General features: G+C 45.9%; 1 protein-coding gene and 1 long non-coding RNA gene across 3 annotated transcripts; both read left to right on the top strand.

Moving 5' to 3' along the window:
- Nucleotides 1-30418: 30418 nt before the first annotated feature.
- On the top strand, nucleotides 30419-57249 carry LOC128412053 (zinc finger protein 420-like). 2 transcript variants are annotated; one of them, XM_053384887.1, is made up of 7 exons: nucleotides 30419-31515; nucleotides 31709-31790; nucleotides 32083-32165; nucleotides 33500-33626; nucleotides 38663-39662; nucleotides 51993-51996; nucleotides 55984-57249. In XM_053384887.1, exons 1-7 carry the CDS (start codon nucleotides 31099-31101, stop codon nucleotides 57088-57090), a joined length of 2820 nt encoding a protein of 939 aa, XP_053240862.1. In that variant the 5' UTR covers nucleotides 30419-31098; the 3' UTR covers nucleotides 57091-57249. The 2 variants fall into 2 exon arrangements, with proteins under 2 accessions (XP_053240862.1, XP_053240861.1); XM_053384886.1 differs by lacking the exons at nucleotides 33500-33626; nucleotides 38663-39662; nucleotides 51993-51996 and adding an exon at nucleotides 53715-53841 and having other exon boundaries at nucleotides 30424-31515; nucleotides 55904-57249.
- On the top strand, nucleotides 47905-51128 carry LOC128412200 (uncharacterized). The gene is made up of 3 exons (XR_008330033.1): nucleotides 47905-48005; nucleotides 48410-48454; nucleotides 50723-51128. It is a non-coding gene; the product is annotated as an uncharacterized LOC128412200 (long non-coding RNA).
- Nucleotides 57250-71434: the final 14185 nt, after the last annotated feature.

Raw genomic sequence — 71434 nt, forward strand, 5'->3', positions numbered from 1 at the left:
GATCTAAAAAGCCTGCATGCCTTGTACCCATCAATGACCATCGGCTGGTCCAATCTCCTACCCCGTCTTCACTGGAGGGGGGCTTCCAATCCCTCTCACCTCAATTATGCAGTGAGTAAAATTAACAGGGCCATGCGCAACACCATGCGCCAAATTGGTGGGTTCTCTATCTCACATCCTACCATCACATCAGATAGAGTTGACCTATTCCGGGGGGACGGGGTGCACCTGACCCCACTGGGCAATGACGTCTGGCTCTACGACTTGCGACAAGCCCTTGGGGACTGGATAGATTGCGGGGTTTGATTGGTCCTCGGTTGTGGGACTTGGCAGCGAGGCCCCTTAGGGCCTCGAGTGGCGGTTCTAGGCCTTGGCAAGGTCTAACATCAAGTTGGGGGGGGGGGTGCAGTCATGCTTGCAGGGCCCATTGAAGGGCAAAACCAGGAGTCCCTGGCCCTAGAGCGGCGGCATGTAGGTCAAACTCCCCGGACGAGGTCAGCGGAAGGGCATGCTGTGTAAGTTTGCGCTTTGCAGTCCCCTCTCACCGGGCCTCAACTGCCTGCATATCCTCAGCCAGGCGGGCTGAGAGGGTTACCTGCCAAGGCCTGTGCCAAGTTTCCCACTTCTGAAGCTCAATAAAGTTGTGGCCAATTTGAACCCATACTCTGGTCTCTTGTGTTATCATTTGGGAAAAGGGGTAGGCACCACAGACAGGGTTTAGCGCGTGTGCCCGCAAATGTAAATATCTCTTTTGTTACACTCGTTGGGTGTTTGGTGGAGGGCAAAGGGAACCATAAGGGACGCAGGTGGCACTGTGGGTCAAACCACAGAGCCTAGGACTTGCAGATCAGAAGGACGGCGGTTCAAATCCCCGCGACCAGGTGAGCTCCCGTTGCTCAGTCCCTGCTCTTGCCAACCTAGCAGTTTGAAAGCACGTCAAAGAGCAAGTAAATAAATAGGTACCGCTCCGTTGGGAAGGGAAACGGCGTTTCCGTGCACTGCTCTGGTTCGCCAGAAGCGGCTTAATCATACTGGCCACATGACCCAGAAGCAAGATGAGCGCCGCAACCGAGCGCCGCAACCCCAGAGTCGGCCATGACTGGAACAAATGGACAGGGTCCCTCTACCTTTACAGGGACCATGGGGCGGGGTCCAGGATGCTCAGATTACTGCCACCAGACCTCTCCTTTCATGATGTAACCATGATGTATTAGTGATATAGTTGGGGTCGTAGAACATGGGGATTAGCAGCTGATAAATGTTTGGGGACTCTCTTGTTCTGGGCATCCATCTTGTTCCACCTTGTGGCAGGTGGGAGTCCTGTCGCCACAATCTTCAAGAAAGACCAAGCCTACTGGCTGCTCTTTTGCTCTGGTATTCCCGGCCGGTGTCCTTTTTTTTGTGTGCAAGGGAACCCTCAGATTTCTCCATTAACAAAACGTGCCCAAAGCCTTCAAAATGTGCACTTTCCTGCATTTTGCAGCTCAGCAATGTATAGTCCCAGGAGAGGCAGGAACAGCGTGTCTTCCTGTTCCTCCCTCAGCTGAGACCTGGCTGGATGGAGACCTGGGAGCCACCTCTCAATATCTGGAGGGCTGACCCATGGAAGAGGGAGCCAGCTTGTTTTCTCCTGCCCTAGAGGGGAGCACCCAGAATAAGGGACCCAGAGGACCAGAAAGCAGTTTCTTCTGACGGGAAGAGCAGCAGAATCCCTTGGGAGATGGCGGACTCTCCTTCCTTGGAGGTTTTTAAGCAGAGGGTGGATGCTTTGGCTGAGATTCCTGCCTTGCAGGGGGGCTGGAATAGATGACCCTTAGGGCTCCCTCCCATTGCAGGATGAGCTTCCTTGCTTCCTGCAAACCCCTTTTCCCTGCAACCTCTTCCTCCAGTTTCTGGCCAAGGGAGGGAGCGGATCACAGACCAACCAAGAGCGTCCCCTCAAAATGAGCATCTCTGGGATTGTGCAATGCAGGAGAGAAAAGGCAGAGAGGACTGAGCAGCGTGGACTCGGCTTTGCAAGGGTTAAAGGGAACCGAGCTGCATTCCTAGAGAGGACAGGAAGTAAAGGGGGGCCAGGTCCTCCAGAGGAAAAGCCCCTCCCTCCCCTTCCTGCAAGCGGTGGGGGGGGGTTGATTTCTGCTATTGCAAATGCTGCATTGTTCTCTTCCACGGGGATCTGGTGAGTCTCTTCCTCCCCCCCCCGAGGGTGCAGTGGGGAGAAGGTGGGGGTCCCAGGGCTGCAGGAGGGGAGGGTGGCTCGTGTGGGGGGGGGAATCCCAGGAAGCAGGGGGTCCTGCCAGGGAGGGGCGAGGTGGCAGGAACTGTCTCCGTCCTTTAGATCTTTTGTGGGGGGGGAGGGGAGGAGGTTACTGCCCCCCCTTCCAGAAAAAAAATTATTCAGAGCCCCCTGGGAAATCTAGCAGATAGAAATCTAGCTTCTGTGAAGAAGCTTATCAGTACGACTTCTGCTGTGTGTGACACGGGTCAGCGTCATTGCACAACAGAGGAAACGTGTATGAATGGTTGCTCCCAAACCTCTTTGTCTCTTTCCCTTCTTCCTTTCTCCTTATTGGCAGAGGAGGCCAGCCAAGCAGATCAAGCCAAGCTTTATGAGGAGCTGGGTATGTTGAGTTGGAGAGGAGGAGACAGAGAGGAGATAGGAGAGCCATGTCACCTGGGGGTAGGATTCCAACCAATGTCTTCAAGCTACAAGAAAGGAGATTCGGACTCAACACTCCTAGTCATTTTTCACGAGGCACCAATGACTCCCTTGTCAATCAGTTCTGACTTCAGGCATTGACTGGAAGGAAGGAGCAACCAGGCTGATTCGCCTCGCATTAATCTCTTCGCTTGCCTCCACATTCCCACAATCTCCCTTCTAGAGACCTACATCTCCTCCTCCTCCTTTTTAGAAAGATAGCTCAGAGTCTGGGCTGTGGTGCAATCCTACCCTGGTTCCCAGCAAGACTCATCCATGGATGCTCAGGAAACCTTTTTCTTCTCCTGATACTGTACAACTTTTGTAACAGAACAATGTATTTGCTTTGTAGGATTTGCTAGAGCTTCTCATTAAGACGGACAGAACTTGGCAGACGACCAAAGGGTTCCTTCCGATCTCTCAGAGGCTTCCTGAGAGCACAGATGGATGAGCAAGACACAGCTGGCCCTGAAGCAGGAAGAGGCCATGCCATCCAAACTGGGAGCAGTGGGGGATTCTGGGAAAACTCTGTGCAGAAGATCCTGGGTGAGGAGGACACCCTCCGCTCAGAGGTGCAGAGCCAGCAGTTGAGGCAGTTCTGCTTCCAGGAGGCCAAGGGACCCCGAGAGGTTTGCAGCCGACTCTACCACCTTGACCATCAGTGGCTGAAGCCAGAAAGGCACACGAAAGCTGAGATGGTGGACCTGGTGATCTTGGAGCAGTTCCTGGCTGTCCTTCCATCGGAGATGGAGAGCTGGGTGAGGGAATGCGGAGCGGAGACCAGTTCCCAGGCGGTGTCGCTGGCCGAAGGTTTCCTCCTGAGTCAGGCAGAGGAGAGAGAGCAGGCAGAGAGAAAGCAGGTGAGAGAGACTTTCCTCTGGATACTCCCAAGGGGCTCCAAACAGGATAGAGAACATCCCATAATGGTATGCTGATGACCCATCCTTTTTCTGGGAATGAGATCTAACACCCTTAAAGCTTCTGTCTTTGTCATTCTCTTTCTAACATTTCTCACCTTTCATTTACTGTTTTGAATTCGTATTGTTCTTTCAGAAAAGGGATCATTTTGCAGAAATGGACCTCGATTCCTGTGAGGCAGAGAGGCCTCCGTTGGACACCAGAGAGAGGCCACTGGGTAAGGAGGAAGGTGGCTTTTCTCCATTTGGTCTTGTTCTGTTGGTTTTCCAACTCATCCGAGGGTTCTTTTAATCTTGGGTGTTTTTTTTTTGAGGGGTGGGGGTTGGGAACAAGGGTTCAGAGGAGGGGAGATGTATTTCTGCACACCTAACATGAAATGGGCACAAACCTTCAACTGCACTCAGCAGGTAGGCTTTCTCAAAGCCCATCTTTAGTTAGAGATGTCCTGTTTCCCCTGTGAGAGAAGCAGGCACTCCTGGCATCCTGCTTACCTTTTTTTTCTTTTGCAGGTGAAAGAATGATGCTGGCAAGACCTCCTGATCCATCTTTTCATGGGGGCAGAAGGGAAGCAGTGGCTGTGGAACCAGATCAGGTCAGGGGAAGCTGCCTTGTGGGGACAGAGGCCGAGGGATGGAGCAATGTCATGGACTGGTTGGGCACAGAGGAATGGTGGGAGGAAGCAGCCAGGGAACCAGGAAACGAAGACGTCTCAGAGCCCAAGGAGTGGAGGTGGAGGAAGGATGGGCGGTCAGAGGGAGAAGAGGGAGAAGCCTGGGAAGAGGAGGTGTCAGAAGCTGAAGGTGTAACAGGGCTTAGTGAGCTGGGAGAGTCTGTGGCAGAATGCAGTGCAGAATCAGAGGCAGAAGAGGGGGGAGGCGAGTGGGAGAGGAAGGTCGAGAGGCAGAGGTGAGTCAGGATAAGGAGGAACCACCGGGGGTCCCTCTCCTTCTGCCAGAATCCACCCTCCCTGCTTGTCTCTCAGAGCCAGCAAATGGCTTACAATGGAGGAGCAAAGGCAGGTTGCACACTGGCGCATTGTTTGATCGCTCCCCAGAAACCCCAGAGAGGAGGGGACTTGAAAAGCTGTGGGGAGCCGGGGGCCTTCACTCTCAGCAACTGCTTTTGTGGAGGAAGAGGCTCAGGGAATGAGCTGCTGTTTTCATAAAGCCCGAAACTCAGCCAAGTCTGCGAATATCGTGTTCTTGCTGATAAAGAGTTAAATACAGCTGTGAACTGTGGGATTTCCTGCCCAGATAACTCTGTGACACCAGCCTTCTGAATGTTGGCAGTAGGATTCATCTGTAGTTGCAGTTTTCATGGAATCCTAGAGTTGAAAGGGACAAAAAGGGTCATCAAGTCCCACCCCCTGCATTGCAGGAATCTCAGCTAGATCCTCCAAGACAGATGGCCATCCAGACTAGGCTTCTTGTATTTCTATATTCATCAATGAATGCTAAAATAGGCTTCTAAGCAGCGGACAGACGAGTACAAATAGTGGCCAGGATTCACCTAGCCAGCCCCATCCGCTGCAAAATGGGGCCTGCCCCCCATTCCTCCCCCTCTCCATGCCCCCATGAACCCCTTGAATTTGGCTCTAGGGCATTGGAAGGGAACCTCCCCAGAACAACTCAGGAGAAGAGGAGAAAGTGGATCCTTCCATCGGGGAAATTGGAATGCTTGCGAAGGCAGAATAACATAAACATAAGCTGGAGTACCACCTATTTGCAAAAAGACGAATTCCCATAGTTAAAATGCAGAATAAAAGAATTCAATTAAAGTGTTAAAATAGGTACCCATAATTAAAATGTGCAGCAAAGCAATCCTATTGAAATAATGCAGCAATTAACAGGAAGGAAATAACAGAGCATTGTGTAGCAGATTATATTTCTGCTGTCACAGAGGAGGACATTTCCCTTTTTCTTTTAGGGTCCAGTGTGCTTTGAAGATGTTGCTGTTCGTTTCACAGACGAGGAGTGGGAGTTGCTGGATCCTGACCAGAGAAGTCTGCATAAGGATGTCATGGAGGAGAATTGGGGGATCGTGGCCTCTCTTGGTAAGGCTCCCTATGGGATCGTCCTAGCTGCCAGGAAATTCAAAAAATACCTCTATGTGACAAACCTCATATATTTTCACAGCACCCCCTACAAAACCTGGGAACCTAACACCCCCACAAGAAATAGTAAATTACAGTTTTTTCTGTGAACAATCTTCCTCCAGTTCTGCCTCCCTCTACCACAGTTGGGCTGATCTGAACTGCTCAGGCATCTTAAATGTCAGCTTCAGAGTTGTTCGGAAAGATAAGTAGCTTCTGTCAGGATTTCTGTTTTTGTTTTTGCTGCTGTCAGTCTTGGGTTGACCAAAGAGACGACTGACACTGGAGATGGAGGGGATGCCATGACTGGGCCAAACAACATCTGCCCCAGAGAAGAGCCAGGCTGATTGAATCTCAGGTAGTACTAGCAGTGATAATAATAGCAATGGCTGATTAGAGCGTGTGCAGACGAGGTGCGGGCTCCCCTGGGGGATATCTTCAATTTGTCTCTTGGCACCGGGATATTCCCAGGGGAACTGAAGGAGGCAGTGGTGCACCCGCTCTTAAAGAAAACATCATTAGATCCCTTAGATCTATCCAATTACCGCCCGGTTTCGAATCTTCCATTCCTGGGTAAGGTAATTGAGAGAGCGGTTGCTGAACAGCTTGGCAGGTTTCTGAATGAAACATCGCCTCTGGATCCATTCCAGTCCGGCTTCCGCGTTGGTCATGGGACTGAGACGGCTCTGGTCGCCCTAACAGATGATCTCCGCAGGCAGCTGGATCGAGGCGGGTCGGGGCTGCTGATTCTTCTAGACCTGTCAGCAGCCTTCGACATGGTCGATCATGAACTCCTGGACCACCGCCTTGCCGACGTGGGGATCCAGGGCACAGTCCTTCAATGGCTGCGCTCGTTTCTCTCTGGTTGGGGACAGAGGGTGGCGCTTGGGGGGGAATTGTCATCGCGCCACTCCTTGGTGTGTGGAGTGCCTCAGGGTGTGATACTATCCCCGATGCTTTTTAACATCTTTATGCGCCCCCTCGCCCAGCTTGTCTGGAGTTTTGGGCTGGGTTGCCATCAGTATGCCGATGACACCCAACTCTATCTGTTGATGGATGGCCATCCTGACTCGGCCCCAGACACACTGACCAGATGTCTGGAAGCTGTGGCTGGATGGTTATGTGGGAGCCGGTTGAAGTTAAATCCTTCAAAGACAGAGGTACTCTGGCTGGGACGGGACGATATGGGATTGAGGGGGCAACTCCCATCTCTTGCGGGGGCACAATTAGTGCCAGCACCGTCCGTTAAGAGTTTGGGTGTAATCTTCGATACCTCCCTTTCCATGGAGGCGCAGATTGCAGCTATAACAAAGGCGGCATTTTTTCCATCTTTGCCAAGCTAAGCAGTTGGCCCCTTATCTCTCTCGCCCTGACCTAGCCACTGTGATCCACGCGACGGTCACCTCCAGACTGGATTACTGTAACTCGCTCTACGTGGGGCTGCCCTTGAGACTGACCCAGAAACTCCAGCGGGTGCAGAATGCCGCGGCGAGACTCCTTATGGGGTCTTTACTGCAAGATCACATTCATCCGGTACTATACCAGCTGCACTGGCTCCCGGTGGAGTACAGGATCAGGTTTAAGGTGCTGGTTTTAACCTTTAAAGCCCTATACTGCCTAGGGAGACTTCCGGGTTGGTGCCTCCGGTAATGGCGGAATTCCTCTGATCGGGAGTAATTTGCCCCGTGGGAATTTGGGTCTGGCCGCCATGGCGAAGGCGGAGACCTGCAAGAAATCACAGGCGGGAGAAGCCTGTGAGCGTGGGATTCGGCGGGCACCTTTTGCGCCTCCCCTACTCGCAGGGAAACCCGGTTTCGGGGATCCAGAGCGAAGTGGGGTGAGCAGCGCGGTGCTTCAAATTGTCTGCTTCTTCCACGGAGCGAAGCCGCATAGCTGTTGCTGGAGAGCACTGACTTTTTCCTGTGGACAATTTGACTCCAAAGTAATTACCCGTGAGTAGAGCTGAAGCGGGAGAATTGGATTTTAAACGTTTAATTTGGCATCGAAATGGGGAGGTTCAATACAGGAAGTCCGCCTTCCCTATTTGTAAATAGACTGAGGCAAGGAGGCTGCAAACTGAAGTCTTGGAAAGCCTTCTGTAAAAGACTAAATTTCCATCGGTAAAGAGCATAAAACCCCCCTTGGAGGCAGGAGAAGAGGGGGGGAAGTTGCAGACTGAGTATGCCTACAGGAGAGAGTGAAGAGAGTTAAAATACCGCCGCTCTGACCTTGGAAACGGGCTGCTAGCAGGACTGACGTTTTGGAATGTTCATTGACAGCACTTAGAACGTTCCTTGACAGCTAGCAAAATAAGAGAAATACATTGTTTCTACTGTCTCCGGCTGCTTCTAAAAAGGAGTAAAAAGTAACTGAAAACTGAAACTAACTTTGGATTGTATGAGTTGCGTTTAAAGGGGACATTATTGACTATTATAAATAGAAACTGTTTCCCCCTAGTGGAAATCTCTGAAATTGGTTGCTTTATAAGAGCTGGGCTAGGGGAATTTCCAGCTGCAAGATAAAAAATTGTGAGACTCTGGGATTGACCTTGAATCTCTTAAGTGTTATGGCAAATGGAAAGGAAAAAACAGACGAAATGTCGACAGAAGAGGCCTTAGTGGTCGCATTAGTGAAAATTAACGATTCGCTGGAACAGCTTCACAAGAAAACAGACGTGATAAATGTGAAAGTTGATGCTGCAAATATTAAAATCGACTTAATTGTAGAAAGTTTAAATAATCTGGGACAAAAGGTGAACACCAATACAGAAACCGTCCAGAAATTGATACAGGAATCTACTTTGATACGGCAAACTGCGGATGAAGTCAGGGAGAAAACCCTTGTTGCTGAATGTAAAGCAATACAACTGGAGAGAGAGAGAGTCCCATCCATTCAAAGGCAACTCGATGAACATAAGCTGACATTTGTTATGATGGAACTTAAAGAAAAACAGACGAATTTGAGGACCAGAGCCCTACCTGAATTGGGAAAGGAAAGCTTGACAGAGTTTCAGGAGGAGACAGGACTAACATCGGTTGAGAAAGAGAGGCATTTGGGGGTCAGTAGGACCGCCAAAAATGTGAATCTATTTAAGGATAACTGTGAGGGACGTTGGATTGAAGAGAAGGGGGATTGGGAAATATGGATAAATCTGAAGTTGTTATTGTTGGGACGAGTTGTGGTGGGGATGAGGGTTGCTGTGTTGCCAGGGATGTTGCTTTCGTTTCAAACAGTGCAAGTTTTGGATGGGAGGGATTGTTTCAGGAGGTGGCAGAGGGATGTTTCTAGATTTGTTTGGCAGGGCAGGAAGCCTCGAGTAAAATTTAAGATATTGACGGATGCCAAAGAAGGAGGTGGACTTGCCCTGCCAGACCCCTAAACTTTGTTGTGAACCATCTGCTTTTTGCTGGCTGAGAGAATGGCTGCTTCTTGAAAGCACTGTGAAGTGCTGGATAATGGCAGATGAAGTTGATGGACTATATGGAATTGGCAGAAATGACTGGCAAGATCCGAGACCAGGGAGAAGAGTCGGTGGAAGAAGACTGGGGAAAGTTTAAAGACTATTTATAGAAATATTGTAAAATCAATGAATGTTAGAAGAATGTTGGAATGAAGTTATATGGCTTTAGTAGAAATGTTATAAGGAATTAAGTATAAATAGATTAATAGAGTATTAAAGGAAAAATAAGGTTAAAATGTGTTAAGATAATTATAGGATAGAAAACGGGAAGATTGAAAGGAATTGCTGAAATAATTAATAGAAGTGGAATACAAAAAGGGAGGTGTGAGGAGGCCGTGGAAATATGTGAAAGAAAGATAAGATATTGAAATTTTTTTCTTCTTTTTTTTGATGTGTTTTTAAATTGTTTTTGTTTTGTCTTGTTAGTTTAATGTTTTAGTGTTATGTAGTGTTTTTGTATTGTAATGTACTGTTTTTTCTTTTTTTGTAAGTGTTTAAATTGTTGTAAAAGTAATAAATATTATTTTAAAAAATAAATAAATAAAGCCCTATACGGCCTAGGACCCTCGTACCTACGGGACCACCTCTCCTCGTATGCCCCACAGAGGAACCTACGGTCTGCAAATAAAAACATCCTGAAGGTCCCAGGCCACAGAGAGGTTAGGCTGGCCTCAACTAGAGCCAGGGCTTTCTCGGCTGCGGCTCCAATCTGGTGGAATGCTCTGTCACAAGAGACTAGGGCCCTGCGGGACCTGACATCTTTCCGCAGGGCCTGCAAGACAGAGTTGTTCCACCAGGCTTTGGGTCAGGGCGCAGCCTAACTCCCTCCTCTGGCAACCTGCATAGAATTTTGCTTAACGGTTGCCATCAATTTGATTTTAATTAATTTTTATAATGAAATGTTTTTAGAATGTTGGATTATTTGATTGTTTGATTATTTGATTGTTGTTAGCTGCCCTGAGCCCGGCTTCGGCTGGGGAGGGCGGGATATAAATAACATTTATTATTATTATTATTATTATTATTATTATTATTAATTTTTATTTATACCCTGACCATCTGGTTGGGTTGCCCCAGCCAATCTGGGAAGCTTCCAACACATATACAGTCGTACTTCTGGTTGCGAATGGGATCCATTCCGGAGTTCCGGCCAGATAACGAGGTTTTCGCAACCCGAAGATCACTGTTCTGTGCATGCGTATGGATTTGCCACTTTCATCAGCTGAAGTTTATATAACGTGAGGCTTACGTAACTCGAGGTGCTACTGTAAAAACATGAAACAGTAATAATAACAATCTAATCCAATGCAAAAAGTACAAAAATTTTGCAAAAAGTACAAATTTTTTAAAATGAGTAACTTACTTCAAACAAAGCAACATTCAACCAACGATTAGAATCCAGTAATAAATACATTGGTTTATTACAAATAACAAAGGTAATGAACACTGCCTTCTCTACAACAAATCTAATGAGCATTATTCCTTAACTGGGGGCTCCATTTGTTCCTGAGGCTCTAATCCCTTTTTCTCTCCATTGCAGATTGTGATGAATTGGAAATCAAGATCAAAGGTGACCACAACACAATCTGCAGAGTGGAGAAGGCACGTAAAAATTTGGAATGTGGAAAGAGCTGCAGTCAGAGCTCCCATTCCAGTTCCCATCAACAAAATCTCATTGGAAAGAAACCCTATCGGTGCATTGAATGTGGAAAGATATTCAGTATGAGCTCCTCTCTCACTTCCCATCAAAGAATTCATACAGGGGAGAAACGCTATCAGTGTGTGGAATGTGGAAAGAGCTTCAGTAGAAGCTCCGATCTCACTAAACATCAAAGAATTCATACAGGGGAAAAACCCTATCAGTGTGTGGAATGTGGAAAGAGCTTCAGTCACAGCCACAATCTCACTTCCCATCAAAGAATTCATACAGGGGAGAAACCCTATCAGTGTGTGGAATGTGGAAAGAGCTTCAGTAGAAGCTCCGATCTCATTAAACATCAAATAATTCATACAGGGGAGAAACCCTATCAGTGTGTGGAATGTGGAAAGAGCTTCAATAGAAGCTCCACTCTCACTAAACATCAAAGAATACATACAGGGGAGAAACCCTATCAGTGTGTGGAATGTGGAAAGAGCTTCAGTAGCAGTTTAGATTGCACTTCCCATCAAAGAATTCACATAGGGGAGAAACCCTATCAGTGCATGGAATGTGGAAAGAGCTTCAGTAGAAGCTCCGATCTCACTAAACACCAAAGAATTCATACAGGGGAGAAACCATATAAATGCTTTGAATGTGGAAAGAGCTTTAGTAAGAGCTGCACTCTCGCTTCCCATCAAAGAATTCATACAGGGGAGAAACCGTATCAGTGTGTGGAATGTGGTAAGAGTTTCAGTCGGAACTCCTCTCTCACTTCCCATCAAAGAATTCATACAGGGGAGAAACCCTATCAGTGCCTGGAATGTGGAAAGAGTTTCAGCCAGAGAGGCCATCTGAATACCCATCAAAGAATTCATACAAGGACAGAACATTTTTAATGTATGCAACAACAGCAGCAAGAATACTTCTCGCCAAGTATTGGAAGACACAAGATTTACCCACCGTGGAAGAATGGCAGATGCAAGTGATCGACTACATGGAGATGGCTGAAATGACTGGCAGAATCCAGGACCAGGGAGAAGAACTGATGGAAGAGGATTGGAAAAAGTTTAAGGACTATTTACAAAAATATTGCAAAATGTTTGAGTGTTAACATGATGTGGGAAGTGAAGGTAACAGGGCATGTGGGATTTGGTTAAATGTGAACGAAAAGAAGAATTTCAAAAAGGAGAAGGGGGCTATGAACAGAATAAAATTATGTCTTAGTATATAAGATGAGGAATGGGCTAAGATAACGAAAACTTGGGACATAATAATTAGAAAAATATAATTGTAAGCATGGCTTGAATAAGGGTTTGAACTTGCTGAATTAGATTGGAATAAAGAGGAACACAAAAAAGGGAGATGTGAGGAGGTCAGGACAGAGGGACATGGAATTTTGTAACTTTTTAAAGTGGATTTTTCTTTTTTCTATTCTTTTTTGCTATATATTTTTGTTTTTTGATTTTTCTGTGGGCTTTAATAAATGGAATGATCTATGTGAAATGATGAACTTTTTGTTTTGTAAAACTTTAATAAACATTTATTTAAAAAAAACAACAAAGAATTCATACAAGGGAGAATCACGGAATTGTAGAATTTTCGAGCTTGAAGTGATCCCTGGTGCAATCTATTCCACCCCTTGTGATGCTGGCATAGCAAGTAAAGCATCCATGACAGATGACCATCCAACTTCATTTGAAAACCTCAAAGAATGGAAATTCCAGAACTCCCAAGGGAGTCCAATCCACTAACAGCTCTTGCTGTCCAAAAGTTCTTCCGCATGTTTAGTCAGTCTTTTTTAAAAACAAAACAAAACTTGAAGGCATTGGTTTGTGTCCTACCCTGTGGAGCAGGCGTCCTATTGGGAAGACCCAGTTCTCTGAGTGCATGTTCTGGAAGTTGGGCAATAGGGGCAGTACAGGATTCCTTTTGGTGTACCGACCTCCCCACTGCACCAAGGATTCCCTGCCCAAGCTGCTCCAGGTCGTGGCGGATGTTCTCCTGGAGACACCTAGTTTGGTTGTCCTAGGGGATTTTAACATCCACACTGACACGACCTTACAAGGGGCCGCTTGGGACTTCGTGGAAAGCATGGCCTCCATGGGGCTTTCCCTGAATATGTTTGGCCCAACTCATAGTCACGGACATGCCTTAGACCTGGTGTTCACCTCTATGGATGTTGGTGATCTGACACTAAGTAAAAGTGAAACTAAAGAATTGCCATGGTCAGATCACTTCCTGGTGCAACTGGACTTCTCCGCGAACCTTCCCCTCTTCAGGGAGGTGGGACCGATTCAGATGGTCCGCCCCTTAATGGATCAAAATGGTTTCCAGAGCGCGGTAGGTATATTTTATCCGTGTTAGAGTTGTTCTAATCCTGCCAGAGTCATCGAAGTTCTATACTTATCTCATATACGTTATATATTTGTTCCAATTTTCATGAAACTTCTGGTCATCCTGGTCTCTTAGTCTTCCTGTTATTCTAGCTAGTTCAGCATAATTTATCATCTTGGTCTGCCAGTCATTTATAGTAGGTATTGATTCCATTTTCCAACTTTGGGCTAACATAGTTCTAGCGGCCGTTGTGGCATATAGAAACAGATTTTTATCCTCTTTTTTGATTTCCTTGCCACCTATTCCTAGCAGGAAAGCTTCAGGCTTTTTGGGAAAAGTATACTTAAATTTTTTTTTAAGTTCGTTGTAAATCAGTTCCCAAAAGCCTTTTACTTTACTGCATGTCCACCACATATGATAGAACTCACCATCCCCCTCTCCGCATTTCCAGCATTTCTTAATCTTCAGCTTATAAATCTTAGCTAGCTTCACTGGTGTGAGATACCACCTATAAATCATCTTCCAGAGGTTCTCCCTTAATGCCATACACGCCGTGAATTTCATATTTACACTCCACAGTTCTTGCCACTTTACAAAGTCAATGTTGTAACCAATATCTATGGCCCATTTTATCATGGCTTCCTTCACCTCTTCATCTTTTGTATACCAATCTAGTAACAGGTCATACATCCTAGATAATATTTTGTTTTTACCTTCTATGACTTCCACATTAAATTTAGATTTTTTTATCTTCAAATCCCAGTTTCTTTTTATCATCTTTTAACAGATCATTCACTTGATGATATTGCAGCCACCCCGTGAGTACATTCTTTACCTCCTCATAGGGCTTAAGTTTTATGCCCTGATCAGTTTTATTGATAAGTTCTTCATAGGTAGCTTTTTCCCCCTCCATGTTGGTTTTTTTGACAGTTAAGACATCTATTGGCGAGATCCACCATGGGGTTTTCTTTTCTAGCAGGTTCTTATTTCTTTCCCATACTTAAAATAATGGTCCTCTAATTATATGATTTAGGAACCCTCTATGAACTTTCACCTTTTCATACCACAGGTACGAGTGCCACCCATACCTGTTATCGAAGCCCTCTAAATCCAAGATATCAGTATTCTCTAGCTTTATCCAATCTCTCACCCACGTTAAGCAAGCCGCTTCGTAATATAAACTCAAATTTGGTAAAGAAAACCCCCCTCTTTCTTTTTTATCTACCAGTATTTTCATTTTTATTCGTGGTCTTTTTCCCTGCCAGATAAATCTCGCTAAGATCCTTTGCCAATCTTTACACTGTTTTAGTCCTTTCATTACTGGTATAGTTTGAAACAAAAATAGCATTCTGGGCAGGACATTCATTTTAATAACCGATATCCTCCCTAAGAAGGAGAGTTTCAATCTCTCCCAGATTTCTAAATCTTTCTTAATACCCTTCCAAGTAAACTCGTAATTATCTTTGTATAGATTTATATTTTTAGCCGTGATCCACACTCCTAGATATTTTACCTTCTTAGCAACCGTAATTCCCGACCTTGGTTCTAACTCTACTATATCTTCCTTGGTTATATTTTTTGTTATCATTTTAGTCTTGTTCCTGTTGAGCTTGAAACCTGCCACTTTTCCAAATTCTTCTAATTTCTGTAGAGCTTCTAGTAAACTGTTCTTAGGATCTTCCAATGTTAGTATCAAATCATCTGCAAATGCTTTTATTTTGAATTCCTTACTTCCTATCTTAATTCCTTTAACCTCTGGTGTTTCCCTTAACCTTTTATTAAACACTTCCAACACTGTTATAAATAACAAAAGGGCATAAGGGACAGCCTTGCCTAGTCCCTTTGGCAATATCAAAGGCCTCCGATATATTATTGTTTATTATAAGTTTGGCCTTTTGCTCTTGATAAATAGCCTCAATACCTTTTCTAAATCCTTCACCAATTCCCATCGTTTTTAAATTTTCCTTCATGAAGCGCCAGGAGACGTTGTCAAATGCCTTCTCGGCATCAATGAAAATCAGCGCCGCCTGCTTGTCTATTCTACTATCCAGATATTCAATGATGTCTATCACGTTTCTTACGTTGTCTTTTAATTGTCTCCCCGGAAGGAAACCCGTTTGGTCTTTATGGATTCTTTTATTTAAGACTTTTTTTAACCTTTCCGCCAATACATCTGCGAATAGCTTATAGTCGTTATTTAATAATGAGATAGGTCTATAGTTTTTTACCTCTATGCCATCTGTGTCTTTTTTAGGGATTAAGGTAATATACGCTTCTTTCCAGGTGTTTGGAATTCTCCCTTCTATTAGTACATTATTCATGACTTCGCATAGCACTGGGGAAAGTTGATCACTTAGTATTTTATAATATTTAGCTGAGATACCGTCTGGCCCCGGCGCTTTTCCTGATTTCATTTTTTTTATTGCTTTCCTAATTTCTTCCTCTGTAATTGTCTGGTTTAGGTATTCTCTTTCTTCAGTCGTGATCTGTTGTAATGGGTATTTTTTAAAGTAATCTTCTATCTCATTATCTGTCTCTTTTTCTCTTTTGTATAGTTCCTTATAGTATTTCTGAAATATCTTCTTTATCTCTTTTGGGTCCTCCACTGTCCTTTCTCCATCCCTTATCTTACATATCATGTTTTGTTTTTTCCTCTCTCTTAGTTGCCACGCCAGGTATTTCCCTATCTTATTTGCCGATTCAAAGTTCTTTTGTTTCATCATTTTAATCCTCCATTCAATCTCCTGGTTCACTATCATAGAAAATTGAGCTTGTAGCATCCTTATATTTTGTTTTATTATTTCATCTCCTGGTTTAATGGTTAATTGTCTTTCATTCTCCATGAGATGTAATAGGATTTCTTCTTTCCTTTTCTCTTTTTTCTTTTTTAAAATGCTATTTTTCTGGATTAAGAAACCCCTCATGACGGCCTTCCCAGCATCCCACACCATTTCTAAAGATGTTTCTTTATTCAAATTCCACTTAAAGTATTCCTCAATTCTCTTTTGCTTTATTTACTATCTTTTGATCATTAAATAGATTTTCATTCATTTTCCATCTTAATGTTCTAAAGTCTTTTCCTTTTACCTCCGTGTATACTGGATTGTGATCAGATAGGGTTTGTGGGAGGATTTCTGTCTTAGTTACTCTTTGCGTCAATTCCTTCGAAATCCAGATAAGAACTATTCTCCCCCAGCTTTGATTTGGGTTTGAAAAGAAAGTGAATTGTTTTATTGTGGAGTTTTTAAATCTCCAAGCATCGATTAATCCCAGATTTTCCACTAGCTCGAAGAAGGCTTTCGGTAGTTTGCCCTCCCTTACTTCCTGTTTTCTTGTTGATCTATCCAAGTTTGGGAAAACCACTCCATTAAAGTCCCCCATCAATATCAATTGTTGATCCATCCATTCTAACAGTTTGTTACCTAATTCAGAATAAAATGCTGACTTTTTGTCATTGGGTGCATATATCCCCACCACATTTATCTTTTCTCCTTGATGGGTGATCTGTACTACTATCGTTCTCCCATCTTCGTCTTTATATAATAGTTTTGGATCAAGTTTTTCTTTTATATATAATACCACTCCTCTTTTCTTGACATTGTCCGATGCTACAAAGTCCAACCCTAATTTCTTATTACTTAAAATTCTTTTGTGTTTTCTTGTTACATGAGTTTCTTGTAGACAGATTATGTCAATGTTCTTTTTGAGCAATACATGAGCAATTTGGTTCCTTTTCTTTTTATTGTTAAGACCGTTCACATTCCACGAGATAATTTTTAAAGTCATTTTTAATGTACAATCAGTAAGTGGTCGAATCTAAGTTAGATCTACTGTTCCTTGTTATCTGTCTCTTCCTCTTCTTTTCCTTCGTCTAGATTTTCCTCCCCTTCTCCCTCTCCACTTCCTTCACCTCTGCCCCTCTCTTCCCCCATCTGCTCCCCTTCTTGTTCCCACCCTCCCAACCTTCCCAGTTCCTTCTCATATCTTCTTGCAAATTTGTCCAATTCCAGAGGGCTGGATAGTTTGAATCTTTTTTCCTTGAAATAGAATGAAATCCCTTCCGGGAACTCCCATCTATATTGGATCCCGTTCTTCTTCAGTTGGTTAGTTAGTTTTTTATAAACATCTCTCTTACGAAGAAATCTCGAAGGAATCTCTTTAAATATAATAATTGGCTTTCCTTCAATACATAGTTTTTGATTATAGTTTAGCTTTAGTATTTCATTTCTTATGTCCAGGGAGTTAAACATGACCAGGACATCTCCTGGCAATTTCTTCCCTCTGACTTTGGCTAATTTTGTTTTTATCCAAAAGATATTTACAACTGAGTATCCTATGTCTTCCTTCATATCTAACCAAACTGCCAATTCTCTAACCAATTTAGATCATATATTTTCATTTGGTTCCTCAGGGATCCCCCTAAATTTCAGGTTTAATTGCTTCTGTCTCATTTGAGTCATCGCCACACTATCTAACAGCGTTTGGCAAATATGTAGAGACAAAACACGTAACTTCAGAAATTATCTGATACTTACCAATGAAGTAAAGGGAAGTCCGAGGCTCGGCGGAGCCCAAAATAACTGTGTATTATATATATGATTTTTGTAACAGCTATGTTATATGTAACTTATGTAATCTAGACTGTATATATGTATAATTAATGGAAAACCAATAAAAATTTATATGCAAAAAAAAAGGTATGTTTTATCCCATGTTGATGGCCTTTCAGCTGATTCCTGGTGGCCCGCTGAAATGTGGAGTTAACCAGGGCTATTGACTGTTTGGCTCCGAAGCGCCCTCTACGATTGCATGGAGCCCGGACAGCCCCATGGTTTTCTTCAGAGCTGAGGGTGATGAAACAATCGCTGAGACGGCTAGTGCGCCGGTGGCGGATAACCCATTCTGAAGCTGACCGGATATGGGTTAAAGCTCAATTTTGAGCCTACCAAGTGGTGATAGCGACGGCGAAGAAGACTTTCTTCATCGCCTCTATTACATCTGCGGAAAACAGCAGCAGGAGACTCTTTCAGGTGGTTCACAATTTAGCAGAACCACCTGCTCCATTAGGGCCCAGTACAGGCCACATGATCTCCTGCAATGATTTTGCAAAGTTTTCTGCAGACAAAGTCGCTCCGATTCGAGAAGACGTAGACTCCACTGTGGGAGCAGGGCGGGAGAGTGCTAGAGTCCTGCCTAGTCAAGTTGTGTGGGATCAATTCCAATCTGTTACCCCCGAGGATGTGGACAGGCTGCTTGGATGAGTGAAACCAACCACTTGTCTCCTTGATCCTTGTCCATCCTGGCTTATAAAAGCTAGCCGAGAAGGGCTGGGCGATGGGCTTCGTGGGGTGGTGAATGCTTCCATCCGTGAGGGAGCCTTCCCGGACCCATCTTTAGATGCGGCCACGATGGCCAATTATCGCCCAGTCTCAAATCCTCCATTCTTGGGCAAGGTGATTGAGCGAGTGGTTGCTGAACAACTCCAGGCACGCCTGGAAGAAGCGGACCATTTGGATCCCTTCCAGTCGGGATTCAGGCCTCATCATGGGACTGAAACTACCTTGGTCGCACTGGTTGGTGATCTCCGGCGGGCTAGGGACAAAGGTGAGAGCTGTTTCCTAATTCTGCTGGATCTCTCAGCGGCGTTTGATACCATCGACCATAACTTCCTTCTGGACCGTCTTGAGGGGCTGGGAGCTGGGGGCACTGTCATACAGTGGTTCCACTCCTTCTTCCTGGGTCGTGTTTAGAAAGTGGTGGTGGGGGATGAGTGTTCAGACTCCTGGGCTCTCACTTGTGGGGTGCCTCAGGGTTCCATCCTCTTCCCCCATGCTTTTCAACATTTACACGCAGCCGCTGGGAGAGATCATCAGGAGGTTTGGGCTGGGTGTTCATCAATATGCGGATGATACCCAGCTCTACCTCTCTTTTAAACCAGTGAAGGCAGTGAAGATCCTGTGTGAGTGTCTGGAGGCGGTTGGAGGATGGATGGCGGCTAACAGATTGAGGTTGAATCCTGACAAGACAGAAGTACTGTTTTTTGGGGACAGGAGGCGGGCAGGTGTGGAGGATTCCCTGGTCCAGAATGGGGTAACTGTGCCCCTGAAGGACCAGGTGCACAGCCTGGGAGTCATTTTGGACTCACAGCTGTCCATGGAGGCACAGGTCAAATCTGTGTCCAGGGCAGCTGTTTACCAGCTCCACCTGGTACGCAGGATGAGTCCCTATCTGCCTGCAGACTGCCTCGCCAGATTGGTGCATGCTCTGCTCATCTCCCGCTTGGACTACAGCAATGCGCTCTACAATGGACTACCATTTAAGTTCTACCCAGACACTGAGGTCCAGCACCAAGGGCCTTCTGGAGGTTACCTCACTGCGAGAAGCTAAGTTACAAGGAACCAGCCAGAGGGCCTTCTCGGTAGTGGCGCCCTTCCTGTGGAACGCCCTCCCACCAGATGTCAAAGAGAACAACAACTACCAGACTTTTAGAAGACATCTGAAGGCAGCCCTGTTTAGGGAAGCTTTTAATGTTTGATGTATTAGTATTTTAATATTTTATTTGAAGCCGCCAAGAGTGGCTGGGGAAGCCCAGCCAGATGGGCGGGGTATAAATAATAAATAATAATAATAATCATCATTTTATTTTCTTACTCCTGTAGTAACCTATGTTATCCATCATTTGAGAACCACGATATTGTTCTCCCTTTGGTCTTCTTTCATTTTTATCACAGTCTTTGAACTCTAATACTTTGAAGGAGCGAGGTTTTAATTTCATGAAGTGAGGCAGCTCATCCTCTATTAACAGTCGTAGCTGAGATAGGAAGTCCATGTTGAGGGTCTGGAGAGAGTCTTCAGACGGGACTTAATCTGGAGGGAGCTGTGGGAAGACTCTTCTTCTGGGGTCTCCTTCCATTCGGGAGGGGAGAGATTTTCTAGGAAAAGGAGATTTCTGAGTCAGTAAATAGGACTCAGAGGATCCCCTGGGTCTGGCATACAAAGGAAAATACCTCGGGAGAGGGACTGCTAAGAGAGAGGGGAACCGAGGAAAAGTGGCCCCTCACTCACGGACCAAAGTATGAAGCAAGGTGATTCTTGGGCAAGGTGAAATTCTTGGGCAAGGTGATTGAGCGAGTGGTTGCTGAACAACTCCAGGCACGCCTGGAAGAAGCGGACCATTTGGATCCCTTCCAGTCGGGATTCAGGCCTCATCATGGGACTGAAACTACCTTGGTCGCACTGGTTGGTGATCTCCGGCGGGCTAGGGACAAAGGTGAGAGCTGTTTCCTAATTCTGCTGGATCTCTCAGCGGCGTTTGATACCATCGACCATAACTTCCTTCTGGACCGTCTTGAGGGGCTGGGAGCTGGGGGCACTGTCATACAGTGGTTCCACTCCTTCTTCCTGGGTCGTGTTTAGAAAGTGGTGGTGGGGGATGAGTGTTCAGACTCCTGGGCTCTCACTTGTGGGGTGCCTCAGGGTTCCATCCTCTTCCCCCATGCTTTTCAACATTTACACGCAGCCGCTGGGAGAGATCATCAGGAGGTTTGGGCTGGGTGTTCATCAATATGCGGATGATACCCAGCTCTACCTCTCTTTTAAACCAGTGAAGGCAGTGAAGATCCTGTGTGAGTGTCTGGAGGCGGTTGGAGGATGGATGGCGGCTAACAGATTGAGGTTGAATCCTGACAAGACAGAAGTACTGTTTTTTGGGGACAGGAGGCGGGCAGGTGTGGAGGATTCCCTGGTCCAGAATGGGGTAACTGTGCCCCTGAAGGACCAGGTGCACAGCCTGGGAGTCATTTTGGACTCACAGCTGTCCATGGAGGCACAGGTCAAATCTGTGTCCAGGGCAGCTGTTTACCAGCTCCACCTGGTACGCAGGATGAGTCCCTATCTGCCTGCAGACTGCCTCGCCAGATTGGTGCATGCTCTGCTCATCTCCCGCTTGGACTACAGCAATGCGCTCTACAATGGACTACCATTTAAGTTCTACCCAGACACTGAGGTCCAGCACCAAGGGCCTTCTGGAGGTTACCTCACTGCGAGAAGCTAAGTTACAAGGAACCAGCCAGAGGGCCTTCTCGGTAGTGGCGCCCTTCCTGTGGAACGCCCTCCCACCAGATGTCAAAGAGAACAACAACTACCAGACTTTTAGAAGACATCTGAAGGCAGCCCTGTTTAGGGAAGCTTTTAATGTTTGATGTATTAGTATTTTAATATTTTATTTGAAGCCGCCAAGAGTGGCTGGGGAAGCCCAGCCAGATGGGCGGGGTATAAATAATAAATAATAATAATAATCATCATTTTATTTTCTTACTCCTGTAGTAACCTATGTTATCCATCATTTGAGAACCACGATATTGTTCTCCCTTTGGTCTTCTTTCATTTTTATCACAGTCTTTGAACTCTAATACTTTGAAGGAGCGAGGTTTTAATTTCATGAAGTGAGGCAGCTCATCCTCTATTAACAGTCGTAGCTGAGATAGGAAGTCCATGTTGAGGGTCTGGAGAGAGTCTTCAGACGGGACTTAATCTGGAGGGAGCTGTGGGAAGACTCTTCTTCTGGGGTCTCCTTCCATTCGGGAGGGGAGAGATTTTCTAGGAAAAGGAGATTTCTGAGTCAGTAAATAGGACTCAGAGGATCCCCTGGGTCTGGCATACAAAGGAAAATACCTCGGGAGAGGGACTGCTAAGAGAGAGGGGAACCGAGGAAAAGTGGCCCCTCACTCACGGACCAAAGTATGAAGCCATGAAGGAAGCTGGGCTGTCCTGTCATAACTAAGGAAGGGAATGAGAGAGAAGCAGCAAGAGTTAAGCCTTTTAGCATTTATTCTGGATACCTGAAGTGTAACAACTGATTATGAGAGGAGGGAGTTTAAGAGAAGCTGTGCCTGTACAGTGGTATCTCGGGTTAATTACTTAATTTGTTCTGGAGGTCTGTTCTTAACCTGAAACTGTTCTTAACCTGAAGCTCCACTTTAGCGAATGGGGCCGCCGGAGCACGATTTCTGTTCTCATCCTGAAGCAAAGTTCTTAACCCGAGGTACTATTTCTGGTGTAGCAGAGTCTGTAGCCTGAAGCGTATGTAACCTGAAGCGTTTGTAACGCAAGGTACCACTGTAGTACCTTGTTTAATCCTGTGACATTTAGCTGAAGTAATAAGTTAACATCTACCTGACAGAGGCCTTCCAGAATCTGATTCAGAGCCAAATTTGGAGACATATGTGACACAGACAATTTCAGAATGGATGGGAGAAAGTAAAGATTGGTTGGATGGGCTTTCAGAGAGCTGTTTCAGAATTAGATCGCCTGAAAATTGCGAACGGAGGCAGTTAGTTGATGTTTTATTAACACTAGTAACAAAAAGAGTGATGGACGCAATCCTTCAGAACAGTTTTTGGAAAAAAATCATGTGGTTGCCGGACACAAAGTAGATATCTTTAGAGAGATTCCACTGAAATTGAGACTTAGAAGAACCAAATATAGATATTTAACAATAGCACTCAGGAGAGCTGACATTATATATAAATGGGAATTCCCAGAGGGCATTTCCTTTACATACACCAAAAGGAGATACAGGCTAACATCAGAATTTCAGAGAGTCCTTTGACAAATACAAGAGAGACTTAGATTCCAACTGCTGAAAGGCACATATGGTATTCAGTTAGAATGGGAGACGTAAGACGAAGATGTGAAATCAGTTATGATTAAATGGGCACAAGATATAGGTCATAATATTATGATGGAAGATTGGGAAAGGTTATGGAAAACCAATTTAAAATTCACAGATTGTTCCTTGCTGAAAGAAAATTATATGAAGATGATGTATAGATGCTATATGACACCAGTGCAGTTAGGAAGAATGAACAAAACCAGCTCAAATATGTGTTGGAAGTGTAAAGAAAGAGACGGGACTTTTTACCATATGTGGTAGGATTGTAATGAAATCAAAAAGTTTTGGGAAATGATATATAATGAGTTGAAGAAAATGTTCCAATTAACATTTGTTTAAAAACCTGAAGCATTCTTGTTAGGGATTGTAGGAAAAGACCTGCCAAGGAAACTGAAAAATATCTTTATGTATGCGACAACGACGGCAAGAGCCTTAACAGCACAAGGATGGAAGAATGAGGAAATCCCGACTAAAGAACTATGCCAAGAGAAATTGATGGAAATCAGAGAATTGCCAAAATTGACACACAAACTACGTGACAAGGATAACTGTGATTTTAAAGATGAATGGGAACCCTTTACAAAGTACTTATAGAAGCAACAAAATGAACTGGACTCCTTGGCAGGTTTTGAATAAACATTTACAAACTTTTTATTGATAACATTTAGATAGATAAATTAAGGATCTGTACAGTTTTGTAACATGCAGAAAATAACATATGTTGATAAACCAGAGAGAGAAGCTGAGAGAAGTCTGGGGAGGGGAGGGGGGGTCAGGTTTTTTGGAGAGGGGAAAAATAAGGGGGGGGAATTACTAATAAAAATATTTAAAAAAACATTTTGAAAGTATGTGTGTGTGTGTGATTGTGATTACAATCAAGCCGTGTATACATTTTATGAAAATTACAATACATCATAACATCATATAACATTAGCAGGAGTTATAAAAAATAAAAATAAAATAGCGCACTGTCTTCCAGGTTGTGTCTTCCTGGAGTTCCACACCTCTGCTGGGTGGAGAGGAAATGGTCTCTCCGCCTTCATCTCAGCTCCACAGCAGTTCTCTCAATAAGACTTGGCACTCCAGAAGGCGGAACTCAGAGCCCTTTATAACATAAAAACACAATCAAACAAGGAACTTATAGTGCTGGGGAAATAATAATAATAATAATAATAATAATAATTCAATTTATATACCCCCCTTTATCAGAATTTCCCAGGACAGTGTACAACATTAAAAGGACAATACAGAACAACAATGATAAAAACATAATAAAAAGCATCCTGGGAGACAGCCTAGTAATGCAGCACTCCTTTTAAAACCTGAGGGAGACTCACTGCTCACCTGCTTTTAAGGCCACTAGGGGGCTGTGGTGATTCATCCAAGGGAGGCTCCTCTGCTGGCCCTCCGAAAATTCTGACATAGTCCACTCTTTCTCCTGTCACCCACAGCCATAGAATATGAATAGAGTTGTCCTCCCAAACTCTGCCTACCCTCCAACATGTTGCAGAGGGAAATTGGGACCTGCGACTTCTGGGGCCACGCTCCTGAATGAGTCACGTAACTCACGCGAGAGCAAGGACCCCCCAAAATGGGCATTTTTGGGGGGCACAGTTTCACGGGAGCCAAAACAGGCCATCCTGGGAGCCAATCAGAAGCCAGGGTGGCTTCTGGAATTGCAGGACGTCCCACTCAAAGCAGGACAGTTGACAGGTATGTGAAGACCTCCAAAGATGGAGAGTCCACAACCCATAGTGCAGGCATCCCCAAACTCGGCCCTCCAGATTTTTTGGGACTACAACTCCCATCATCCCTAGCTAACAGGACCAGTGGTCAGGGATGATGGGAATTGTAGTCCCAAAACATCTGGAGGGCCGAGTTTGCCTATGCCTGCCATAGTCAATATGGCTGCCTTTCCCACTGTCTGAGATGCTTCTGTCCATTTCATCTGCTTAGCCAATCCAGATATTCACGGCCAACAGGTCCCACCCTTGTCTCCAGCAACTCTCTCCCATGGGAATGTCTTGGCCAAGAGGTGGCTCCTGTTGTCACTTCTCTCCCCTTCTTCTCTCTGTGAGAATCAGGGAACGGGAAGGGGAAAGAAACCAAGCTAGAAGATGATCACAGGGGTATTTGGGGGGGGCTTGTTAACAGTCCTGTGTGGCACCTTGAAGGCTCTCCGATTGAAATATACTCGGAGTTGAGTGTGGATTTCATGCTCTTTATTCAGCTCACAGTGGTGAGGAGGAATGGAAATTCCCCCAGAATGTCTGCTTTATATACATTATTTACACAGTGGGCCAAGGGAGACTCAGGAGCCTCTACCTCTGGAGCCCAGCAAGCCACGGCTGCCTCCCGGAAATGAGGTTTTTTCCATCCTAGCCCCAACCCCTGTCCGCCTCTCCGCGATGTTACCTTTGTTACAGGCTTATCCCAACAGGTCTGCAGCCAATTACTTGGAAGGAGGGTTTCGTTTTGACTTCCGCATCCCTGTCTCCAATACACCAGTATCCAGAACCCCTCCTAATCAAAAGTCGGTAATGGAAATGCCCCTTGTTGCTTTTAACAAAATTGAAAAAGAGCGGCGTTTAGGCAGGGTGGCCGGCCCTTTCCCGGCTCCCCCTTTCAAAAAGTTTATAGTTTCCCCTCTTGGCATAGTGCCCAAAAAACTTCCTGGTGAGTTCCGCATGATACACAACCTTTCTTATCCTAGGGGTGGGTCTGTAAACGACGCCATACCACAGGAACTTTGTTCAGTTAAATATGCATCCTTGGATGTGGCCATTAAAATGATTAGGGAATTGGGCACTGGGGCCTTATTGGCAAAATGTGACATCGAGTCAGCCTTTCGGCTGCTCCCAGTTCATCCTGAAGATTTTTGGCTGCTTGGATTCAAATTCAGGGATAGCTGGTACTTTGACAAGGCTATGCCCATGGGCTGCTCTGTGGCCTGCGCGGCCTTTGAAACCTTCAGCACATTCATTGAATGGGCCTTCAAAACCACATCTGGTTCCCCTTTTGTGACCCATTACTTAGATGACTTTCTTATCATTTGGGCCCCAGACTCCCCCAACTGTGCCCTATCCCTAGCTACATTCATGCGCCTTGCAGCTGACTTTGGCATACCTCTGGCTGCTGACAAGACCGAGGGCCCTTCAACTCTCCTTTCCTACTTGGGTATTGAATTGGACACAATTCGGCAGTAGTCGCGCCTACCACAAACCACGTTGGAATCCTTGAAAGCTTTGCTGGAGGCAATGCTTGGGGTTAAGAAGACCACCCTTCACCAGGTGCAATCCCTGTTGGGTCATCTTAATTTTGCGTGTAGAGTGGTGGTGCCAGGCCGTGCCTTTTGTGCCCATCTGGTACGGCTCACAGCCAGGGGGGTAGCCCTCCACCATCACATCAGGGTGACAAGGCAGATAAAGGATGATCTGAGGGTTTGGCTTGCATTCCTGCAGGATTATAATGGGGTGTCTTTTTGGTAGAAGTGCCTTAACCCCGGGGCGGAGTTCCAGGTTCATTCTGATGCTTCTGACCGCTTTGGCTTTGGCGTCTTCTTCAGGGGACATTGGTGCGCCCAGTCGTGGCCATCTTCTTGGCACGCAGCAGGCATTACTTGGGATTTAACCTTTCTGGAGTTCTTTCCTATTCTAGTCGCCATTCGCATCTGGGGAACCCTCTTTTCGAATTCCAGGGTCTGTTTCTGGTCTGACAATCAAGCAGTTGTAAGAGTTATATCTAGGCAGTCAGCAAAGTCCCAGAGGGTCATAAGGGTCCTGCGCCTGTTTGTGCTGGAGTGCCTGCGGCACAATATTTCTTTCACTGCCCGCTTCATACCTGGCCTTAACAATAACATTGCTGATGCCCTGTCTCATTTCCAGATGGAGCGTTTCCGCGAACTGGCACCAGGAGCAGCCCAGTCCCCAGACGCCTTCCCAGACGATCTGTGGGAGATTGGAAGCAAGAAGTAAACCAGGGAGTGTTGGCAGCAATAGCACCCTCCACTAGACGTTCTTATTCCAGGGCCTGGGATGCCTTTGGGCGCTTTCATGGCTCTGTAACACGGCGCGCATCCGAGGAGGAGGTGCTTCAGTTCTTGGTGCTCCTAAAGCACAAGGGCCTTGCCATAAAAACTTTAATGCTTTACAGGGCAGCTATTTCTTTCTTTTGTAAATTACGTCACTGGCCAGACCCCTGTGACAGCTTCCATGTCAAGAAGTTACTGGCTGGGTGGCGGCGTGTCATTCCCCCTCGTCAGGATGGCAGGAAGCCTATCACCATAGACATACTTTATCTAATTTGGAAAAAACTACCAGAGATCTGCTAGTCAAATTTCGAAACGCGTCTCTTTCGGGCAGCATTTTCCCTAGCCTTTTTTGGTGCCATGCACATTGGGGAGTGTTTGGCTGGGCCCCTGCAATCAGGGTTGGCAGACAACGACATCAAGTTCTCTGGGCATACGTTGAATGTTAAGATTCGGTCCTCAAAAACTGACCAGTTGCGGAAAGGGGTCACGCTCGCGCTGTCCCCAACGGAACAGGCGGGCCCCTGCCCATATCACGACACACGCCGCTTCTTCAGGGTCCGGCCCCAGTGCAAGGGCCCTTTCTTCATTCACTGAAACACGCGCCCGTTGACGCGATCACAATTCACAGCGGTTTTATGCAAAGCCTTATCTGCTTGCGGTGTTAGTCCCCAGGAATATTCGGGCACTCGTTTCGTATCGGGTCTGCTACTTCAGCAGCGATATAGGGTTGGGACCCCGCACACATCAAGACACTGGGCCGCTGGCACTCGACAGCCTACAAAAGTTACATTCGTCCCGGCTCCTCCTCCTTATCACTTGCAATTTAATTGTCTTACAGGTTTGCCCACCATGAAGATCTGGGTGATAGGCCACAGCATTGTCCATTGGGCAGCGGATTATGCACGGTCTCAAAATTGTGGCCTTAACCTTAACATCCACCCCAAGGTATGCTTTTATTGGATGGCCCAGCGGGGCATGCGTTGGCGGAGCTTGATGCCCATGCTGCGTAGTGCCGCAGCGACCCATGATCCTCCAAGGGTCTTGATTATACATGCGGGGGAGAACGATCTAGTGGAGCAAAAAGGCATTGCCCTTACCCTTGCTGCAAGGGCAGATCTAAAAAGCCTGCATGCCTTGTACCCATCAATGACCATCGGCTGGTCCAATCTCCTACCCCGTCTTCACTGGAGGGGGGCTTCCAATCCCTCTCACCTCAATTATGCAGTGAGTAAAATTAACAGGGCCATGCGCAACACCATGCGCCAAATTGGTGGGTTCTCTATCTCACATCCTACCATCACATCAGATAGAGTTGACCTATTCCGGGGGGACGGGGTGCACCTGACCCCACTGGGCAATGACGTCTGGCTCTACGACTTGCGACAAGCCCTTGGGGACTGGATAGATTGCGGGGTTTGATTGGTCCTCGGTTGTGGGACTTGGCAGCGAGGCCCCTTAGGGCCTCGAGTGGCGGTTCTAGGCCTTGGCAAGGTCTAACATCAAGTTGGGGGGGGGGGTGCAGTCATGCTTGCAGGGCCCATTGAAGGGCAAAACCAGGAGTCCCTGGCCCTAGAGCGGCGGCATGTAGGTCAAACTCCCCGGACGAGGTCAGCGGAAGGGCATGCTGTGTAAGTTTGCGCTTTGCAGTCCCCTCTCACCGGGCCTCAACTGCCTGCATATCCTCAGCCAGGCGGGCTGAGAGGGTTACCTGCCAAGGCCTGTGCCAAGTTTCCCACTTCTGAAGCTCAATAAAGTTGTGGCCAATTTGAACCCATACTCTGGTCTCTTGTGTTATCATTTGGGAAAAGGGGTAGGCACCACAGACAGGGTTTAGCGCGTGTGCCCGCAAATGTAAATATCTCTTTTGTTACACTCGTTGGGTGTTTGGTGGAGGGCAAAGGGAACCATAAGGGACGCAGGTGGCACTGTGGGTCAAACCACAGAGCCTAGGACTTGCAGATCAGAAGGACGGCGGTTCAAATCCCCGCGACCAGGTGAGCTCCCGTTGCTCAGTCCCTGCTCTTGCCAACCTAGCAGTTTGAAAGCACGTCAAAGAGCAAGTAAATAAATAGGTACCGCTCCGTTGGGAAGGGAAACGGCGTTTCCGTGCACTGCTCTGGTTCGCCAGAAGCGGCTTAATCATACTGGCCACATGACCCAGAAGCAAGATGAGCGCCGCAACCGAGCGCCGCAACCCCAGAGTCGGCCATGACTGGAACAAATGGACAGGGTCCCTCTACCTTTACAGGGACCATGGGGCGGGGTCCAGGATGCTCAGATTACTGCCACCAGACCTCTCCTTTCATGATGTAACCATGATGTATTAGTGATATAGTTGGGGTCGTAGAACATGGGGATTAGCAGCTGATAAATGTTTGGGGACTCTCTTGTTCTGGGCATCCATCTTGTTCCACCTTGTGGCAGGTGGGAGTCCTGTCGCCACAATCTTCAAGAAAGACCAAGCCTACTGGCTGCTCTTTTGCTCTGGTATTCCCGGCCGGTGTCCTTTTTTTTGTGTGCAAGGGAACCCTCAGATTTCTCCATTAACAAAACGTGCCCAAAGCCTTCAAAATGTGCACTTTCCTGCATTTTGCAGCTCAGCAATGTATAGTCCCAGGAGAGGCAGGAACAGCGTGTCTTCCTGTTCCTCCCTCAGCTGAGACCTGGCTGGATGGAGACCTGGGAGCCACCTCTCAATATCTGGAGGGCTGACCCATGGAAGAGGGAGCCAGCTTGTTTTCTCCTGCCCTAGAGGGGAGCACCCAGAATAAGGGACCCAGAGGACCAGAAAGCAGTTTCTTCTGACGGGAAGAGCAGCAGAATCCCTTGGGAGATGGCGGACTCTCCTTCCTTGGAGGTTTTTAAGCAGAGGGTGGATGCTTTGGCTGAGATTCCTGCCTTGCAGGGGGGCTGGAATAGATGACCCTTAGGGCTCCCTCCCATTGCAGGATGAGCTTCCTTGCTTCCTGCAAACCCCTTTTCCCTGCAACCTCTTCCTCCAGTTTCTGGCCAAGGGAGGGAGCGGATCACAGACCAACCAAGAGCGTCCCCTCAAAATGAGCATCTCTGGGATTGTGCAATGCAGGAGAGAAAAGGCAGAGAGGACTGAGCAGCGTGGACTCGGCTTTGCAAGGGTTAAAGGGAACCGAGCTGCATTCCTAGAGAGGACAGGAAGTAAAGGGGGGCCAGGTCCTCCAGAGGAAAAGCCCCTCCCTCCCCTTCCTGCAAGCGGTGGGGGGGGGTTGATTTCTGCTATTGCAAATGCTGCATTGTTCTCTTCCACAGGGATCTGGTGAGTCCCTTCCTCCCCCCCCCGAGGGTGCAGTGGGGAGAAGGTGGGGGTCCCAGGGCTGCAGGAGGGGAGGGTGGCTCGTGTGGGGGGGGGGAATCCCAGGAAGCAGGGGGTCCTGCCAGGGAGGGGCGAGGTGGCAGGAACTGTCTCCGTCCTTTAGATCTTTTGTGGGGGGGGAGGGGAGGAGGTTACTGCCCCCCCTTCCAGAAAAAAATTATTCAGAGCCCCCTGGGAAATCTAGCAGATAGAAATCTAGCTTCTGTGAAGAAGCTTATCAGTACGACTTCTGCTGTGTGTGACACGGGTCAGCGTCATTGCACAACAGAGGAAACGTGTATGAATGGTTGCTCCCAAACCTCTTTGTCTCTTTCCCTTCTTCCTTTCTCCTTATTGGCAGAGGAGGCCAGCCAAGCAGATCAAGCCAAGCTTTATGAGGAGCTGGGTATGTTGAGTTGGAGAGGAGGAGACAGAGAGGAGATAGGAGAGCCATGTCACCTGGGGGTAGGATTCCAACCAATGTCTTCAAGCTACAAGAAAGGAGATTCGGACTCAACACTCCTAGTCATTTTTCACGAGGCACCAATGACTCCCTTGTCAATCAGTTCTGACTTCAGGCATTGACTGGAAGGAAGGAGCAACCAGGCTGATTCGCCTCGCATTAATCTCTTCGCTTGCCTCCACATTCCCACAATCTCCCTTCTAGAGACCTACATCTCCTCCTCCTCCTTTTTAGAAAGATAGCTCAGAGTCTGGGCTGTGGTGCAATCCTACCCTGGTTCCCAGCAAGACTCATCCATGGATGCTCAGGAAACCTTTTTCTTCTCCTGATACTGTACAACTTTTGTAACAGAACAATGTATTTGCTTTGTAGGATTTGCTAGAGCTTCTCATTAAGACGGACAGAACTTGGCAGACGACCAAAGGGTTCCTTCCGATCTCTCAGAGGCTTCCTGAGAGCACAGATGGATGAGCAAGACACAGCTGGCCCTGAAGCAGGAAGAGGCCATGCCATCCAAACTGGGAGCAGTGGGGGATTCTGGGAAAACTCTGTGCAGAAGATCCTGGGTGAGGAGGACACCCTCCGCTCAGAGGTGCAGAGCCAGCAGTTGAGGCAGTTCTGCTTCCAGGAGGCCAAGGGACCCCGAGAGGTTTGCAGCCGACTCTACCACCTTGACCATCAGTGGCTGAAGCCAGAAAGGCACACGAAAGCTGAGATGGTGGACCTGGTGATCTTGGAGCAGTTCCTGGCTGTCCTTCCATCGGAGATGGAGAGCTGGGTGAGGGAATGCGGAGCGGAGACCAGTTCCCAGGCGGTGTCGCTGGCCGAAGGTTTCCTCCTGAGTCAGGCAGAGGAGAGAGAGCAGGCAGAGAGAAAGCAGGTGAGAGAGACTTTCCTCTGGATACTCCCAAGGGGCTCCAAACAGGATAGAGAACATCCCATAATGGTATGCTGATGACCCATCCTTTTTCTGGGAATGAGATCTAACACCCTTAAAGCTTCTGTCTTTGTCATTCTCTTTCTAACATTTCTCACCTTTCATTTACTGTTTTGAATTCGTATTGTTCTTTCAGAAAAGGGATCATTTTGCAGAAATGGACCTCGATTCCTGTGAGGCAGAGAGGCCTCCGTTGGACACCAGAGAGAGGCCACTGGGTAAGGAGGAAGGTGGCTTTTCTCCATTTGGTCTTGTTCTGTTGGTTTTCCAACTCATCCGAGGGTTCTTTTAATCTTGGGTGTTTTTTTTTTGAGGGGTGGGGGTTGGGAACAAGGGTTCAGAGGAGGGGAGATGTATTTCTGCACACCTAACATGAAATGGGCACAAACCTTCAACTGCACTCAGCAGGTAGGCTTTCTCAAAGCCCATCTTTAGTTAGAGATGTCCTGTTTCCCCTGTGAGAGAAGCAGGCACTCCTGGCATCCTGCTTACCTTTTTTTTCTTTTGCAGGTGAAAGAATGATGCTGGCAAGACCTCCTGATCCATCTTTTCATGGGGGCAGAAGGGAAGCAGTGGCTGTGGAACCAGATCAGGTCAGGGGAAGCTGCCTTGTGGGGACAGAGGCCGAGGGATGGAGCAATGTCATGGACTGGTTGGGCACAGAGGAATGGTGGGAGGAAGCAGCCAGGGAACCAGGAAACGAAGACGTCTCAGAGCCCAAGGAGTGGAGGTGGAGGAAGGATGGGCGGTCAGAGGGAGAAGAGGGAGAAGCCTGGGAAGAGGAGGTGTCAGAAGCTGAAGGTGTAACAGGGCTTAGTGAGCTGGGAGAGTCTGTGGCAGAATGCAGTGCAGAATCAGAGGCAGAAGAGGGGGGAGGCGAGTGGGAGAGGAAGGTCGAGAGGCAGAGGTGAGTCAGGATAAGGAGGAACCACCGGGGGTCCCTCTCCTTCTGCCAGAATCCACCCTCCCTGCTTGTCTCTCAGAGCCAGCAAATGGCTTACAATGGAGGAGCAAAGGCAGGTTGCACACTGGCGCATTGTTTGATCGCTCCCCAGAAACCCCAGAGAGGAGGGGACTTGAAAAGCTGTGGGGAGCCGGGGGCCTTCACTCTCAGCAACTGCTTTTGTGGAGGAAGAGGCTCAGGGAATGAGCTGCTGTTTTCATAAAGCCCGAAACTCAGCCAAGTCTGCGAATATCGTGTTCTTGCTGATAAAGAGTTAAATACAGCTGTGAACTGTGGGATTTCCTGCCCAGATAACTCTGTGACACCAGCCTTCTGAATGTTGGCAGTAGGATTCATCTGTAGTTGCAGTTTTCATGGAATCCTAGAGTTGAAAGGGACAAAAAGGGTCATCAAGTCCCACCCCCTGCATTGCAGGAATCTCAGCTAGATCCTCCAAGACAGATGGCCATCCAGACTAGGCTTCTTGTATTTCTATATTCATCAATGAATGCTAAAATAGGCTTCTAAGCAGCGGACAGACGAGTACAAATAGTGGCCAGGATTCACCTAGCCAGCCCCATCCGCTGCAAAATGGGGCCTGCCCCCCATTCCTCCCCCTCTCCATGCCCCCATGAACCCCTTGAATTTGGCTCTAGGGCATTGGAAGGGAACCTCCCCAGAACAACTCAGGAGAAGAGGAGAAAGTGGATCCTTCCATCGGGGAAATTGGAATGCTTGCGAAGGCAGAATAACATAAACATAAGCTGGAGTACCACCTATTTGCAAAAAGACGAATTCCCATAGTTAAAATGCAGAATAAAAGAATTCAATTAAAGTGTTAAAATAGGTACCCATAATTAAAATGTGCAGCAAAGCAATCCTATTGAAATAATGCAGCAATTAACAGGAAGGAAATAACAGAGCATTGTGTAGCAGATTATATTTCTGCTGTCACAGAGGAGGACATTTCCCTTTTTCTTTTAGGGTCCAGTGTGCTTTGAAGATGTTGCTGTTCGTTTCACAGACGAGGAGTGGGAGTTGCTGGATCCTGACCAGAGAAGTCTGCATAAGGATGTCATGGAGGAGAATTGGGGGATCGTGGCCTCTCTTGGTAAGGCTCCCTATGGGATCGTCCTAGCTGCCAGGAAATTCAAAAAATACCTCTATGTGACAAACCTCATATATTTTCACAGCACCCCCTACAAAACCTGGGAACCTAACACCCCCACAAGAAATAGTAAATTACAGTTTTTTCTGTGAACAATCTTCCTCCAGTTCTGCCTCCCTCTACCACAGTTGGGCTGATCTGAACTGCTCAGGCATCTTAAATGTCAGCTTCAGAGTTGTTCGGAAAGATAAGTAGCTTCTGTCAGGATTTCTGTTTTTGTTTTTGCTGCTGTCAGTCTTGGGTTGACCAAAGAGACGACTGACACTGGAGATGGAGGGGATGCCATGACTGGGCCAAACAACATCTGCCCCAGAGAAGAGCCAGGCTGATTGAATCTCAGGTAGTAGTAGCAGTGATAATAATAGCAATGGCTGATTAGAGCGTGTCCAGACGAGGTGCGGGCTCCCCTGGGGGATATCATCAATTTGTCTCTTGGCACCGGGATATTCCCAGGGGAACTGAAGGAGGCAGTGGTGCACCCGCTCTTAAAGAAAACATCATTAGATCCCTTAGATCTATCCAATTACCGCCCGGTTTCGAATCTTCCATTCCTGGGTAAGGTAATTGAGAGAGCGGTTGCTGAACAGCTTGGCAGGTTTCTGAATGAAACATCGCCTCTGGATCCATTCCAGTCCGGCTTCCGCGTTGGTCATGGGACTGAGACGGCTCTGGTCGCCCTAACAGATGATCTCCGCAGGCAGCTGGATCGAGGCGGGTCGGGGCTGCTGATTCTTCTAGACCTGTCAGCAGCCTTCGACATGGTCGATCATGAACTCCTGGACCACCGCCTTGCCGACGTGGGGATCCAGGGCACAGTCCTTCAATGGCTGCGCTCGTTTCTCTCTGGTTGGGGACAGAGGGTGGCGCTTGGGGGGGAATTGTCATCGCGCCACTCCTTGGTGTGTGGAGTGCCTCAGGGTGTGATACTATCCCCGATGCTTTTTAACATCTTTATGCGCCCCCTCGCCCAGCTTGTCTGGAGTTTTGGGCTGGGTTGCCATCAGTATGCCGATGACACCCAACTCTATCTGTTGATGGATGGCCATCCTGACTCGGCCCCAGACACACTGACCAGATGTCTGGAAGCTGTGGCTGGATGGTTATGTGGGAGCCGGTTGAAGTTAAATCCTTCAAAGACAGAGGTACTCTGGCTGGGACGGGACGATATGGGATTGAGGGGGCAACTCCCATCTCTTGCGGGGGCACAATTAGTGCCAGCACCGTCCGTTAAGAGTTTGGGTGTAATCTTCGATACCTCCCTTTCCATGGAGGCGCAGATTGCAGCTATAACAAAGGCGGCATTTTTTCCATCTTTGCCAAGCTAAGCAGTTGGCCCCTTATCTCTCTCGCCCTGACCTAGCCACTGTGATCCACGCGACGGTCACCTCCAGACTGGATTACTGTAACTCGCTCTACGTGGGGCTGCCCTTGAGACTGACCCAGAAACTCCAGCGGGTGCAGAATGCCGCGGCGAGACTCCTTATGGGGTCTTTACTGCAAGATCACATTCATCCGGTACTATACCAGCTGCACTGGCTCCCGGTGGAGTACAGGATCAGGTTTAAGGTGCTGGTTTTAACCTTTAAAGCCCTATACTGCCTAGGGAGACTTCCGGGTTGGTGCCTCCGGTAATGGCGGAATTCCTCTGATCGGGAGTAATTTGCCCCGTGGGAATTTGGGTCTGGCTGCCATGGCGAAGGCGGAGACCTGCAAGAAATCACAGGCGGGAGAAGCCTGTGAGCGTGGGATTCGGTGGGCACCTTTTGCGCCTCCCCTACTCGCAGGGAAACCCGGTTTCGGGGATCCAGAGCGAAGTGGGGTGAGCAGCGCGGTGCTTCAAATTGTCTGCTTCTTCCACGGAGCGAAGCCGCATAGCTGTTGCTGGAGAGCACTGACTTTTTCCTGTGGACAATTTGACTCCAAAGTAATTACCCGTGAGTAGAGCTGAAGCGGGAGAATTGGATTTTAAACGTTTAATTTGGCATCGAAATGGGGAGGTTCAATACAGGAAGTCCGCCTTCCCTATTTGTAAATAGACTGAGGCAAGGAGGCTGCAAACTGAAGTCTTGGAAAGCCTTCTGTAAAAGACTAAATTTCCATCGGTAAAGAGCATAAAACCCCCCTTGGAGGCAGGAGAAGAGGGGGGGAAGTTGCGGACTGAGTATGCCTACAGGAGAGAGTGAAGAGAGTTAAAATACCGCCGCTCTGACCTTGGAAACGGGCTGCTAGCAGGACTGACGTTTTGGAATGTTCATTGACAGCACTTAGAACGTTCCTTGACAGCTAGCAAAATAAGAGAAATACATTGTTTCTACTGTCTCCGGCTGCTTCTAAAAAGGAGTAAAAAGTAACTGAAAACTGAAACTAACTTTGGATTGTATGAGTTGCGTTTAAAGGGGACATTATTGACTATTATAAATAGAAACTGTTTCCCCCTAGTGGAAATCTCTGAAATTGGTTGCTTTATAAGAGCTGGGCTAGGGGAATTTCCAGCTGCAAGATAAAAAATTGTGAGACTCTGGGATTGACCTTGAATCTCTTAAGTGTTATGGCAAATGGAAAGGAAAAAACAGACGAAATGTCGACAGAAGAGGCCTTAGTGGTCGCATTAGTGAAAATTAACGATTCGCTGGAACAGCTTCACAAGAAAACAGACGTGATAAATGTGAAAGTTGATGCTGCAAATATTAAAATCGACTTAATTGTAGAAAGTTTAAATAATCTGGGACAAAAGGTGAACACCAATACAGAAACCGTCCAGAAATTGATACAGGAATCTACTTTGATACGGCAAACTGCGGATGAAGTCAGGGAGAAAACCCTTGTTGCTGAATGTAAAGCAATACAACTGGAGAGAGAGAGAGTCCCATCCATTCAAAGGCAACTCGATGAACATAAGCTGACATTTGTTATGATGGAACTTAAAGAAAAACAGACGAATTTGAGGACCAGAGCCCTACCTGAATTGGGAAAGGAAAGCTTGACAGAGTTTCAGGAGGAGACAGGACTAACATCGGTTGAGAAAGAGAGGCATTTGGGGGTCAGTAGGACCGCCAAAAATGTGAATCTATTTAAGGATAACTGTGAGGGACGTTGGATTGAAGAGAAGGGGGATTGGGAAATATGGATAAATCTGAAGTTGTTATTGTTGGGACGAGTTGTGGTGGGGATGAGGGTTGCTGTGTTGCCAGGGATGTTGCTTTCGTTTCAAACAGTGCAAGTTTTGGATGGGAGGGATTGTTTCAGGAGGTGGCAGAGGGATGTTTCTAGATTTGTTTGGCAGGGCAGGAAGCCTCGAGTAAAATTTAAGATATTGACGGATGCCAAAGAAGGAGGTGGACTTGCCCTGCCAGACCCCTAAACTTTGTTGTGAACCATCTGCTTTTTGCTGGCTGAGAGAATGGCTGCTTCTTGAAAGCACTGTGAAGTGCTGGATAATGGCAGATGAAGTTGATGGACTATATGGAATTGGCAGAAATGACTGGCAAGATCCGAGACCAGGGAGAAGAGTCGGTGGAAGAAGACTGGGGAAAGTTTAAAGACTATTTATAGAAATATTGTAAAATCAATGAATGTTAGAAGAATGTTGGAATGAAGTTATATGGCTTTAGTAGAAATGTTATAAGGAATTAAGTATAAATAGATTAATAGAGTATTAAAGGAAAAATAAGGTTAAAATGTGTTAAGATAATTATAGGATAGAAAACGGGAAGATTGAAAGGAATTGCTGAAATAATTAATAGAAGTGGAATACAAAAAGGGAGGTGTGAGGAGGCCGTGGAAATATGTGAAAGAAAGATAAGATATTGAAATTTTTTTCTTCTTTTTTTTGATGTGTTTTTAAATTGTTTTTGTTTTGTCTTGTTAGTTTAATGTTTTAGTGTTATGTAGTGTTTTTGTATTGTAATGTACTGTTTTTTCTTTTTTTGTAAGTGTTTAAATTGTTGTAAAAGTAATAAATATTATTTTAAAAAATAAATAAATAAAGCCCTATACGGCCTAGGACCCTCGTACCTACGGGACCACCTCTCCTCGTATGCCCCACAGAGGAACCTACGGTCTGCAAATAAAAACATCCTGAAGGTCCCAGGCCACAGAGAGGTTAGGCTGGCCTCAACTAGAGCCAGGGCTTTCTCGGCTGCGGCTCCAATCTGGTGGAATGCTCTGTCACAAGAGACTAGGGCCCTGCGGGACCTGACATCTTTCCGCAGGGCCTGCAAGACAGAGTTGTTCCACCAGGCTTTGGGTCAGGGCGCAGCCTAACTCCCTCCTCTGGCAACCTGCATAGAATTTTGCTTAACGGTTGCCATCAATTTGATTTTAATTAATTTTTATAATGAAATGTTTTTAGAATGTTGGATTATTTGATTGTTTGATTATTTGATTGTTGTTAGCTGCCCTGAGCCCGGCTTCGGCTGGGGAGGGCGGGATATAAATAACATTTATTATTATTATTATTATTATTATTATTATTAATTTTTATTTATACCCTGACCATCTGGTTGGGTTGCCCCAGCCAATCTGGGAAGCTTCCAACACATATACAGTCGTACTTCTGGTTGCGAATGGGATCCATTCCGGAGTTCCGGCCAGATAACGAGGTTTTCGCAACCCGAAGATCACTGTTCTGTGCATGCGTATGGATTTGCCACTTTCATCAGCTGAAGTTTATATAACGTGAGGCTTACGTAACTCGAGGTGCTACTGTAAAAACATGAAACAGTAATAATAACAATCTAATCCAATGCAAAAAGTACAAAAATTTTGCAAAAAGTACAAATTTTTTAAAATGAGTAACTTACTTCAAACAAAGCAACATTCAACCAACGATTAGAATCCAGTAATAAATACATTGGTTTATTACAAATAACAAAGGTAATGAACACTGCCTTCTCTACAACAAATCTAATGAGCATTATTCCTTAACTGGGGGCTCCATTTGTTCCTGAGGCTCTAATCCCTTTTTCTCTCCATTGCAGATTGTGATGAATTGGAAATCAAGATCAAAGGTGACCACAACACAATCTGCAGAGTGGAGAAGGCACGTAAAAATTTGGAATGTGGAAAGAGCTGCAGTCAGAGCTCCCATTCCAGTTCCCATCAACAAAATCTCATTGGAAAGAAACCCTATCGGTGCATTGAATGTGGAAAGATATTCAGTATGAGCTCCTCTCTCACTTCCCATCAAAGAATTCATACAGGGGAGAAACGCTATCAGTGTGTGGAATGTGGAAAGAGCTTCAGTAGAAGCTCCGATCTCACTAAACATCAAAGAATTCATACAGGGGAAAAACCCTATCAGTGTGTGGAATGTGGAAAGAGCTTCAGTCACAGCCACAATCTCACTTCCCATCAAAGAATTCATACAGGGGAGAAACCCTATCAGTGTGTGGAATGTGGAAAGAGCTTCAGTAGAAGCTCCGATCTCATTAAACATCAAATAATTCATACAGGGGAGAAACCCTATCAGTGTGTGGAATGTGGAAAGAGCTTCAATAGAAGCTCCACTCTCACTAAACATCAAAGAATACATACAGGGGAGAAACCCTATCAGTGTGTGGAATGTGGAAAGAGCTTCAGTAGCAGTTTAGATTGCACTTCCCATCAAAGAATTCACATAGGGGAGAAACCCTATCAGTGCATGGAATGTGGAAAGAGCTTCAGTAGAAGCTCCGATCTCACTAAACACCAAAGAATTCATACAGGGGAGAAACCATATAAATGCTTTGAATGTGGAAAGAGCTTTAGTAAGAGCTGCACTCTCGCTTCCCATCAAAGAATTCATACAGGGGAGAAACCGTATCAGTGTGTGGAATGTGGTAAGAGTTTCAGTCGGAACTCCTCTCTCACTTCCCATCAAAGAATTCATACAGGGGAGAAACCCTATCAGTGCCTGGAATGTGGAAAGAGTTTCAGCCAGAGAGGCCATCTGAATACCCATCAAAGAATTCATACAAGGACAGAACATTTTTTATGTATGCAACAACAGCAGAAAGAATACTTCTCGCCAAGTATTGGAAGACACAAGATTTACCCACCGTGGAAGAATGGCAGATGCAAGTGATCGACTACATGGAGATGGCTGAAATGACTGGCAGAATCCAGGACCAGGGAGAAGAACTGATGGAACAGGATTGGAAAAAGTTTAAGGACTATTTACAAAAATATTGCAAAATGTTTGAGTGTTAACATGATGTGGGAAGTGAAGGTAACAGGGCATGTGGGATTTGGTTAAATGTGAACGAAAAGAAGAATTTCAAAAAGGAGAAGGGGGCTATGAACAGAATAAAATTATGTCTTAGTATATAAGATGAGGAATGGGCTAAGATAACGAAAACTTGGGACATAATAATTAGAAAAATATAATTGTAAGCATGGCTTGAATAAGGGTTTGAACTTGCTGAATTAGATTGGAATAAAGAGGAACACAAAAAAGGGAGATGTGAGGAGGTCAGGACAGAGGGACATGGAATTTTGTAACTTTTTAAAGTGGATTTTTCTTTTTTCTATTCTTCTTTTTTGCTATATATTTTTGTTTTTTGATTTTTCTGTGGGCTTTAATAAATGGAATGATCTATGTGAAATGATGAACTTTTTGTTTTGTAAAACTTTAATAAACATTTATTTAAAAAAACAACAAAGAATTCATACAAGGGAGAATCACGGAATTGTAGAATTTTTGAGCTTGAAGTGATCCCTGGTGCAATCTATTCCACCCCTTGTGATGCTGGCATAGCAAGTAAAGCATCCATGACAGATGACCATCCAACTTCATTTGAAAACCTCAAAGAATGGAAATTCCAGAACTCCCAAGGGAGTCCAATCCACTAACAGCTCTTGCTGTCAAAAAGTTCTTCCGCATGTTTAGTCAGTCTTTTTTAAAAACAAAACAAAACTTGAAGGCATTGGTTTGTGTCCTACCCTGTGGAGCAGGCGTCCTATTGGGAAGACCCAGTTCTCTGAGTGCATGTTCTGGAAGTTGGGCAATAGGGGCAGTACAGGATTCCTTTTGGTGTACCGACCTCCCCACTGCACCAAGGATTCCCTGCCTGAGCTGCTCCAGGTCATGGCGGATGTTCTCCTGGAGACACCTAGTTTGGTTGTCCTAGGGGATTTTAACATCCACACCGACACGACCTTACAAGGGGCCGCTTGGGACTTCGTGGAAAGCATGGCCTCCATGGGGCTTTCCCTGAATATGTTTGGCCCAACTCATAGTCACGGACATGCCTTAGACCTGGTGTTCACCTCTATGGATGTTGGTTATCTGACACTAAGTAAAAGTGAAACTAAAGAATTGCCATGGTCAGATCACTTCCTGGTGCAACTGGACTTCTCCGCGAACCTTCCCCTCTTCAGGGAAGTGGGACCGATTCAGATGGTCCGCCCCTTAATGGATCCAAATGGTTTCCAGAGAGCGGTAGGGGATGCTTTATCCCATGTTGATGGCCTTTCAGCTGATTCCCTGGTGGCCCGCTGAAATGTGGAGTTAACCAGGGCTATTGACTGTTTGGCTCCGAAGCGCCCTCTCCGATTGCATGGAGCCCGGACAGCCCCGTGGTTTTCTTCGGAGCTGAGGGTGATGAAACAATCGCTGAGACGGCTAGAGTGCCGGTGGCGGATAACCCATTCTGAATCTGAGCGGACACGGGCTAGAGCTCAATTTTGAGCCTACCAAGTGCTGATAGTGACAGCAAAGAAGACTTTCTTCACCGCCTCTATTACATCTGCGGAAAACAGCAGCAGGAGACTCTTTCAGGTGGTTCACAATTTAACAGAACCACCTGCTCCAGTAGGGCCCAGTACAGGCCACATGATCTCCTGCAATGATTTTGCAAAGTTTTTTGCAGACAAAGTCGCTCCGATTCGAGAAGACGTAGACTCCACCGTGGGAGCAGGGCGGGAGAGTGCTAGAGTCCTGTCTAGTCAAGTTGTGTGGGATCAATTCCAATCTGTTACCCCCGAAGATATGGACAGGCTGCTTGGACGAGTGAAACCAACCACTTGTCTCCTTGATCCTTGTCCATCCTGGCTTATAAAAGCTAGCCGGAATGGGCTTCGTGGGGTGGTGAATGCTTCCCTTTAAACTTTACTATGAATCAGCAGCTTTTTGCTGGTTGAAAGAATGGCTACTTCTTGAAAACACAGACATTTTGGATTTGGAAGGTTTTAACAACGTATTTGGATGGCATGCATATCTGTGGTATGACAAGGTCAAAGCGCATAAAGCGTTTAAAAACCATATTGTTAGGAAAGCATTGTTTAATGTTTGGATAAGATATAAGGACTTATTGGAAAATAAAACCCTAAGGTGGCTGTCACCGATGGAAGCGAAAGCTCAGAAAAAGCTCAATATGGAGGTCAAATGGCCGAAATATTGGGAAATTTTGGAACAAGATGGAGATAGACTGAAACTGCAGAGTTTTGAGAAACTAAAGAACAAAGTGCGAGACTGGCTTCATTATTATCAGATAATGGAGGCATATAATTCGGACAAGAAAATTGGCTTCCAGATGGAAAAATCAAAATTAGAAACAGAACTGTTAGAACCCAAAACTAAGATTTTGTCAAAGATGTATAACTTGCTGTTGAAATGGAATACTCAGGATGAAACGGTGAAATCTGCTATGATTAAATGGGCACAAGATGTTGGACATAACATAATGATGGCTGACTGGGAACAGTTATGGACCACAGGTATGAAGTTTATGGCATGCAATGCCCTAAGAGAGAATATTATGAAAATGATATACAGGTGGTACATGACACCAGTCAAGCTTGCGAAAATTTATCACTTGCCCGATAATAAATGTTGGAAATGTAAAGAAACTGAAGGTACATTCTTTCACCTTTGGTGGACGTGCCCAAGGATTAAGGCTTTCTGGGAGACGATTTATAATGAATTGAAAAAGGTATTTAAATATACCTTCTTGAAGAAACCAGAGGCCTTTCTCCTGGGCATAGTCGGCCAATCGGTGTCAAAGAAGGATAGAACATTCTTTATGTACGCTACAACAGCAGCAAGAATACTTATTGCAAAGTATTGGAAGACACAAGACATACCCACTCTGGAAGAATGGCAGATGAAGGTGATGGACTACATGGAATTGGCGGGAATGACTGGCAGAATCCGAGACCAGGGAGAAGAGTCGGTGGAAGAAGACTAGAAGAAATTTTAAGACTATTTACAGAAATATTGCAAAATTAATGAATGCTAGAATGATGTTGGAGTGAAATTAAGTGGTTTCTAGCTGTAATGGTATAAAAGAATATGAAAAAATGGTTTTTTAATAGGTAAAAATTTAATGCTATAATGATTTAAGATTAAAAAGATCAGGATAAAATAAAGTGGGAAAGGAATTGCGGAACTAAATAAATTGAACTGGAATACAAAAAAGGGAGGTATGAGGAGGTCCGGGAAACAAGTAAATGAAAAATAAGTGATGAAAAGATTGAATTGTTTTTAACTATTTTTATTTTGTTTTTGTTTTTTTCGTTTTCATTTTGTAATACTGTAAAAACCTTAATAAAAATTTATATATATAAAAAAAACTATCGCCCAGTCTCAAATCCTCCATTCTTGGGCAAGGTGATTGAGCGAATGGTTGCTGAACAACTCCAGGCACGCCTGGAGGAAGCGAACCATTTGGATCCCTTCCAGACGGGATTCAGGTCTCAGCATGGGACTTGAAACTGCCTTGGTCGCACTGGTTGATGATCTCTGGCGGGCTATGGACAAAGGTGAGAGCTGTTTCCTAGTTCTGCTGGATCTCTCAGCGGCGTTTGATACCATCGACCATAACATCCTTCTGGACCATCTTGAGGGGCTGGAAGCTGGGGGCACTGTCATACAGTGGTTCCGCTCCTTCCCCCTGGGCTGTGTTCAGCCTGGGAGTCATTTTGGACTCACAGCTGTCCATGAATGCACAGGTCAAATCTGTGTCCAGGGCAGCTGTTTACCAGCTCCAACTGGTACGCAGGCTGAGACCCTATCTGCCTGCGGACTGCCTCGCCAGATTGGTGCATGCTCTGCTTATCTCCCGCTTGGACTACAGCAATGCGCTCTACAATGGGATACCTTTGAAGTTCTACCCAGATACTGAGGTCCAGCACCGAGGGCCTTCTGGAGGTTACCTCACTGTGAGAAGCTAAGTTACAGGGAACCAGCCAGAGGGCCTTATCAGTAGTGGCGCCCTCCCTGTGGAACGCCCTCCCACCAGATGTCAAAGAGAACAACAACTACCAGACTTTTAGAAGACATCTGAAGGCAGCCCTGTTTAGGGAAGCTTTTAATGTTTGATGTGTTAGTATTTTAATATTTTATTTGAAGCCGTCCAGAGTGGCTGGGGAAGCCCAGCCAGATGGGCGGGGTATAAATAATAAATTATAAATAATAACAATTATTATTTTATTTTCTTTCTCCTGTAGTAACCTATGTTATCCATCATTTGAGAACCACGATATTGTTCTCCCTTTGGTCTTCTTTCATTTTTATCACAGTCTTTGAACTCTAATACTTTGAAGGAGCGAGGTTTTAATTTCATGAAGTGAGGCAGCTCATCCTCTATTAACAGTCGTAGCTGAGATAGGAAGTCCATGTTGAGGATCTGGAGAGAGTCTTCAGACGGGACTTAATCTGGAGGGAGAAGCTGTGGGAAGACTCTTCTTCTGGGGTCTCCTTCCATTCGGGAGGGGAGAGATTTTCTAGGAAAAGGAGATTTCTGAGTCAGTAAATAGGACTCAGAGGATCCCCTGGGTCTGGCATACAAAGGAAAATACCTCGGGAGTGGGACTGCTAAGAGAGAGGGGAACCAAGGAAAAGTGGCCCCTCGCTCACGGACCAAAGTATGAAGCCATGAAGGAAGCTGGGCTGTCCTGTCATAACTAAGGAAGGGAATGAGAGAGAAGCAGCAGAAACAGACTTAAGCCTTTTAGCATTTATTCTGGATACCTGAAGTGTAACAACTGATTATGAGAGGAGGGAGTTTAAGAGAAGCTGTGCCTGTACAGTGGTATCTCGGGTTAATTACTTAATTTGTTCTGGAGGTCCGTTCTTAACCGGAAACTGTTCTTAACCTGAAGCTCCACTTTAGCGAATGGGGCCGCCAGAGCACGATTTCTGTTCTCATCCTGAAGCAAAGTTCTTAACCCGAGGTACTATTTCTGGGGTAGCTGAGTCTGTAGCCTGAAGCGTATGTAACCTGAAGCGTTTGTAACGCAAGGTACCACTGTAGTACCTTGTTTAATCCTGTGACATTTAGATGAAGTAATAAGTTAACATCTACCTGACAGAGGCCTTCCAGAATCTGATTCAGAGCCAAATTTGGAGACATATGTGACACAGACAATTTCAGAATGGCTGGGAGAAAGCAAAGATTGGTTGGATGGGCTTTCAGAGAGCTGTTTCAGAATTAGATCACGTGAAAATTGCGAACGGAGGCAGTTAGGAGATGTTTTATTAACACTAGTAACAAAAAGAGTGAAGGACGCAATCCTTCAGAACAGTTTTTGAAAAAAATCATGTGGTTGCCAGACAGAAAGTAGATACCTTTAGAGAGATTCCACTGAAATTGAGACTTAGAAGAACCAAATATAGATATTTAACAATAGCACTCAGGAGAGCTGACATTAGATATAAATGGGAATTCCCAGAGGGCATTTCCTTTACATACACCAAAAGGAGATACAGGCTAACATCAGAATTTCAGAGAGTCCTTTGACAAATACAGGAGAGACTTAGATTCCAACTGCTGAAAGGCACATATGGTATTCTGTTAGATTGGGAGACGAAAGAGTGTGTTTGTGTGTTTTTACAATCAAGCAATGTATACATTTTATGAAAATTACAATACATCATAACATCATATAACATAAGCAGGAGTTATTAAAAAAAATAATAAAATAGCGCACTGTCTTTCAGGTTGCGTCTTCCTGGAGTTCCACACCTCTGCTGGGTGGAGAGGAAATGGTCTCTCTGCCTTCATCTCAGCTCCACAGCAGTTCTCTCAAAAGGACTTGGCACTCCAGAAGGCGGAACTCAGAGCCCTTTATAACATAAAATCATCATCAAACAAGGAACTTATAGTGCTGGGGAAGTAGTAGTAGGAGCAGTAGTAGCAGTAGTAGTATTTATTCAATTTATATACCCCCCTTTATCAGAATATACCAGGGCAGTTTACAACATTAAAAGGACAATACAGAACAACAATGATAAAAACATAATAAAAAGCATCCTGTGAGACAGCCTAGTAATGCAGCACTCCTTTTAAAACCTGAGGGAGACTCACTGCTCACCTGCTTTTAAGGCCACTAGGGGGCTGTGGTGATTCATGCAAGGGAGGCTCCTCTGCTGGCCCTCTGAAGATTCTGACATCGTCCACTCTTTCTCCTGTCACCCACAGCCATAGAATATGAATAGAGTTGTCCTCCCAAACTCTGCCTACCCTCCAACATGTTGCAGAGGGAAATTGGGACCTGCGACTTCTGGGGCCACGCTCCTGAATGAGTCACGTAACTCACGCGAGAGCAAGGACCCCCCCAAAATGGGCGTCCTTTGGGGCCACAGTTTCACGGGAGCCAAAACAGGCCATCCTGGGAGCCAATCAGAAGCCAGGGTGGCTTCTGGAATTGCAGGACATCCCACTCAAAGCAGGACAGTTGACGGGTATGTGAAGATCGCCAAAGATGGAGAGTCCACAACCCATAGTGCAGGCATCCCCAAACTCGGCCCTCCAGATGTTTCGGGACTACCACTCTCATCATCCCTAGCTAACAGGACCAGTGGTCAGGGATGAAGGGAATTGTAGTCGCAAAACATCTGGAGGGCCGAGTTTGCCTATGCCTGCCATAGTCAATATGTCTGCCTTTCCCACTGGCTGAGATGCTTCTGTCCATTTCATCTGCTTAGCCAATCCAGATATTCAGGGCCAACAGGTCCCACCCCTGCCTCCAGCAATCTCTTTTGTTACACTCAATGGGTGTTTGGTGGAGGGCAAGGGGAACCATAGGGGCAGGGTCCAGGATGCTCAGATTCCTGCCACCAGACCTCCCCTCTGAAGTCCCCCCAGGGCACCTGCTCAGCTGAGAGGAGGGTGTCATAGCACAGGTAGCAAATCAGCTGCTGCTCTCCCTTGAGGGATTCCCTCCCTCACTTAATTGGCCAAATATTTCAAAAGGGCATCACCCGCCACTATATAAACCCTCACACCCCCGGCAGCAGCAATGAGGTGGTACAGCTTTCGGGTGCTAAGAGTGTGTCCCTGCTTTGGGAGGGGGAACACAGCCCCCCAGCAAAGTTTGGAGGACGAGCCAAGAGGTATAGCCGGACACTGGAAGGCAAAATTTATGTATAGTTTTTTTGGGGGGCTTGCCCCTGCAGCAGATATCATGCACATGCAGCCCACTACCAAAATCAGCACCATCATTTTGTGACTTTTGTGACTTGTCCCCACAAAACACGTCATCAGTTTCTTCCCTTCTGGTCAAAGGGCCTCTGCTGCACAATACCAAATGTAAGAATTTTCTGATAAATGTATCTATGTTCTGGCTCACTGGGAAAACTTCAGAAATTCCTATAGACCTGTGAGCTCAGCTACTCAGCAGCCCCTCTACCTGAGTGATAATCCCTGGCCTCCTGATACCTGAGTGCCAGACAGGTAGCCATTCCAGTAATAACAAACCCAGATGGAGACAAAATCTGCCTGGATGGAGACCCGAGAGCCACCTCTCAATATCTGGAGGGCTGACCCATGGAAGAGGGAGCCAGCTTGTTTTCTCCTGCCCTAGAGGGGAGCACCCAGAATAAGGGATCCAGAGGACCAGAAAGCAGTTTCTTCTGACGAGAAGAGCAGCAGAATCCCTTGGGAGATGGCGGACTCTCCTTCCTTGGAGGTTTTTAAGCAGAGGTTGGATGCTTTGGCTGAGATTCCTGCCTTGCAGGGGGGCTGGAATAGATGACCCTTAGGGCTCCCTCCCATTCTAGGATGAGGTTCCTCGCTTCCTGCAACCCCCTTTTCCCTGCAACCTCTTCCTCCAGTTTCTGGCCAAGGGAGGGAGCAGATCACAGACCAACCAAGAGCAAAAATAAAATAAGCATCTCTGGGATTCTGCAATGCAGGAGAGAAAAGGCAGAGAGGACTGAGCAGGGTGGACTCGGCTCTGCAAGGGTTAAAGGGAACTGAGCTGCATTCCTAGAGGGGAAAGGAAGTAAAGGGGGGCCAGGTCCTCCAGAGGAAAAGCCCCTCCCTCCCCTTCCTGCAAGCGGGGGGGGGGGTTGCTTTCCTCTGCTGCAAATGCTGCATTGTTCTCTTCCACGGGAATCTGGTGAGTCTCCTCTCTCCCCCCCCAGGAGGGTGCAGTGGGGAGAAGGTGGGGGTCCCAGGGATGCAGCAGGGGAGGGTGGCTCATGTGGGGGGGGGGGGAGCCCCAGGGAGCAGGGGGTCCTGCCAGGGAGGGGCGAGGTGGCAGGAACTGTCTCCGTCCTTTAGATCTTTTGTGGGGGGGGAGGGGAGGAGGTTACTGCCCCCCCCTTCCAGAAAAAAAAATTATTCAGAGCCCCCTGGGAAATCTAGCAGATAGAAATCTAGCTTCTTTAAATAAGGGTATAAGTAGGACTTCTGTCGTGAGTGACACGGGTCAGCGTCATTGCACAACAGAGGAAACGTGTATGAATGGTTGCTCCCAAACCTCTTTGTCTCTTTCCCTTCTTCCTTTCTCCTTATTGGCAGAGGAGGCCAGCCAAGCAGATCAAGCCAAGCTTTATGAGGAGCTGGGTATGTTGAGTTGGAGAGGAGGAGACAGAGAGGAGATAGGAGAGCCATGTCAGATTAGATCATTTATTACGGTCAGAGACCAGCTTATAAAACACACTTGGGGGTACAGTCACAGAACTAAAACAGGCAATTTATGTACAACAATAAATTTAAAAACAATGTACACCAACAAACTATCCCAGGGAGTTGACTCAGAGTCACCCATGAAACCGAGTTTGGGGATTTTCATGACGGACTATTTTGAGTTGGGAGATGGTCTGCGCCTACAGATCTGTACACAGAATCTGGCGACCATCCAGGTCATGTTCTGATCTTTGCCTAACAGGAAAAGGTCAAATTTTTGCTTTTGCGGGAGGTCAGCGAGCCTCACCAGCAGGGGATCAATGGTCTTACTACGTGTCTCTTCGTAAAAGGGACGTCTAAAGAACAAGTGTTTTGGCTTCCTATCTCTCCCAATGGACAGGTGAAAAGTCTCTGAGCATACGGGACTTTTCTAAAGGCTCCATCCAGGACCGGTGAGGGAAGAGCCGAGCTTCTGGCGAGTGTAAAGGCCCTTCTTGTATTTCTAGATGCGAGAAAGAAGAGATATTCTGCCGGTGCGGCTATATATTTCTCGATTTCTCCAATTTTATGGTCGGGGCACCTTGCGAAGTCCTGTTGTCTCTCGGTATCTAATATTCTTTGCTTGACTGTGGCTTTTGCCTGGCCCAAGCCCAGACTTAGAAGGGCTTGAGGGGCAAAACCCAGTTTCTGGAGGGTGTTCAGAACTGCAGTCTGCCAGCCTGACTGGAATTGGTCACAGAGGGTCAGTGGGGCTATCCCTCGGGGGAGCAGATTCAATGTCAGCCATTTGTAGATTGATGTTAGGCAGATGCTAGCCTCCACTCTCATCATCCCCGTTTCCAATCTCACCCATGCGTTTGATACACATCTGGGCACTTGGAGGAGAGCTCTAAGAAGTCCAGATTGAACTCTCTCAAGGGGGGAGGAAGCCGAGGAAGGCGGGGGCAAAAAGGAACCATAAAGGAGTTGTGCCAAAGTTTTGGCCTTGTATAGTTTTCGAGCTGCGGGAACGAAGAAGCCCCCTTGTGCTCTGAAAAATTTAAGGATACAATTTGCGGGTTTTTTCGCTGAACTCCCGATGGAGTTTATGTGTAGTTTGTTGGCTCCTGAGGCCTGTACCACCATTCCTAGATAGTTATAGTTTGTGCCAACAGTGTGACGCGGCAGCTAAAAAAGCCAATGCAATTCTGGGCTGCATCAATAGGAGTATAGCATCTAGATCAAGGGAAGTAATAGTGCCACTGTATTCTGCTCTGGTCAGACCTCACCTGGAGTACTGTGTCCAGTTCTGGGCACCACAGTTCAAGAAGGACACTGACAAACTGGAACGTGTCCAGAGGAGGGCAACCAAAATGGTCAAAGGCCTGGAAATGATGCCTTATGAGGAACGGCTAAGGGAGCTGAGCATGTTTAGCCTGGAGAAGAGGAGGTTAAGGGGTGATATGATAGCCATGTTCAAATATATAAAAGGATGTCACATAGAGGAGGGAGAAAGGTTGTTTTCTGCTGCTCCAGAGAAGCGGACACGGAGCAATGGATCCAAACTACAAGAAAGAAGATTCCACCTAAACATTAGGAAGAACTTCCTGACAGTAAGAGCTGTTCGACAGTTGAATTTGCTGCCAAGGAGTGTGGTGGAGTCTCCTTCTTTGGAGGTCTTTAAGCAAAGGCTTGACAACCATATGTCAGGAGTGCTCTGATGGTGTTTCCTGCTTGGCAGGGGGTTGGACTCGATGGCCCTTGTGGTCTCTTCCAACTCTATGATTCTATGATTCTATGACTTGTTCTAATTTATGGCCTTGGAGTTCCCAGCTTTTAAGCTTTGGTTTTGCCCCAAAAGCGAGTATCTTGGTCTTTTGATAGTTGATTTTGAGACATTCAAATTCACAATATGCTGCGAGCTTTCTTAGTGCTCTTTTGAGTCCAGTGGGGGTTCTAGATAGAATTACTGCATCATTGGCATATAGCAGGACCGAAATATGCCGATTTGCGAGCTTCGGAGGGTGGAGTTCTGAGTCATGGAGTGCAGATACTAAATTATTTAGATAGAAATTGAATAGTAGAGGGGCCAATAGGCACCCTTGCCTGACTCCTTTAGAGGTTTTAATAGGGTCCATTAGGTGTCCTAGGCGGCTGCACCTGACTCTAAGAGCCGTGTTTGCGTGCAGTGCCTGAATGAAGAGCAGAAGCCCTCTGTCTATGTAGGTCCCCTGTAGTCTGTCCCAGAGTCTGGTTCTGGAGACTGTATCAAAGGCTGCTTTTAGATCAACAAAGGCAGTGTATAGTGAGGCCGGCCTTTAGGAGAGCCATGTCACCTGGGCGCAGGATTCCAACCCATGGCTTCAAGCTACAAGAAAGGAGATTCAGATTCAACACACGTAGTCATTTTTCACTAGCAACCAATGACTCCCTTGTCAATCAGTTCTGATTTCATGCATTGACTGGAAGGAAGGAGCAACCAGGCTGATTCACCTCACATTAATCTCTTCGCTTGCCTCCACATTTCCACAATCTCCCTTCTAGAGGCCTCCATCTCCTCCTCCTCCTCCTCCTCCTCCTCCTTTTTTGAAAGATAGCTCAGAGTCTGGGCTGTGGTGCAGTCCTACCCTGGTTCCCAAGAAGACTCATCCATGAGGGAAACTTTTTCTTCTCCTGATACTGTACAACTTTTGTAACAGAACAATGTATTTGCTTTGTAGGATTTGCTAGAGCTTCTCATTCAGACTGACAGAACTTGGCAGAAGACCAAAGGGTTCCTTCCCATCTCTCAGAGGCTTCCTGAGAGCACAGATGGATGAGCGAGACACAGCTGGCCCTAGAGCAGGAAGAGGCCATGTCATCCAAACTGGGAGCAGTGCGGGATTCTTGGAAAACTCTGTGCAGAAGATCCTGGGTGAGGAGGATACCCACTGCTCAGAGGTGCAGAGCCAGCAGTTGAGGCAGTTCTGCTTCCAGGAGGCCAAAGGACCCCGAGAGGTTTGCAGCCAACTCTACCACCTTGATCATCAGTGGCTGAAGCCAGAAAGGCACACAAAAGCTGAGATGGTGGACCTGGTGATCTTGGAGCAGTTCCTGGCTGTCCTTCCACCAGAGATGCAGAGCTGGGTGAGGGACTGTGGAGCGGAGACCAGTTCCCAGGCGGTGGCCCTGGCCAAAGGTTTCCTCCTGAGTCAGGCAGAGGAGAGAGAGCAGGCAGAGAGAAAGCAGGTGAGAGAGACTTTCCTCTGGATACTCCCAAGGGGCTCCAAACAGGATGGAGAATATCCAAAAATGGTCTGCTGGTGGCCCATCCGTTTTCGGGGAATGAAATCTAACACCCTTTGCATTCTCTTTCTAATATTTCTCACCTTTCATTTACTGTTTTGAATTCGTATTGTTCTTTCAGAAAAGGGATCATTTTGCAGAAATGGACCTGGATTCCTGTGAGGCAGAGAGGGCTCCGTTGGACACCAGAGAGAGGCCACTGGGTAAGGAGGAAGGTGGCTTTTCTCCGTTTGGTCTTGTTCTGTTGGTTTTCCAACTCATCCGAGGGTTCTTTTCATCTTGTTTTTTTTTTTTTTTTTTGAGGGGTGGGGGTTGGGGACAAGGGTTCAGAGGAGGGGAGATGTATTTCTGCACACCTAACATGAAATGGGCACAAACCTTCAACTGCACTCAGCAGGTAAGGCTTTCTCAAAGCCCATCTGTAGTTAGAGATGTCCTGTTTCCCCTGTGAGAGAAGCAGGCACTCCTGGCATCCTGCTTACCTTTTTTTCTTTTGCAGGTGAAAGAATGATGCCAGCAAGACCTCCTGATCTGCCTTTTCATGGGAGCAGAAGGGAAGCAGCGGCTGTGGAACCAGATCAGGTCAGGGGCAGCTGCCTTGTGGGGACAGAGACCGAGGGATGGAGCAATGTCATGGACTGGTTGGGCACAGAGGAATGGTGGGAGGAAGCAGCCGGGGAACCAGGAAGGGAAGACGGCTCAGAGCCGAAGGAGTGGAGGTAGAGGAAGGATGGGCGGTCAGAGGGAGAAGAGGGAGAAGCCTGGGAAGAGGAGGTGTCAGAAGCTGAAGGGGAAACAGGGCTTGGTGAGCTGGGAGACTCTGTGGCAGAATGCAGTGCAGAATCAGAGGCAGAAGAAGAAGGAGGCGAGTGGGAAGAGGGAGGAGGTGAGAGGAGGAAGGTCGAGAGACAGAGGTGAGTCAGGAGAAGGAGGAGCCACCGGGGTCTCCCTCTCCTTCTGCCAGAAGCCCCCCTCCCTGCTTGTCTCTCAGAGCCAAGAGAGGTCTAACATGGAGGAGCAAAGGCAGGCTGTACACTGGCACACTGTTCAATCGCTTGCCAGAAACCCCAGAGAGGAGGGGACTTGGAAAGCTGTGGGGAGCCGGGGGCCTTCACTCTCAGCAACTGCTTTTGTGGAGGAAGAGGCTCAGGGAATGAGCTGCTGTTCTCATGAAGCCCGAAACTCAGCCAAGTGTGTGAACATCGTGTTCTTGCTGATAAAGAGTAAACTCCAGCTGTGATGTGTCAGATTTCCTGCCCAGATAACTCTGTGACACCAGCCTTCTGAATGTTGCCAGTAGGATTCATCTGTAGTTGCAGTTTTCATTGAATCCTAGAGTTGAAGGGACAAAAAGAGTCATCAAGTCCAACCCCCTGCATTGCAGGAATCTCAGCTAGATCCTGCAAGACAGATGGCCATCCAAACTAGGCTTCTTGTATTTCTGTATTCATCAATGAATGCTAAAATAGGCTTCTAAGCAGCGGACAGACGATAACAAATAATGTCCAAGATTCACCTAGCCAGCCCCATCCACTGCAAAATGGGGCCTGCCCCCCATTCCTCCCCCTCTCCATGCCCCCTTGAACCCCTTGAATTTCGCTCTAGGGCATTGGAAGGGAACCACCCCAGAACAACTCATGAGGAGAGGAGAAAGTGGATCCTTCTATCGGGGAAACTGGAATGCTTGCGAAGGCAGAGAAACGTAAACATAAGCTGGAGTACCACCTATTTGCAAAAAGACGAATACCCACACTTAAAATGCAGAATAAAAGAATTCAATTAAAGCGTTAAAATAGGTACCCATAATTAAAGTGTGCAGCAAAGCAATCCTATTGAAATAACACGGCAATTAAAAGGAAGGAAATAACAGAGCATTGTGTAGCAGATCATATTTCTGCTGTCTCAGAGGAGGAAATTTCCCTTTTTCTTTTAGGGTCCAGTGTGCTTTGAAGATGTCGCTGTTCGTTTAATGGACGAGGAGTGGGAGTTGCTGGATCCTGACCAGAGAGCTCTGCATAAGGACGTCATGGAGGAGAATTGGGGGATCGTGGCCTCTCTTGGTAAGCCTCCGTGTGGGATCGTCCTATCTGCCAGGAAATTCAAAACATACCTCTATGTGACAAACCTCATATATTTTCACAGCGCCCCCTACAACACCTGGGAACCTAACACCCCCACAAGAAATAGTAGATTACAGTTTTTTCTGTGAACAATCTTCCTCCAGTTCTGCCTCCTTCTACCACAGTTGGGCTGATCTGAACTGCCCAGGCATCTTAAATGTCAGCTTCAGAGTTGTTCGGAAAGATAAGTAGCTTCTGTCAGGTTTCCTGTTTTTGTTTTTGCTGCTGTCAGTCTTGGGTTGACCAAAGAGATGACTGACACTGGAGATGGAGGGGATGCCATGACTGGGCCAAACAACATCTGCCCCAGAGAAGAGCCAGGCTGATTGAATCTCAGGTAGTACTAGCAGTGATAATAATAGTAATAATAATAATTTTTATGTATACCCTGACCATCTGGTTGGGTTGCCCCAGCCAATCTGGGAAGCTTCCAACACATATACAGTCGTATTTCTGGTTGCGAATGGGATCCGTTCCGGAGATCTGGCCAGATCCCGAGATTTTCGCAACCCAAGGATCACTGCACATGGATTTGTGGCTTTCATAAGCTGATGTTTATATAATCCGAGGGTTAGGTAACCCGAGGTGCTACTGTATAAACATGAAACAGTACCGTATTTTTCCCTCTATTACACGCAGATTTTTTCTCCTAAAAAGTAAGGGGAAATGTCTGTGCGTGTTATTGAGCGAATGTGTGGTCCTTGGAGCTGACAAGCGCGAGTGAAGGCAAAAATCAGGCAAATATCAAATCGTCCGGAGAAGGGAAGCCTTGAAAGGAGGAAGCTCTGCCTCAGGGTCTTACTGCCCACCTGCTTCTGTTTCCTTACTGTGTTTGCTCAAACGGAACAAAGAGCAGAGAAAACCCCTCCCCTCCAGGCAAGCAGAGTGATTCCTCTCCGTGCGTCTGGGACTCGCAGGCAACATGCAGGTTGGGGGGGGGGAGAGAGAGAGAGCTGGCTGGCTTGTGGGGGGGGGACTTTTGCCTTCCTTTCCTCCCTCCGGTAAAACCCCTCTCCTGCATTCTTAGCCAGCTGCCTCTCTGCACACCCCTTTCGGTGCTCCTTATCCTTTCTATGTTTTTCCTTCCCTCCCTACTTAAAACCTGGTTCCAATCACGGATCCACATGGATCCTCAGGATCTTTGCATTGAGTCTCCCCAAATTCACCATCAGATCACATAGCAATGATCTGATGCAAAAACAGGGCTGCAATGGTGCAAAAACATGGTTACAAAGCACGGATCCACATGGATCCTCAGGATCTTTGCATTGGGTCACCCCAAATTCACCATCAGATCACATAGCATGTCCATGGCTACAGCCTGCACCAAAAAAATCACACACCCACTGTTGCCTGGGGCTGCAATGGTACAAAAACGTGGTTACAAAGCATGGATCCACATGGATCCTCAGGATCTTTGCATTGGGTCACCCCAAATTCACCATCAGATCACATAGCATGTCCATGGCTACAGCCTGCACCAAAAAAATCACGCACCCACTGTTGCCTGGGGCTGCAATGGTACAAAAACGTGGTTACAAAGCATGGATCCACGTGGATCCTCAGGATCTTTGCATTGGGCTACCCCAAACTCACCGTCAAATCACATGTCTGTGGCCGCAGCATGAAGCACAAAAATGATACATCCACTGTTTCATTCAGAATTTTTTTTTTCTTGTTTTCCTCCTCTAAAAACTATGTGCGTGTTATGGTCAGGTGCGTGTTATCGAGCGAAAAATACGGTAATTATAACAACAATCCAATCCAATGAAAAAAGTACAAAAAAATTACAAAAAGTACAAAATTTATAAAATGAGTAACTTACTTCAAACAAAGCAACATTCAACCAACGATTAGAATCCAATAATAAATACATTGGTTTATTGCAAATAACAAAGGTAATGAACACTGCCTTCTCTACAACAAATTTAATGAGCATTATTCCCTAACTGGGGGCTCCATTTGTTCCTGAGACTCTAATCCCTTTTTCTCTCCATTGCAGATGGTGATGAATTGGAAAACAAGAACAAAGGAGACCACAACACAATCTGCAGAGTGGAGAAGGCACGTAAAAATTTGGAGTGTGGAAAGAGCTGCAGTCAGAGCTCCCATTCCAGTTCCCATCAACAAAATCTCATTGGAAAGAAACCCTATCAGTGCATTGAATGTGGAAAGAGCTTCAGTCAGAGCTCCTCTCTCACTTCCCATCAAAGAATTCATGCAGGGGAGAAACCCTATCAGTGCCTGGAATGTGGAAAGAGCTTCAGTCACAGCCACAATCTCACTTCCCATCACATAATTCATACAGGGGAGAAACCCTATCAGTGTGTGGAATGTGGAAAGAGCTTCAGTATGAGCTACAATCTCACTAAACATCAAAGAATTCATACAGGGGAGAAACCCTATCAGTGTATGGAATGTGGAAAGAGCTTCAGTATGAGCTGCAATCTCAGTTCCCATCAAATAATTCATACAGGGGAGAAACCCTATCGGTGCATGGAATGTGGAAAGAGCTTCAGTAGAAGCGCTGATCTCACTAAACATCAAAGAATTCATACAGGGGAGAAACCCTATCAGTGTGTGGAATGTGGAAAGAGCTTCAGTATGAGCTCCGATCTCATTAAACATCAAAGAATTCATACAGGGGAGAAACCGTATCAGTGTGTGGAATGTGGTAAGAGTTTCAGTCGGAACTCCTCTCTCACTTCCCATCAAAGAATTCATACAGGGGAGAAACCCTATCAGTGCATGGAATGTGGAAAGAGCTTCAGTATGAGCTCCAGTCTCACTTCGCATCAGATAATTCATACAGGGGAGAAACCCTATCAGTGTGTGGAATGTGGAAAGAGCTTCAGTAGAAGCTCCGATCTCACTAAACACCAAAGAATTCATACAGGGGAGAAACCCTATCGGTGCATGGAATGTGGAAAGAGCTTCAGTAGAAGCGCCGATCTCACTAAACATCAAAGAATTCATACAGGGGAGAAACCCTATCAGTGTGTGGAATGTGGAAAGAGTTTCAGTATGAGCTCCGATCTCACTAAACATCAAAGAATTCATACAGGGGAGAAACCCTATCAGTGCATGGAATGTGGAAAGAGCTTCAGTCAGAGGTCCAATCTCACTTCCCATCAAAGAATTCATACAGGGGAGAATAACGGAATTGTAGAATTTTTGAGCTTGAAGTGATCCCTGGTGCAATCTATTTCACCCCTTGTGATGCTGGCATAGCAAGTGAAGCATCCATGACAGATGACCATCCAACTTCATTTGAAAACCTCAAAGAATGGAAATTCCAGCACTCCCAAGGGAGTCCAATCCACTAACAGCTCTTGCTGTCAAAAAGTTCTTCCGCATGTTTAGTCAGTCTTTTTAAAAAACAAAACAAAACTTGAAAGCATTGGTTTGTGTCCTACCCTGTGGAGCAGGCGTCCTATTGGGAAGACCCAGTTCTCCGAGTGCATGTTCTGGAAGTTGGGCAATAGGGGCAGTACAGGATTCCTTTTGGTGTACCAACCTCCCCACTGCACCAAGGATTCCCTGCCCGAGCTGCTCCAGGTCATGGTGGATGTTCTCCTGGAGACACCTAGTTTGGTTGTTCTAGGGGATTTTAACATCCACGCCGACACGACCTTACAAGGGGCCGCTTGGGACTTCGTGGAAAGCATGGCCTCCATGGGGCTTTCCCTGAATATGTTTGGCCCAACTCATAGTCACGGACATGCCTTAGACCTGGTGTTCACCTCTATGGATGTTGGTGATCTGACACTAAGTAAAAGCGAAACTAAAGAATTGGCATGGTCAGATCACTTCCTGGTGCAACTGGACTTCTCCGCGAACCTTCCCCTCTTCAGGGAGGTGGGACCGATTCAGATGGTCCGCCCCTTAATGGATCAAAATGGTTTCCAGAGCGCGGTAGGTATATTTTATCCCTGTTAGAGTTGTTCTAATCCTGCCAGAGTCATCGAAGTTCTATACTTATCTCTTATATACGTTATATATTTGTTCCAATTTTCATGAAACTTCTGGTCATCCTGGTCTCTTAGTCTTCCTGTTATTCTAGCTAGTTCAGCATAATTTATCATCTTGGTCTGCCAGTCATTTATTGTAGGTATTGATTCCATTTTCCAACTTTGGGCTAACATAGTACTAGCGGCCGTTGTGGCATATAGAAACAGATTTTTATCCTCTTTTTTGATTTCCTTGCCACCTATTCCTAGCAGGAAAGCTTCAGGCTTTTTGGGAAAAGTATACTTAATTTTTTTTTTAAGTTCGTTGTAAATCAGTTCCCAAAAGCCTTTTACTTTACTGCATGTCCACCACATATGATAGAACTCACCATCCCCCTCTCCGCATTTCCAGCATTTCTTAATCTTCAGTTTATAAATCTTAGCTAGCTTCACTGGTGTGAGATACCACCTATAAATCATCTTCCAGAGGTTCTCCCTTAATGCCATACACGCCGTGAATTTCATATTTACACTCCACAGTTCTTGCCACTTTACAAAGTCAATGTTGTAACCAATATCTATGGCCCATTTTATCATGGCTTCCTTCGCCTCTTCATCTTTTGTATACCAATCTAGTAACAGGTCATACATCCTAGATAATATTTTGTTTTTACCTTCTATGACTTCCACATTAAATTTAGATTTTTTTATCTTCAAATCCCAGTTTCTTTTTATCATCTTTTAACAGATCATTCACTTGATGATATTGCAGCCACCCCGTGAGTACATTCTTTACCTCCTCATAGGGCTTAAGTTTTATGCCCTGATCAGTTTTATTGATAAGTTCTTCATAGGTAGCTTTTTCCCCCTCCATGTTGGTTTTTTTGACAGTTAAGACATCTATTGGCGAGATCCACCATGGGGTTTTCTTTTCTAGCAGGTTCTTATTTCTTTCCCATACTTAAAATAATGGTCCTCTAATTATATGATTTAGGAACCCTCTATGAACTTTCACCTTTTCATACCACAGGTACGAGTGCCACCCATACCTGTTATCGAAGCCCTCTAAATCCAAGATATCAGTATTCTCTAGCTTTATCCAATCTCTCACCCACGTTAAGCAAGCCGCTTCGTAATATAAACTCAAATTTGGTAAAGAAAACCCCCCTCTTTCTTTTTTATCTACCAGTATTTTCATTTTTATTCGTGGTCTTTTTCCCTGCCAGATAAATCTTGCTAAGATCCTTTGCCAATCTTTACACTGTTTTAGTCCTTTCATTACTGGTATAGTTTGAAACAAAAATAGCATTCTGGGCAGGACATTCATTTTAATAACCGATATTCTCCCTAAGAAGGAGAGTTTCAATCTCTCCCAGATTTCTAAATCTTTCTTAATACCCTTCCAAGTAAACTCGTAATTATCTTTGTATAGATTTATATTTTTAGCCGTGATCCACACTCCTAGATATTTTACCTTCTTAGCAACCGTAATTCCCGACCTTGGTTCTAACTCTACTATATCTTCCTTGGTTATATTTTTTGTTATCATTTTAGTCTTGTTCCTGTTCCTTTTTTTAACCTTTCCGCCAATACATCTGCGAATAGCTTATAGTCGTTATTTAATAATGAGATAGGTCTATAGTTTTTTACCTCTATGCCATCTGTGTCTTTTTTAGGGATTAAGGTAATATACGCTTCTTTCCAGGTGTTTGGAATTCTCCCTTCTATTAGTACATTATTCATGACTTCGCATAGCACTGGGGAAAGTTGATCACTTAGTATTTTATAATATTTAGCTGAGATACCGTCTGGCCCCGGCGCTTTTCCTGATTTCATTTTTTTTATTGCTTTCCTAATTTCTTCCTCTGTAATTGTCTGGTTTAGGTATTCTCTTTCTTCAGTCGTGATCTGTTGTAATGGGTATTTTTTAAAGTAATCTTCTATCTCATTATCTGTCTCTTTTTCTCTTTTGTATAGTTCCTTATAGTATTTCTGAAATATCTTCTTTATCTCTTTTGGGTCCTCCACTGTCCTTTCTCCATCCCTTATCTTACATATCATGTTTTGTTTTTTCCTCTCTCTTAGTTGCCACGCCAGGTATTTCCCTATCTTATTTGCCGATTCAAAGTTCTTTTGTTTCATCATTTTAATCCTCCATTCAATCTCCTGGTTCACTATCATAGAAAATTGAGCTTGTAGCATCCTTATATTTTGTTTTATTATTTCATCTCCTGGTTTAATGGTTAATTGTCTTTCATTCTCCATGAGATGTAATAGGATTTCTTCTTTCCTTTTCTCTTTTTTCTTTTTTAAAATGCTATTTTTCTGGATTAAGAAACCCCTCATGACGGCCTTCCCAGCATCCCACACCATTTCTAAAGATGTTTCTTTATTCAAATTCCACTTAAAGTATTCCTCAATTCTCTTTTGCTTTATTTACTATCTTTTGATCATTAAATAGATTTTCATTCATTTTCCATCTTAATGTTCTAAAGTCTTTTCCTTTTACCTCCGTGTATACTGGATTGTGATCAGATAGGGTTTGTGGGAGGATTTCTGTCTTAGTTACTCTTTGCGTCAATTCCTTCGAAATCCAGATAAGAACTATTCTCCCCCAGCTTTGATTTGGGTTTGAAAAGAAAGTGAATTGTTTTATTGTGGAGTTTTTAAATCTCCAAGCATCGATTAATCCCAGATTTTCCACTAGCTCGAAGAAGGCTTTCGGTAGTTTGCCCTCCCTTACTTCCTGTTTTCTTGTTGATCTATCCAAGTTTGGGAAAACCACTCCATTAAAGTCCCCCATCAATATCAATTGTTGATCCATCCATTCTAACAGTTTGTTACCTAATTCAGAATAAAATGCTGACTTTTTGTCATTGGGTGCATATATCCCCACCACATTTATCTTTTCTCCTTGATGGGTGATCTGTACTACTATCGTTCTCCCATCTTCGTCTTTATATAATAGTTTTGGATCAAGTTTTTCTTTTATATATAATACCACTCCTCTTTTCTTGACATTGTCCGATGCTACAAAGTCCAACCCTAATTTCTTATTACTTAAAATTCTTTTGTGTTTTCTTGTTACATGAGTTTCTTGTAGACAGATTATGTCAATGTTCTTTTTGAGCAATACATGAGCAATTTGGTTCCTTTTCTTTTTATTGTTAAGCCCGTTCACATTCCACGAGATAATTTTTAGTCATTTTTAATGTACAATCAGTAAGTGGTCGAATCTAAGTTAGATCTACTGTTCCTTGTTATCTGTCTCTTCCTCTTCTTTTCCTTCGTCTAGATTTTCCTCCCCTTCTCCCTCTCCACTTCCTTCACCTCTGCCCCTCTCTTCCCCCATCTGCTCCCCTTCTTGTTCCCACCCTCCCAACCTTCCCAGTTCCTTCTCATATCTTCTTGCAAATTTGTCCAATTCCAGAGGGCTGGATAGTTTGAATCTTTTTTCCTTGAAATAGAATGAAATCCCTTCCGGGAACTCCCATCTATATTGGATCCCGTTCTTCTTCAGTTGGTTAGTTAGTTTTTTATAAACATCTCTCTTACGAAGAAATCTCGAAGGAATCTCTTTAAATATAATAATTGGCTTTCCTTCAATACATAGTTTTTGATTATAGTTTAGCTTTAGTATTTCATTTCTTATGTCCAGGGAGTTAAACATGACCAGGACATCTCCTGGCAATTTCTTCCCTCTGACTTTGGCTAATTTTGTTTTTATCCAAAAGATATTTACAACTGAGTATCCTATGTCTTCCTTCATATCTAACCAAACTGCCAATTCTCTAACCAATTTAGATCATATATTTTCATTTGGTTCCTCAGGGATCCCCCTAAATTTCAGGTTTAATTGCTTCTGTCTCATTTGAGTCATCGCCACACTATCTAACAGCGTTTGGCAAATATGTAGAGACAAAACACGTAACTTCAGAAATTATCTGATACTTACCAATGAAGTAAAGGGAAGTCCGAGGCTCGGCGGAGCCCAAAATAACTGTGTATTATATATATGATTTTTGTAACAGCTATGTTATATGTAACTTATGTAATCTAGACTGTATATATGTATAATTAATGGAAAACCAATAAAAATTTATATGCAAAAAAAAAAAAGGTATGTTTTATCCCATGTTGATGGCCTTTCAGCTGATTCCTGGTGGCCCGCTGAAATGTGGAGTTAACCAGGGCTATTGACTGTTTGGCTCCGAAGCGCCCTCTACGATTGCATGGAGCCCGGACAGCCCCATGGTTTTCTTCGGAGCTGAGGGTGATGAAACAATCGCTGAGACGGCTAGTGCGCCGGTGGCGGATAACCCATTCTGAAGCTGACCGGATATGGGTTAAAGCTCAATTTTGAGCCTACCAAGTGGTGATAGCGACGGCGAAGAAGACTTTCTTCATCGCCTCTATTACATCTGCGGAAAACAGCAGCAGGAGACTCTTTCAGGTGGTTCACAATTTAGCAGAACCACCTGCTCCATTAGGGCCCAGTACAGGCCACATGATCTCCTGCAATGATTTTGCAAAGTTTTCTGCAGACAAAGTCGCTCCGATTCGAGAAGACGTAGACTCCACTGTGGGAGCAGGGCGGGAGAGTGCTAGAGTCCTGCCTAGTCAAGTTGTGTGGGATCAATTCCAATCTGTTACCCCCGAGGATGTGGACAGGCTGCTTGGATGAGTGAAACCAACCACTTGTCTCCTTGATCCTTGTCCATCCTGGCTTATAAAAGCTAGCCGAGAAGGGCTGGGCGATGGGCTTCGTGGGGTGGTGAATGCTTCCATCCGTGAGGGAGCCTTCCCGGACCCATCTTTAGATGCGGCCACGATGGCCAATTATCGCCCAGTCTCAAATCCTCCATTCTTGGGCAAGGTGATTGAGCGAGTGGTTGCTGAACAACTCCAGGCACGCCTGGAAGAAGCGGACCATTTGGATCCCTTCCAGTCGGGATTCAGGCCTCATCATGGGACTGAAACTGCCTTGGTCGCACTGGTTGGTGATCTCCGGCGGGCTAGGGACAAAGGTGAGAGCTGTTTCCTAATTCTGCTGGATCTCTCAGCGGCGTTTGATACCATCGACCATAACTTCCTTCTGGACCGTCTTGAGGGGCTGGGAGCTGGGGGCACTGTCATACAGTGGTTCCGCTCCTTCTTCCTGGGTCGTGTTTAGAAAGTGGTGGTGGGGGATGAGTGTTCAGACTCCTGGGCTCTCACTTGTGGGGTGCCTCAGGGTTCCATCCTCTTCCCCCATGCTTTTCAACATTTACACGCAGCCGCTGGGAGAGATCATCAGGAGGTTTGGGCTGGGTGTTCATCAATATGCGGATGATACCCAGCTCTACCTCTCTTTTAAACCAGTGAAGGCAGTGAAGATCCTGTGTGAGTGTCTGGAGGCGGTTGGAGGATGGATGGCGGCTAACAGATTGAGGTTGAATCCTGACAAGACAGAAGTACTGTTTTTTGGGGACAGGAGGCGGGCAGGTGTGGAGGATTCCCTGGTCCAGAATGGGGTAACTGTGCCCCTGAAGGACCAGGTGCACAGCCTGGGAGTCATTTTGGACTCACAGCTGTCCATGGAGGCACAGGTCAAATCTGTGTCCAGGGCAGCTGTTTACCAGCTCCACCTGGTACGCAGGATGAGTCCCTATCTGCCTGCGGACTGCCTCGCCAGATTGGTGCATGCTCTGCTCATCTCCCGCTTGGACTACAGCAATGCGCTCTACAATGGACTACCATTTAAGTTCTACCCAGACACTGAGGTCCAGCACCAAGGGCCTTCTGGAGGTTACCTCACTGCGAGAAGCTAAGTTACAAGGAACCAGCCAGAGGGCCTTCTCGGTAGTGGCGCCCTTCCTGTGGAACGCCCTCCCACCAGATGTCAAAGAGAACAACAACTACCAGACTTTTAGAAGACATCTGAAGGCAGCCCTGTTTAGGGAAGCTTTTAATGTTTGATGTATTAGTATTTTAATATTTTATTTGAAGCCGCCAAGAGTGGCTGGGGAAGCCCAGCCAGATGGGCGGGGTATAAATAATAAATAATAATAATAATCATCATTTTATTTTCTTACTCCTGTAGTAACCTATGTTATCCATCATTTGAGAACCACGATATTGTTCTCCCTTTGGTCTTCTTTCATTTTTATCACAGTCTTTGAACTCTAATACTTTGAAGGAGCGAGGTTTTAATTTCATGAAGTGAGGCAGCTCATCCTCTATTAACAGTCGTAGCTGAGATAGGAAGTCCATGTTGAGGGTCTGGAGAGAGTCTTCAGACGGGACTTAATCTGGAGGGAGAAGCTGTGGGAAGACTCTTCTTCTGGGGTCTCCTTCCATTCGGGAGGGGAGAAATTTTCTAGGAAAAGGAGATTTCTGAGTCAGTAAATAGGACTCAGAGGATCCCCTGGGTCTGGCATGCAAAGGAAAATACCTTTGGATAGGGACTGCTAAGAGAGAGGGGAACTGAGGAAAAGTGGCCCCTCGCTCACGGACCAAAGTATGAAGCCATGAAGGAAGCTGGGCTGTCCTGTCATAACTAAGGAAGGGAATGAGAGAGAAGCAGCAAGAGTTAAGCCTTTTAGCATTTATTCTGGATACCTGAAGTGTAACAACTGATTATGAGAGTAGGGAGTTTAAGAGAAGCTGTGCCTGTACAGTGGTATCTCGGGTTAATTACTTAATTTGTTCTGGAGGTCTGTTCTTAACCTGAAACTGTTCTTAACCTGAAGCTCCACTTTAGCGAATGGGGCCGCCGGAGCACGATTTCTGTTCTCATCCTGAAGCAAAGTTCTTAACCCGAGGTACTATTTCTGGTGTAGCAGAGTCTGTAGCCTGAAGCGTATGTAACCTGAAGCGTTTGTAACGCAAGGTACCACTGTAGTACCTTGTTTAATCCTGTGACATTTAGCTGAAGTAATAAGTTAACATCTACCTGACAGAGGCCTTCCAGAATCTGATTCAGAGCCAAATTTGGAGACATATGTGACACAGACAATTTCAGAATGGATGGGAGAAAGTAAAGATTGGTTGGATGGGCTTTCAGAGAGCTGTTTCAGAATTAGATCGCCTGAAAATTGCGAACGGAGGCAGTTAGTTGATGTTTTATTAACACTAGTAACAAAAAGAGTGATGGACGCAATCCTTCAGAACAGTTTTTGGAAAAAAATCATGTGGTTGCCGGACACAAAGTAGATATCTTTAGAGAGATTCCACTGAAATTGAGACTTAGAAGAACCAAATATAGATATTTAACAATAGCACTCAGGAGAGCTGACATTATATATAAATGGGAATTCCCAGAGGGCATTTCCTTTACATACACCAAAAGGAGATACAGGCTAACATCAGAATTTCAGAGAGTCCTTTGACAAATACAAGAGAGACTTAGATTCCAACTGCTGAAAGGCACATATGGTATTCTGTTAGAATGGGAGACGTAAGACGAAGATGTGAAATCAGTTATGATTAAATGGGCACAAGATATAGGTCATAATATTATGATGGAAGATTGGGAAAGGTTATGGAAAACCAATTTAAAATTCACAGATTGTTCCTTGCTGAAAGAAAATTATATGAAGATGATGTATAGATGCTATATGACACCAGTGCAGTTAGGAAGAATGAACAAAACCAGCTCAAATATGTGTTGGAAGTGTAAAGAAAGAGACGGGACTTTTTACCATATGTGGTAGGATTGTAATGAAATCAAAAAGTTTTGGGAAATGATATATAATGAGTTGAAGAAAATGTTCCAATTAACATTTGTTTAAAAACCTGAAGCATTCTTGTTAGGGATTGTAGGAAAAGACCTGCCAAGGAAACTGAAAAATATCTTTATGTATGCGACAACGACGGCAAGAGCCTTAACAGCACAAGGATGGAAGAATGAGGAAATCCCGACTAAAGAACTATGCCAAGAGAAATTGATGGAAATCAGAGAATTGCCAAAATTGACACACAAACTACGTGACAAGGAGAACTGTGATTTTAAAGATGAATGGGAACACTTTACAAAGTACTTATAGAAGCAACAAAATGAACTGGACTCCTTGGCAGGTTTTGAATAAACATTTACAAACTTTTTATTGATAACATTTAGATAGATAAATTAAGGATCTGTACAGTTTTGTAACATGCAGAAAATAACATATGTTGATAAACCAGAGAGAGAAGCTGAGAGAAGTCTGGGGAGGGGAGGGTGGGTCAGGTTTTTTGGAGAGGGGAAAAATAAGGGGGGGGGAATTACTAATAAAAATATTTAAAAAAACATTTTGAAAGTATGTGTGTGTGTGTGATTACAATCAAGCCGTGTATACATTTTATGAAAATTACAATACATCATAACATCATATAACATTAGCAGGAGTTATAAAAAATAAAAATAAAATAGCGCACTGTCTTCCAGGTTGTGTCTTCCTGGAGTTCCACACCTCTGCTGGGTGGAGAGGAAATGGTCTCTCCGCCTTCATCTCAGCTCCACAGCAGTTCTCTCAATAAGACTTGGCACTCCAGAAGGCGGAACTCAGAGCCCTTTATAACATAAAAACACAATCAAACAAGGAACTTATAGTGCTGGGGAAATAATAATAATAATAATAATAATAATAATAATAATAATAATAATAATTATTCAATTTATATACCCCCCTTTATCAGAATTTCCCAGGGCAGTTTACAACATTAAAAGGACAATACAGAACAACAATGATAAAAACATAATAAAAAGCATCCTGTGAGACAGCCTAGTAATGCAGCACTCCTTTTAAAACCTGAGGGAGACTCACTGCTCACCTGCTTTTAAGGCCACTAGGGGGCTGTGGTGATTCATCCAAGGGAGGCTCCTCTGCTGGCCCTCTGAAGATTCTGACATCGTCCACTCTTTCTCCTGTCACCCACAGCCAGAGAATATGAATAGAGTTGTCCTCCCAAACTCTGCCTACCCTCCAACATGTTGCAGAGGGAAATTGGGACCTGCGACTTCTGGGGCCACGCTCCTGAATGAGTCACGTAACTCACGCGAGAGCAAGGACCCCCCAAAATGGGCATTTTTGGGGGGCACAGTTTCACGGGAGCCAAAACAGGCCATCCTGGGAGCCAATCAGAAGCCAGGGTGGCTTCTGGAATTGCAGGACGTCCCACTCAAAGCAGGACAGTTGACAGGTATGTGAAGACCTCCAAAGATGGAGAGTCCACAACCCATAGTGCAGGCATCCCCAAACTCGGCCCTCCAGATGTTTCGGGACTACAACTCCCATCATCCCTAGCTAACAGGACCAGTGGTCAGGGATGATGGGAATTGTAGTCCCAAAACATCTGGAGGGCCGAGTTTGCCTATGCCTGCCATAGTCAATATGGCTGCCTTTCCCACTGTCTGAGATGCTTCTGTCCATTTCATCTGCTTAGCCAATCCAGATATTCACGGCCAACAGGTCCCACCCTTGTCTCCAGCAACTCTCTCCCATGGGAATGTCTTGGCCAGGAGGTGGCTCCTGTTGTCACTTGTCTCCCCTTCTTCTCTCTGTGAGAATCAGGGAAGGGGAAGGGGAAAGAAACCAAGCTAGAAGATGATCACAGGGGTATTTGGGGGGGGGGCTTGTTAACAGTCCTGTGTGGCACCTTGAAGGCTCTCCGATTGAAATATACTCGGAGTTGAGTGTGGATTTCATGCTCTTTATTCAGCTCACAGTGGTGAGGAGGAATGGAAGTTCCCCCAGAATGTCTGCTTTATATACATTATTTACACAGTGGGCCAAGGGAGACTCAGGAGCCTCTACCTCTGGAGCCCAGCAAGCCACGGCTGCCTCCCGGAAATGAGGTTTTTTCCATCCTAGCCCCAACCCCTGTCCGCCTCTCCGCGATGTTACCTTTGTTACAGGCTTATCCCAACAGGTCTGCAGCCAATTACTTGGAAGGAGGGTTTCGTTTTGACTTCCGCATCCCTGTCTCCAATACACCAGTATCCAGAACCCCTCCTAATCAAAAGTCGGTAATGGAAATGCCCCTTGTTGCTTTTAACAAAATTGAAAAAGAGCGGCGTTTAGGCAGGGTGGCCGGCCCTTTCCCGGCTCCCCCTTTCAAAAAGTTTATAGTTTCCCCTCTTGGCATAGTGCCCAAAAAACTTCCTGGTGAGTTCCGCATGATACACAACCTTTCTTATCCTAGGGGTGGGTCTGTAAACGACGCCATACCACAGGAACTTTGTTCAGTTAAATATGCATCCTTGGATGTGGCCATTAAAATGATCAGGGAATTGGGCACTGGGGCCTTATTGGCAAAATGTGACATCGAGTCAGCCTTTCGGCTGCTCCCAGTTCATCCTGAAGATTTTTGGCTGCTTGGATTCAAATTCAGGGATAGCTGGTACTTTGACAAGGCTATGCCCATGGGCTGCTCTGTGGCCTGCGCGGCCTTTGAAACCTTCAGCACATTCATTGAATGGGCCTTCAAAACCACATCTGGTTCCCCTTTTGTGACCCATTACTTAGATGACTTTCTTATCATTTGGGCCCCAGACTCCCCCAACTGTGCCCTATCCCTAGCTACATTCATGCGCCTTGCAGCTGACTTTGGCATACCTCTGGCTGCTGACAAGACCGAGGGCCCTTCAACTCTCCTTTCCTACTTGGGTATTGAATTGGACACAATTCGGCAGTCGTCGCGCCTACCACAAACCACGTTGGAATCCTTGAAAGCTTTGCTGGAGGCAATGCTTGGGGTTAAGAAGACCACCCTTCACCAGGTGCAATCCCTGTTGGGTCATCTTAATTTTGCGTGTAGAGTAGTGGTGCCAAGCCGTGCCTTTTGTGCCCATCTGGTACGGCTCACAGCCAGGGGGGTAGCCCTCCACCATCACATCAGGGTGACAAGGCAGATAAAGGATGATCTGAGGGTTTGGCTTGCATTCCTGCAGGATTATAATGGGGTGTCTTTTTGGTAGAAGTGCCTTAACCCCGGGGCGGAGTTCCAGGTTCATTCTGATGCTTCTGACCGCTTTGGCTTTGGCGTCTTCTTCAGGGGACATTGGTGCGCCCAGTCGTGGCCATCTTCTTGGCACGCAGCAGGCATTACTTGGGATTTAACCTTTCTGGAGTTCTTTCCTATTCTAGTCGCCATTCGCATCTGGGGAACCCTCTTTTCGAATTCCAGGGTCTGTTTCTGGTCTGACAATCAAGCAGTTGTAAGAGTTATATCTAGGCAGTCAGCAAAGTCCCAGAGGGTCATAAGGGTCCTGCGCCTGTTTGTGCTGGAGTGCCTGCGGCACAATATTTCTTTCACTGCCCGCTTCATACCTGGCCTTAACAATAACATTGCTGATGCCCTGTCTCATTTCCAGATGGAGCGTTTCCGCGAACTGGCACCAGGAGCAGCCCAGTCCCCAGACGCCTTCCCAGACGATCTGTGGGAGATTGGAAGCAAGAAGTAAACCAGGGAGTGTTGGCAGCAATAGCACCCTCCACTAGACGTTCTTATTCCAGGGCCTGGGATGCCTTTGGGCGCTTTCATGGCTCTGTAACACGGCGCGCATCCGAGGAGGAGGTGCTTCAGTTCTTGGTGCTCCTAAAGCACAAGGGCCTTGCCATAAAAACTTTAATGCTTTACAGGGCAGCTATTTCTTTCTTTTGTAAATTACGTCACTGGCCAGACCCCTGTGACAGCTTCCATGTCAAGAAGTTACTGGCTGGGTGGCGGCGTGTCATTCCCCCTCGTCAGGATGGCAGGAAGCCTATCACCATAGACATACTTTATCTAATTTGGAAAAAACTACCAGAGATCTGCTAGTCAAATTTCGAAACGCGTCTCTTTCGGGCAGCATTTTCCCTAGCCTTTTTTGGTGCCATGCACATTGGGGAGTGTTTGGCTGGGCCCCTGCAATCAGGGTTGGCAGACAACGACATCAAGTTCTCTGGGCATACGTTGAATGTTAAGATTCGGTCCTCAAAAACTGACCAGTTGCGGAAAGGGGTCACGCTCGCGCTGTCCCCAACGGAACAGGCGGGCCCCTGCCCATATCACGACACACGCCGCTTCTTCAGGGTCCGGCCCCAGTGCAAGGGCCCTTTCTTCATTCACTGAAACACGCGCCCGTTGACGCGATCACAATTCACAGCGGTTTTATGCAAAGCCTTATCTGCTTGCGGTGTTAGTCCCCAGGAATATTCGGGCACTCGTTTCGTATCGGGTCTGCTACTTCAGCAGCGATATAGGGTTGGGACCCCGCACACATCAAGACACTGGGCCGCTGGCACTCGACAGCCTACAAAAGTTACATTCGTCCCGGCTCCTCCTCCTTATCACTTGCAATTTAATTGTCTTACAGGTTTGCCCACCATGAAGATCTGGGTGATAGGCCACAGCATTGTCCATTGGGCAGCGGATTATGCACGGTCTCAAAATTGTGGCCTTAACCTTAACATCCACCCCAAGGTATGCTTTTATTGGATGGCCCAGCGGGGCATGCGTTGGCGGAGCTTGATGCCCATGCTGCGTAGTGCCGCAGCGACCCATGATCCTCCAAGGGTCTTGATTATACATGCGGGGGAGAACGATCTAGTGGAGCAAAAAGGCATTGCCCTTACCCTTGCTGCAAGGGCAGATCTAAAAAGCCTGCATGCCTTGTACCCATCAATGACCATCGGCTGGTCCAATCTCCTACCCCGTCTTCACTGGAGGGGGGCTTCCATGTTGGGATACTGCCAGGGAGATAGAATACATCTGAGCCCCCAAGCTCGTTGCCGGACAATCCATCGACCTCCCGTAGTCAGGCAATATCAGCAATTCAGCGACACTAAGCCTCAGGCTTAGTGCACACTCTGACAGCAGAATTCACACAGCAAGAAGTTGCACAGCATGAGAGCAGAACATGCATATTTACAGTTTATTTGGCGTTGGTCAGAACAAAGAAGGCATGACCGTCTGCTCCGACTGCTCAGGCAAAACAGGCAAAAACGAAACGAACTTACAACATAAACATCCTGTGAGACAGGAACTTACGCAGGCTGTTATACAAACATCCTGCTCCCTTTTAAGGTGGAACGGAAATATCCTAACATCCTCCCCCTTTCCGTGTAACCAGTAGTACCTGTGGTTCAACCCAATTGCAACCTTTGTGCGTAAACCTTCAGTTGTTCTCTGTTAACAACCTTAGACAACAGATCAGCAGGAATTTCATTTCCTGGCATGTAGGACACCTGAATGAGTCCTTTCTGAATACACTCTCTTGCACGATGTAGTTTAATCTGCAAGTACTTGGTTCTTTGCTTGCAACTCTCTGAGTTCAGCAAAGCCAAACAAGATCTATTGTCTTGATACACTTGTATAGGACATTTCACAGAAACCCCAATGTCCTTAAACAGTTGCATCAACCATTCACAATCCATGAGTGAAAATGACAGAGCATTGAGTTCTGCTTCACAGGAACTTAGGCTAACTGTCGTCTGCTTTTTGCACAACCAGTCAAACAGGCAGTGGTTGTACATGTAGCATACTCCAGAAGTGCTTGTACCATCCGTGGTGTCACTTCCAAAACTTGCATCTGCAAAGATTTCAAGACCTCCAGTCTTCTGACTGGTGAACCTCAGCCT

This window comes from Podarcis raffonei, chromosome 4 (assembly GCF_027172205.1).
Source record: "Podarcis raffonei isolate rPodRaf1 chromosome 4, rPodRaf1.pri, whole genome shotgun sequence".
Lineage (NCBI taxonomy): Eukaryota > Metazoa > Chordata > Lepidosauria > Squamata > Lacertidae > Podarcis > Podarcis raffonei.

Excerpts from the sequence above, each read along its gene's own strand:
- LOC128412053 (XM_053384887.1), top strand. The coding sequence starts at position 31,099 with ATGGATGAGCAAGACACAGCTGGCCCTGAAGCAGGAAGAGGCCATGCC. Across the intron at positions 31,516-31,708 it reads AGCAGGCAGAGAGAAAGCAG|AAAAGGGATCATTTTGCAGA; the intron begins GTGAGAGAGACT and ends TTGTTCTTTCAG. Across the intron at positions 31,791-32,082 it reads CACCAGAGAGAGGCCACTGG|GTGAAAGAATGATGCTGGCA; the intron begins GTAAGGAGGAAG and ends TTTCTTTTGCAG.